This window comes from Mauremys mutica, chromosome 3, assembly GCF_020497125.1.
Source record: "Mauremys mutica isolate MM-2020 ecotype Southern chromosome 3, ASM2049712v1, whole genome shotgun sequence".
NCBI classification, from domain to species: Eukaryota; Metazoa; Chordata; order Testudines; family Geoemydidae; genus Mauremys; species Mauremys mutica.
Window position 1 is genome coordinate 133,450,988 of NC_059074.1, and position 72,089 is coordinate 133,523,076.

The following is a 72,089-nucleotide window of genomic DNA, read 5'->3' on the forward strand; positions in this document are numbered from 1 at the left end:
AACTCCCTGTCCAGCGATCTACTCACTAGAGCTTGCTACCTCCATTATGGGTCCAAACAAATTTTGGCATAGCTGCATATCTCCTCAGCTCTAGAATAGTCTCTCTGCCTTGCCCAGCGGTGAAAGTAACTTAAAGGACTTACCGGTACGCCGGAGTCCTGAGCAGGACGTAGCCTCAACCAGAAGAGGCGTGGCCTTTCAAGATTTAAAGGCCCCCAGAGCTACCAGCTGCAGAGGCGGCTGGGAGCCCCGGGACTCAGGGACGAATTAAAGGGCCCGGGGCTCCAGCCGCCGCAGAGCTCTGGGCCCTTTAAATCACTGTTGGAGCCCTGCTGCCACTACTCCGGGGCGGCAGGGCTTGGGCTAGGGCTGGGGTAGTGGCGGCAGGGCTCCGGAGGTGATTTAAAGGGCCAGAGGCTCCAGCCACTGCGGGGAGCCCTGGGCCCTTTAAAGAGCCAATGGAGCCCTGCCACTGCTGGGGTAGCAGCAGCCAGGCTCGGGTGGGGATTTAAAGGGCCTGGGGCTCCGGCCGCTGTAGGGAGCCCCAGGCCCTTTAAAGCACTGTCAGAACCTGGCTGCTGGAGCTCCAGTGGTGATTCCCTTTAAAGCCCTTTACCCAGGGCTCCCCGCAGCAACTGGAGCCCTTGGCCCTTTAAATCACCACCAGAGAAGTGGTCTGCTCCAGCATGGTGTACCGGCAAAAGCCGGTACACCAGACTGTACGGCTTACTTTCACCTCTGGCCTTGCCTCATTTGAGACGTACGACAGCCAGCCGACTAAGCCTGACAGCCAAGTGAGCATACCTGAGCTATCCATGTAGGGTCCCAACTCGTGGGTCAGTTTTCACTAACTGAACTAGTAAGAGAGCCAAGTAGTGTCCTGATCCATGCATGCAGCTCCCATTGAAGACAAGAAAGGCACAGGCAGAATGAGGGCATGATATGGCACAAAGGCTCATACTAAAAGCCCAGAGATTAAATTCATGCTCCTCCAGCTTCTCTGAGTCAACAGCTATGCCAGAGGGCTTGTCACACCAAGAAGATAATTTATATATTAGACAAGTTACTTTTTCTCCAAAATAAGCATATCTTAGATACATAGCTAGAACTCTAGAGGTACTGCCCACCTCTCCCTGACTGGCACCCTACAGGCAGTTTAATGAGCTAGCCCTTCAAGTCTGGAGACTTGGCTTCAGATCCTGGTATAAATGCACCTTCTCATTGATGCTCCCATTAGTGCACAGTTCTAAACCACTACAAATGTAGCCCCTTCTGGCAAGTCCCTTCTCAAGAGATGCCTGTGTCTGGAAAAGCCGGGGTGTTGAAGGTAGGGAATGGGATGCTTCATAGAAGCTTATACAGGGATTGCCCACATTAAACTTGACCTGAACTTTTGCTGTTTCTCCATCACTTTCATGAGCCAGAACAGTAAGAATGAAACAGATTTCTTTCCTGATGGAGAAACCAGCCCGGCATTGCAGCCCCACAGGGATTCAGTGGAGACTTCCGGAGGTCACTGACGGGGGCTCTGTGCTAGGGGAGGGCATGAAATGCCTAATGTGGAAATGTTTGCATTTGGGGCTATATGAAGTTACATTTAGCTTTTAAGAGCTGTGGCGGCTGTTTATTGTAGCACAGAATCCTGGAGCTATTAGCTCACTTCTTGACAGTGACCAGACTTAGAGTGGAATGACTGCAAGTCTGGCGTAATATTTGTGTGTTTGCCAAGGTCCCAACAATACCTTTCCTAATAAGTCTGACATATAAATAATCATTTCTATAGTTGAAAAACATACGTCCTCAGCCCATCGTAGTGCCAGAAGAGTTGTGGTGATTTTATTTTAATCTGTTGTGCAAGTCTTTTCCCTCCCACGTCACAAATCTTAAGTGATTGGTTAGATAGAAATGTTTTGTATATAATTGCTTAACAAGAAATCTGAACCTTCAGCGCTAAATTCTGCAGTTTGCTACATCCGTGTTACACCACTGAAGACCAGGAGGCTGTACTAGGGTAGTAAGGAGCAAATGTGCCCCTTAACTAGGGTGACCAGATGTCCCGATTTTATGGGGACAGTCCTGGTATTGGGGGCTGTATCTATATAGGTGCCTACTCCCCCCCAGTCCCCTGTACCAATTTTTCACACTTGCTATCTGGTCACCTTACCTTTGATTTACATTGAGATGCGGCAGGAGGACCAGGGGTGCACCCAGGTACACTTGATTCAGGATTGTTTGTAAATGGAGGAGAGCATTTCATAAGACGCTGTTTTCCCCTCATATATCATTGTGTTACTGACTGTGTTTGACGCCTTGGAAAAGAACTTCTCCTTGTTTAGAGTTCTAGCATTACACAAAGGAAATATAACCTTGCAGCTGAACTGCAAACACATATATGTTTTGTTCTGGAGCACATCTGAATTGTAGTTCTGAAAGAAGAACAGACTGTGCTGCCACAGAATGTTTCCCAGCAACGCACTGTAGATTAGCCCTGACTTGCAAAGTTTAAAAAAAAATAAATCACGCTCATTAGTTATGTTTTCTGAGGACCCAGAGAACCATATCTTTGTTGGAACGGGAACTGGATGTTGGAACAACATCAACACTATGAAACATAAGATACACTTCACTGGTTCACACAGTTTATGACCTTGGATAGCTGATAAGCCACTGTAATATGATTTTTGAGCCCTGTGTTTTGCAAGCTTCAGGTACCAGGTGTTATTGAAGGTCAGCACTAAGAAAAAGGGCTCTCCCACAGCCGGGAGAAGGTTACAGAGAATGGTTTTTATGCAACATAAGCTTGTAGATGATTAACAATTTTCTTTCAGTTAACCACAAAGTTAATAGGTATTCAAAGCACTCCATTGTAATGGGAGTGGAGATGGGAAGATGTACTATATTAACCATTAATCTTGGACCGTGTAATAAAAATTAAAATGGAATATGGCACATAAGTCTGATTAATTCTGCTCAAGAAGAGAGCATATGGCTGTTGGGTTGGGATATTTTTGTTCTGATGTTGGGGGTGGTTTCAAGGAGCAGATGAGGATCTGTTGCTTGTAATGCTGCATTCTTTGGCACTGTGCATTATTCATTTTAGTTTAAAAGATCAAATTGCAGTTCACCTATTTCAAAAGGTGCCTGGCAAATTCAGAGCCTCTCCAAAGTCCCCAAACCCTGAATCGTCTTTTTAATTGCAAAGGGAAGAAGGGGGAGCGATGGACAGAATTTGGCACATTGATCGGGGTAATGAAAGAAAGGCTAGAGCAATGGCTAGAGCCAGACAGCGTGAACTGGAGCTCAGTGCTTGCCAATGCATCTCACTCCTGATCGGTAACACCCCGGCTCCTCTTGAGAACTGCAATCATGTTGATTCCTGTCAGACTGTTGTGTGTTTTTGTGGTGGGCAGAGATATCTGCTAAGGAACAGACTGAGGCCATCAAGCTCATTTTCACTTCCAGTCTAAGTTGGATTTAAAAACAGGCCTTCGGTGGCAAAGGCTAATATTGAGATGGGCCTGAGTTGAAAACTTTGGATCCATGTTTCCCAAACCTCAGAGATGCTTGGATCTAAGGGTTTGACTTAGCCTATGAGAGAAACAGGAACAGGTTGCAAAATCTTGGTCCAGATCTGAAACCTCCCCCCCCCCAAAATCTGACTTGGGATTTTGATTTGCGCCCATCTGTAGCCAACATAAGTGATGAATGAACTGATTCAGGAACAATAAGGACTAACAGAATCCAAACCTGAACCAAGTTCCTTTTAAAATTCAAGAATGTTTGAAACAGCTGTTCACACTTGTGTTCCGTTGGACTCCGCACTTCCTGTGTCTGGCCAGAAGTGGAAGTTGAAATTACTGGAAGAGCTTCAGGTACAGAATGGTGCCTTTCTGAACATTTGAATGTTTCATGAACCACACCAAACCATCAGCCTGCCTATTGATCACTTGTCTATAAGACAATACACATTGCACAGGCCTCTCTGCACTCATTATTTCTGATAATAGTGCCAACATCGCCTGTGCATTAAAAAAGAGTGGCCACAAAATGAGAGATCACTGGAAGGAAGTTCTTATAAGAAACTAACTATATTCCTTGTTCTCCTTTTCTTCCTTACTCTCCTGGGCCATTAAAAAAACCGATTGACTGACTGATTGATTGATTATTCAAAGCGCATTGGGATACATTGCATAAAAGGTGCTATCGATTCTGTAGCCTCAGCCATCTCTCCAAGCCAGGTCAATACAGTGAAATGAAAGGTGCGAGTGTCCCTCTAACAACCATATAAAGATGCTAAAGAAACAGAAAGACACACAAGAACACTAATAGCCTCGACAGCAAAGCATGGGCCTGATCCTGCTAAAACTGAAGGAAATAGCACAGCTCTCATTCATTATAAGGGAAGCAGAAATTGCATGGCCTCACTATAGGCTTGATCCAAAGACTACTCAAGTCCAAGGCAGTCCTATTGATTTCAGTAGACTATGGATTAAGTCCTAACCGTGAATATGGTTAAGAAAAGATTTAGTTTATTAGCCTGGATGTTTTTACATCAGCCCAGAGTATGGCAGTCCTAAGGCAATTCGGTCTTTGTATCCATCAGTGGATGGATGCTTCCACAGGGAAAACTCTAGATTCTGTTAGGAAAGCCGGCTATAGCCAGGTCTTGCAACAGCCATCTGAGATTCACGTGATCCAGCATGTCTTCTGACAGCATCTTTAGGGCCAGGACAGGGAGTTGTGAGACAGGCCCTGCTTAGTGCAGACAGTCTGAGGCTCCTCACTTTGTTCAGCGTGAATATTGGAAAACTTCCTTGCTCACACTGGTCCACCTGCCCCTGAATTACACAATGGAGAAGGAGGCAGAAATAAGGAGAAAAGGAAGTAAAATAAGGCAATTACTGTCCTTATCTGCACAGCCAGTGTTGCCAAGCACACAAGCACAAAATCCGACTGCTGCCAGCTTGCAGGCAAACAAGAAATCAAACGCCTTTGTTCCATGACTGCTAAGCCCTCTGTATTGCATTTCATATGCCCATTGTTTGTGGATCTATTAGGGAGGAAAGTACAAATCACAGTTAAGCAACGTGTATTTTTTTCTTCTCACTGTTCTCCTTTCATCCCGTCTCCCTCGTCTGTCTGATTCTGTGTTTTATTACTCCTGTTTCCTATTGGCAATGGTGTCGGGTAGTTATAGCTAATATTTGATCCAAGGCCAGGCAGGCACTTTGGGGAGATTTATAATTAGTTCAGGTACCAGAGCAGCTCCATTAGTGGGTACTTTACAGGTTGGGTTATTACATTATTTGGGCTACATTATAGCTCCTAAGGCTCTGCCTGAACTGGGACTCACTGTGCTTTTGCAAAGAGGCTGCCCAGCAGCGGGAGTCAAGCCCTCCCAACCCTTCTGGCAGAGTCAGCCAGAATGCCTCAGTGGGTCCCGAGGAAATGCAGGTCAGAATGAGAATTGTGCCAGATCCCAGCTCAGCTGGTGCAGAATGGGCAACCTTAGGGCCTTGCCCAAGGAATCAGGTGCTGTTAGACACATGCAGTTCTTGAAGTCAGAGAGGGCAATGCTTTAGAGACTGTGGCACAGGGGCCAATGGGTGGGAAGTCTTTTTGTGTTCCCACCTTGCACACCTGCAGAGGGCCACCTACTCTCCAGTCCTTTTGGGACTGTTTGGTGGCAAGGACCAGAACCCACAGTAAGGGTTTCAATTCTGTGTCTCATCTACAATTAACTTGTTTTCATATAGTTGCACATTTGGGCCCAATCTTCCTACATGTCCTCATGCAAAACTCCCCTTGCAATCAAGGAGAGTTTCGCCTGAGGAAGAGCTGCAGGATCATGCCCATTCTATACTAATATGCTATATTTTAAATGGCCTGGATACATTCCAGTGTACTTTGTGCATTTAATAGTATAAAGAATTACAGCATTCCTGCAGAACTGCATCTTTACCATAATACTAGCACCTAGATACCATGATGATGCATGCTGGAAATAATGCCTGGATAGATTAGGTGGATGGAATCCTGAATGCTAGGATTTAACACATGTATTAGCAGGATCATGTAAATTGTTTCTCTCTGTATCTGGAATAATTTCCAGTTAGAACCAAGAATGCAGGTGAAAGCACAGTTAAAAACAGACACTTCAGCTGGATCAGAATCAAGTCCCCTATTCCTGAAAGTAGTGCCAGAATTCCCACTGCCTTCCATGAAGTGGGAGGAGACCTGGAGTTTGCCATGCATGACAGTTTGGAAGGTGCCTGACCACTGTATCGCAAGGCTGAATATTTAGAAGGGTGCAGCAACAAGATTAAAGGAAATGAATTCAGCAGTTCAAAAAGGGGGTATTTTTATGAACAATTAAATGCATGTATTAATACTTAGTCCTGCCTTGAGTGCAGAGGACTGGACTAAAGACCTCTTGAGGTCCCTTCCAGTCCTACGATTCTATGATAACTGGAAGCTGATCTAAACTCTTCAACAGCCATCCCAAATGAAACTCTTGTGAGTGTGCTGTACTTGGGTTCCCACCCGCCCACCCCATTTACTAGAAAAAATGTAATGAGAAACCAAAAATTCACTGGAATGGAATGTATGGTAATTGCAACAATAATACAGTGTACACAGTGAATCTATATAAATCCTGTTCAAACCACCATTCAGATCCTGGCTTGCCAAACACAGAGGAAAGAATACATGCCCTCAACGGGCATGGCCAGATCCTTCAGTTAAAGTGTGCTTGTGAGTCAATTTCCTGTATTTGGCACAAAGATGTGGAAGGACTCCCCCATAGCCTCCAGACCTTTACTGAGCAATGGCATGCATTCAAATCCTCCTCCCACCAAGAGTACCATTCTACAGGAGGACAAACAAACCCAGCAGACAAGTGTCCACACCATGATATCTACCAGGTGGCACCCTTGTTAGTCCTTAGAGGAGTAGCTAAGGATTGAAGGAAGAGGGAACCTGAACTACCCTCAACTTAGAGTTGGTCTCTCGAGAATAGGGTTGAAGCAAGTTATCTGGATACATGGTGAGGCTTCTACTACCTTAGTGCTCACTGAAACTCTTCTGTGGACAGAGCACTTCTTTCTCCAGGGCTATGAAACTAGTGCCTGTCATAAGCACTGAAGTAACTGAAAAAGAAAACCCATAGCCTTTCCCTCTCCAAAATGCTTACTGAAACAGTCTAGATCTTTTCTAAAAAAAGCTACAGCATTCATAAAGCCTCAAAAAGCTCAATATTCTCTAAAATTAAATAGCTAGCACTCTTCTTTTAACACATCTTTAGATTGAAGTCTTTATTTTTCTATAACTCCTGAATTTCAAAAGTTTCTAAATGGAGAAGAGCCTCGTGCCAACAGGAGAGGAAGCAGAGAAGAAGAGCTCCAGCAACTGGAAAGCTCGCCACGTACAACACAAAGCAAACACTTTGCTCTCCCAAAGAGAGAACCTTGTCCACTCCACTGTACAGGGGTAAGCAGACAGCGGAGAAACGAAAGAGGAAGCCGGATGTCTCAGACTCTCAATCCCTGATGTTCTAAGGAGCAGTGGAATGTGTTGATAGCACTTCCCTTCCTCTTCAGCCACTTTTTCAAAGAAGTAGATTCTGAAACCTCTTCAAAAAGAGCTCACTTTGGCTCAGCTGCCCACGCCTCAAAAATCTGTCTCCTTTGCACAGGAGAGAGTAGAGGCAGGCAGTTCTTGAGAAGTGGTCAGCCTTAGATTCAAGAGTTTCCAGGAATAAGCAAAGAATAGGACACATGGAACCCAAGCTTAAAAGAACAAAGGATGTACAAACTGACATATTCACCTAGCGAAAGCAGTTCTTAGCAGGAAAAGAAATTAGATGCACTTGGGAACCAAGACAGGGTTAAAAATATCCCCATCCTTAATACATCAGTGATACTGATTCTGAGGCCAGGGAAAAACTCAACCCTGAACTCCTGAAATTGGACACTATGGGTAAAATCCTGTCCCTATTGAAATCAAAAGTTAAACTCTCACAGACTTCAGTGGGGCCAGAATTTCACCATACATTTTATACACACCCATCCATATTATATGAAATATACACATATTCTAGATCACATGGAATCGCTGTTGCACATGAAGAAAAAAAAAAGTGGAAGGCAGTGTAAGCACATTGTGAGTGTTGGGAAGACATGCTGTGGTGGTGTTCATTTTGGCCAATGCAAGATGTGGATACCAAGGTAGCTTGGGGAGAGTTGGACATTGGTATTGTCCTGAAATTTCTGGAGGAAGGGATTGACCTGCACATTGTTTGAGCATGTCATTTCAGGACTGGTACAGATGTGCAAGTAAAGCAAGTTACAATTTGAATAAACCTAGACAGCACCACTGATTTTCTCCTCCACCGGGAAGCCACAAATAGAATATGGAGATGGATTATAGGATCCCTACATGCAAAAAACCAGGAAGACAGGCAATTGAGGCAATGCAAATCCTGCTATCAGACACTCCCCGCTTCCCACACTGGATATAGAATCGTAGAAATGTAGGGTAGGGAGGGACCTGGAGCAGAGGCCTTGGAACAATTTTTATAGCGGGGGTGCTGAGAGCCATTGAACAAAATTGCAAACTCTGTATATGCTGGAAAGCACTTCAAACCAGGGAGTGCTGCCACACCCCAGCACCCCTAGCTCCAGCCCCCCTGATCTGGAGAGGTCATCAAGTCCAGCCCCCTGTGCTGAGGCAGGACCAAGTAAACCTAGAACATCCCTGACAGATGTTTGTCCAACCTGTTCTTAAAAACCTCCAGTGACAGGAATTCCACAACCTCTCTTGGAAGTCTATTTCAGAACTTAACTCCCCTTACAGTTAGAAAGCTTTTCCTAATACACCTCTACCCCGATATAACGCTGTCCTTGGGAGCCAAAATATCTTACCGCGTTATAGGTGAAACCGTGTTCTACCGAACTTGCTTTGATCCACCGGAGTGCGCAGTCCCCCCACCCTCCCGGAGCGCTGCTTTACCACATTATATCCGAATTCGTGTTATATCGGGTCCCGTTATATCGGGGTAGAGGTGTATCTAATCTAAATCTCCCTTGCTGCAGATTAAGCCCATTACTTCTTGTCCTACTGATCTCTCTCCTCTTTATAACAGCCCTTAATATATTTGAAGACTTATCAAGTCCCCCGTCAGTCTGCTTGTCTCAAGATTTAACAAGACCAGTTTTTGTAACCTTTCATCATAGGTCAGGTTTTCTAAGCCTTATTATTTTTGTCACTCTCGTCTCGACTCCCTCCAATTTGTCCACATCTTTCCTCAGATGAATCCTATATAAAAAGTGAATCCTAAAAGCAGCTAAATCATAGGGATGATCACTTGCCAATTCCATATCATATTGTCACACACACTTCAGAAAGAGTTTGTACCTCTTAAACAGGCATATGAAAAGGCAGGAATGGAAACCTACTACTCCTAGCAAAATTCTGCATTTGTCAAGAAAAACCTCTATCTTCAAGGACACAAATCCAACTAATGCCTTGCTGGGGGGAAAAAAAAAAAAATCTTTCAAGCCAACCAGCCCAACTCTTCTGAATTCGCAGAAGGAAGAGGAAGATGGCTAATATGTGTACATTTTAATTGCCGTCCCACTTAAGGGAATCTGGATCCAAAATGTGTTTTATTTGCCACGTCCCTTATCCTCATTTAACTGTGGATTGACTTACAGTCTATCCTGCACTGAAGTGCCTTTTTGTCTCTTTTTTAATTGCTTATAGCTATATTAAGATGACAGTGCACACAGTAAAGACCATTAGGAGAACTTTCCCAGGCCTTGAGACAAGACTTAATATCTTAAAGATTTTAGTTCACTATATGACCCAGTGTACTGAAACAAGCTAAATGCCTCCTCTTGGGGCATGAATCTTTATTAAGTTAGCTAATTAATTATGGTTTATAAAATAGGGATTTGACCTGTGTATAACTGTTGTAGCTCATTTACTGTCCCAGTCTTTATCTCAGTCTTATTTTATTTTACATAAAACTCAAAAGTATTTCTTGGGGAAAAAAAAGTTTACTAATCCATTGGATTTTGGAACCATTTCATCTCTGGTAGCCATTTTGGTTACACACTAGAACCTCGGAGTTACGAACAGCTCAGGAATGGAGGTTGTTCATAACTCTGAAATGTTCGTAACTCTGAACAAAACATTATGGTTGTTCTTTCAAAAGTTTACAAGTGAACACTGACTTAATACAGCTTTGAAACATTACTATGACAAAGAAAAATGCTGCTTTTAAAGTTAACCATCTTAATTTAAATTAAACAAGCTCAGGAACAGTTGCCTTACTTTGTCAAATCTTTTTTTTTTTTTTTTTAGTAGTTTACATTTAACACAGTACTGTACTGTATTTTTTTTTGGTCTCTGCTGCTGCCTGATTGGACACTTCCAGTTCCACATAAAGGTGTGGTTGACTGGTCAGTTTTTAACTCTGGTATTCATAACCCTGAGGTTCTACTGTAAGTACTACTGTCTGTTAACGTGCACCAATACCATCACAGAATCAAAGTAAACATAAAAGTTTCCCCAAGCCAATCGCTCATTGGGATAACACAGTTAAGGCACATCCGTTTCTTAGCCAACGATACACAAGGGAATGTTATGGCCAGCATCATATCCAGCCACTTTTGGCTGCCCTAACCCCGTGGATCAGGTACCCATTTTTCAGCTAAGTAAACTGGAGGCGGCCTTTCAATGTGAGATCAAGCAAGACTCAAACCCACATCTTTCAGGTACCAATCAATCAGTTTAACCAGGGCTATATTTCCAACTACCAACTCCCCTGAAACCAAACAGTTATGCCTTTGTAGACATTTGTTCTGAGATGCTGTGCAGTCTCAGAGAAGGGGACTGCTTGCCAGTAGACCTAGGTTCCATTTCCAGTTCTCCCAAGTAAACCAGTGAGTCAGTGAAAGCAGATACAACCTCTCTGCTCTTCAGTTTCCTTAAGGTTCACTCCATTTTTGCTGTGTTATTGTTAGCTACTAAACACAAACATTCAAAACACTGCAGACACAATCTAGCCGGTTTTGATATTGCACAAATGGAAGAAATTAGTAAAGTACCTGTTGGCACTTAACCAAGTCAATAATGGAGGTAGATTAAGCAATACACACACCTGGTGTCAGAAGTATAAGATATTCTTTCTTTAGTAATTAGACAGCAATTATGAAGTTAACTGCAACTCCAGAAAGGATACATATTTCACAATATAATTGTATTCTCAGTCTGTCAGAAACAGCCACACCAAAACAAGATACAGCTCTGAAACTGAATTGTCACCTCCCCTCGAGGCACAATTGCTCAAAATAACCTTGTGAGGGTGGGAGCTTTTACTCTGTCATAATTAAATGAGTATTTATTAGCAGAGTGTAGTTGAAGCTGGTACTTTAACGTGACTAGCTACCTTACAGACATTTAGAATGAAAGCCAAGATGAGGAGGAGGAGTTTTGGTTTGGATTACCGAAAGCAGAGTTTTGGAAAACCAGAGGCAGTTCAGAGCCAGGTTTCAGTGTATCCAAGCCAACAAAGTTAGGAGCTGGATGGTCTGGATTAAAAGGTTCTGATTTTGTCATCTCTATAGTGGTCAAACCAGGGTGATTTAGGTCCCAATTCGGTTTTATCCAAACCACCAAAGTATGATGGAGGAAGGAAGGAAGGGGGAAATATAAGAGGGTCCAATTTGGACCCATCTCTAAATTTAAGATAAACCAAATTCAAACATGACATAAGCAGGCATAACCCCTCCTGAAGTTAATGGGAGATGTGACTGCTTATGCTAAGGCTGACTTTGGCCCAAAATATATATATATATATTTTAATCTCTTGCCTAGTCTGAGAGAGAAAATCTGCCTTGCTCCATGTACACAACATACACCAGTGCTAAACTAATCGGGTGTTTATTTCCATTAATTACAAGTGGTAATAAGGACTAAGGAGAATACCAATAGATTTTAAAGTCAGATATAGCTGTTATCACCTGATCTGATCTGCGTAAAATAGGCCATAAAATTTCACTCTGACTCCTGCAGAAAGCCCGTTATTAAGCTCCATTTCAGTCTCTTTTTCATGGCTCCTCTTGGCCTTCATTTCCTTTGAGAAGTGAAACCTGTTGTGGTTTACTTTGATAAAGGTAGAGTAAGTTGTTCAGTGTTTTCAGGCAGTAAGGTCGTTTTGTTATCTCTTGCCACATCCCTAGCAATGCTGAAAAGGTGGCATTGTGGTTTGATGGCTAAGATATTAGATCACCTCTTAGTAGAATGATGTATTATCTATTTATTTAATTAATTCTCATAATTGCCCTGTGGAAATTGAAAAATCAAGTATTATTCTCATTTTCCAGATAGGGAAAATAAGACATGGTATGGTTTAGGGAGCTGTCCAAGGCTACAGAGTGAGTCAATGAAAAAAGTGTCTATACCACCAAAGCTGAAGATTTACGCATCTTAAGCAGCGCTCTCATCAGAAGGTCCAATGCCTATTGAAAGATCAATTGGCAGAGGCCTGGTCACAGATTTAGAGAAGACAAGGCCTCCCCTCTGGCCCACCAGAGTGAGCAGCTGAGAAACATGTAGTGGGCACTGAGGGGGAGAAAAAAAGGCAGTAGAGAAATATCATGACCCTACTCTTCCTTGCAATAGCTCTATCCTCCCCCATCTTCCTTTTCCTCTTCCTTTATCCTTTACATCTACATCCTCAGCCCTCCTCTACCATTTCTGCTTCTACATCCTCAGCCCTCCTCTACCATTTCACATCTCGTCAGTTTTCCACACACACCCCAAATAATTTTAAAAATTAATTTTACACAAGAAAATTAACTAAAGTATCTGTATATGTCTGTGTTTCTAGTTCTGGTGTCTACAACTCAAGGAGGATGTTGATAAACTGGAGAGGGTTCAGAGAAGAGCCACAAGAATGATTAAAGGATTAGAAAACATGCCTTATATTGCTAGGCTCAGGGAGGTCAATCTACTAATCTTAACAAAGAGAAGGCTGAGGGGTGACTTGATTACAGTGTGTAAGTACCTACATGTGGAACCCATATGTGATAATGGGCTCTTCAGTCTAGAAGAAAAAGGTATAGCATGGTGCAGTAACTGGAAGTTGAAGCTAGATACATTCAGACTGGAAATAAAACACACATTTTAAATAAAAGCAGCAAAGAATCCTGTGGCACCTTATAGACTAACAGACGTTTTGGAGCATGAGCTTTCGTGGGTGAATATAAGGTGCCACAGGATTCTTCGCTGCTTTTACAGATCCAGACTAACACGGCTACCCCTCTGATACATTTTAAATAGTGATGGTAAATGATGATTGGAACCATTTACGAGGGCTTGGGGTGGAGTTTCCATCACTGAATCTTTAAATCAAGATTGCATATTTTTCTAGAAGATCTTCTTAGGAATTTGGGGCAGAGGGAAAGTTCTATGGCCTGTCTTGTACAGGAGGTCAGACTAGATGATCACAATGATCCCTTTTGGCCTTGGAATCTATGAATCAATATACATATGTTGTGTGTGTGTGCGCGTGCACGTGCATATGTTATCTACGCAGGCACACACATACCTATAAAATCCCCAAGAAGCATGCAAAATAGGTAAATAAAATGGCTACGGTGTCTTATTGCTATAATTCTTATTCTCCCTTTCTGCTATGCTCCTGCTGTCTGACTTCCTTTGGTATGTTTTATCTGTTCTTAGACTATAACATCTTTGGGGCAGGGACTGCTTCTTTTATACGTTCCAGTGATTTGTCTATCAGATTGTAGGCACTCAAGTCACTCTAAGAGGAGCATACTACATTATTGTGTTCTATGATAAGCTTCTGGCAGTGAAAATCTTTAAAAGCAGAGATCTAAAGGGATAGACGTGTCGTCTTCAAATTCCACCATCTCAATTAATTTTGCATTCTCCTCTGTCTTCTTTATGCCATTCCCTTCAAGTGAACCACTGTGCTGCACACACAGGCAGAAGGTGATGATTGGAACCATTTATGAGGGCTTGTGGTGGAGTTTCCATCACAGAAGGTGGGTACAAGACAAAATTTCTGAAGGATTAAATGGCATAGAGCAGTACAGTTAGAAGGCATATCGTAAATGGCTTTCCCATGGGTGCTGAGGGTGATCTAGCCATGTTCTCCGAGTTGCCTACAGCTGAGACTTGACAATGACCTCAGGGCAAACTCCAACAAATTAAGAGGACATGTGAAAATTGCCTAGTTCCTTTCCTCCAGTCTCAATCCATCACATTCTTTACCTCATCAGTAGCATCTATTAGCTTTGGCCCAAATCAGTCGCTTCCCCACTCCCACCCTGTATTCTTAGTCTCATGCAGGCCTTTGGCCTGAGCAGGGGGACCATATTTCGAAACTGAACACCCTAAATGCACTTCCTCTCTCACATTCCTACTCTTTAATACACCTCTACCCCGATATAACGCGACCTGATAGATCACAAATTCAGATATAACGCAGTAAAGCAGCACTCTGGCGGGGGGGGGGGCGCGCAATCCGGCGGATCAAAGCAAGTTTGACATAACGTGGTTTCACCTATAATGCGGTAAGATTTTTTGGCTCCCGAGGACAGTGTTATATTGGGGTAGAGATGTATATCTATTCTATTTATTCACTGGGCCAGAAAGATAGTGAGAATGACACTATAGCCTGGGCACTTACCTGGTGGGGGGACATCCAAGTTCCAATTCCTGCTCCAATTAATATTTAATTATTAATACACAGAGGAACTGCTTCAGTAGGAGCATTTGTACCATTGTACTCACTTGCAATGTGGGAGAGCCAAGTTCAAATGAGACATAGTGGGGACTTGGCTCCAGTAGACCACATCCTGGGTGAGTGCTTTATCTCTGGGGCATAAGGGGGCCATCCCCATCTCTTCTGGAGATTTTCTGAATGGGGTTGCCAAATGTCCTTTGCTTTTCATAGAAAAGCAGTTAAAAATGCCCAGAATTGGAACGAAATATTTTGTTTAGCGTTGAACCAAACATTTTGTTTGACCTGAAATTATTTTTTTTCCAGTTTTTTGTTTTGCTAAAAAACAATTTGCATTTCAGGTCTCTCTGAGATCATCTCCTCTTCCCTCCCACCCCCATCCCCGCCCCAGCTGACCAGCAAACCAAATGATTATTCATACAGCTCTGCTCATCACGGATACCTTCCGAACAATAATAATTTGCTGCCCTTTCCTGGGGTTTATAACATTTAAATACATGGAAGATGGCATTCTTCTTCTTGTCATATCTTGCTGCAGTTTCTAAATGGCAGGGTGCCAAAGGTGGCTGCTGGATTTTTTTTTTTCCCCTTTAGCTAAAATAGATGACAGGTTTTTGGATGTGCCTACCATGTGTGTAGAAGCCAATCATAATGCAGAATGGGGAGAGCAAATTGGCCCAAAGCAACAAAGAATGAGATGTGGGCCAAATTCATTCCTGAAGTAACTCATCGGAGTTGTAACAAGGAAGAATTTGCCCCACTACATGGGTAAGGCTTCCATCATCAATAGCTTTGACAATATCATCAGAAATATCAAATCTATCTCCAGAGCCTGTGCACACAGCTGACTGCATTAGAAACTGGGAGCAGATTTCCAAACTGTCGGAAGTGGACTGCGTGGAGGGTTTTTTGTTTTGTTTTCTCTCTCTCTCTTTTTTTTTTTTTAAATCAAAGTACTTCTTGAATAAATGTTCTGTTATTTTAGGGAACTTGAGTGCATTCTGTTAAAAGAGGAAAGTGTTCTCCAGTTACATTGAAACAATCCGGTTTAGAACAAGCACTTATCAGCTGTGAGATTCATTTCCCCTGCAACAGCGTGTCTGAGTCAAGCAGGAGAAATGACAACTTATTTCCAGTGAAGAGTGAAAATGTGACTTCTTCAGATGCATCCATGCTCCACATAAAAATTAATGCAACCTCAACATCACACCTGCATTTGCCTCAAAAGAGGAATTGATATGGCCCCAAAAGGGCAGTTTGTAGTAGCCCTTTGCACCACACCCTTTGCTATTTTAAAAATGTGTTAAAGTGAAGAGCATACTACGTAGAACAGATAACCCACCTCTTTGAAGGGGTATGGCATGCACAGCAACCACCTCAGATGGAGGGTCAGAAAAACAGCACCAGGGAAATGGAGACACAAGGGTATCTGCCAAACAAAGACCCCAGATGGATCCAAACAACCCAGAACATGGGTGGGGAGGAGGGCTCAGAATGTGAATCCGGATCTCAGTTTAGCACCCGATCTGTCCCTCCCTCTGTAAAGAGCCATGCCAAAACCACAGACCCAAACACACCAAAAGTTGGGGAAGTTTATTATTAGTTATTTGTATTTGAAATCTGGATCTGAATTGTGCGGCTGGGGCCTACTATATAAAATGCAAACAATAGAGAGACAAGGTGGATGAGGTAATATCTTTTATTGGACCAACTTCTGTTGGTGAGAGAGACAAGCTTTCCTGAAGAAGAGCTCTGTGTAGCTTGAAAGTTTGTCTCTCTCACCAACAGAAGGAGGTCCAGTAAAAATATTACCTCACCCACTTTGTCTCTCTAATATCCTGGGACCAGCATGGCTACAACAACCCTGCATTAATGCACACAATGCAATTTCAGAAGGTCAAGCCAATTGTGGCCACTCCCTGGAGAACATTTCCCAAGATGCCAAGTAACCAGGCTGGCAGCTTATGAAAGACGTAAACCTGCTTTCAACTGCCTCATGCCAAATCAAAGGAGGCTGTACTATGTACTCTCACATGCCCACATCCCAGTACTGAGAAATGAGCAAGTGACCCCATTTACCTCTCACCGTGAAGAAACACAGAAGCAAGTGATGTGTTGTCACCATCCATTTAGAAATTCAGGCCTCATCCAGGATGAATGGTGAAACTGGTCTGTTAACTATTATCAAATAGCAATTTGCTAGTGGTAGTTTCCACAGTTATCAGTATAAATATTATAGTAGTACCAATCGACCTCCACAAAGACTATGCAGAACACCTAGCCGTATGGGGCCCCATACATTTAGTAAGACAGGCTCTGCCTGGAAGAGCTTATAGATTAAGACAAGATGTGGGGATGGGGGAGGAGGAAATACTATTAATCCCATTTGACAGATGGGAATTTAGGCACAGAGAGGTTAAGGTACTGCCCAAGGTCAGACAGGAATTCTGTTGCAAACCTGTGAATGGAACCCCATTCTCACATCCTAAATCACATCCTAACTACAAGACCACCCTTCCTGTGCTAGATGCCACAAAAACGCCAAAGAAGGTACAGTCCCTGCCCCAAAGAGCTTACCACCTAAAAACCAACAAGAGCTTGACATCTAAAAATATGAGAGGAAAAACATCTAATTCCAACCACATGACGACAGTTTCCTGCCATCCTCTTGGTCAATGTGGCATGTGTATCTGTGACGAGAAGATCGTATGATACATCTGATGTGTAGTTGCCCATTGTGACTATGCCTCGCTGTTCTCTCTGCCATACCACAGCTTATTTGAGGCCTGAGGTGGCCCAGCTGGCCTATCAGCACCACTCAGCTGCATCATATTCTTTTCTTCATTGACAGCACAGACAGTGCTGCAGCACTGATTGCTCTTTTAGTGAGACCCCAACTTCTTTGGGCCTGTCTTCTGTCTCTAAGTAGAACAACAGAATCAGAAATGTAGGGCTGCAAGGGACCACAGGAAGTCATCTAACCCATCCCCCACACTGTTTAGGTATACCTAGACTATCGCTGACAGGTATTTGTCTAACCTGTTCTTAAAAAACACCTATGACAAGGATTTTACAACCTTCCTAGGTAACACGTTCCAGTGCTTAAATATCCTTATAGGTAAAACGTTTTTCCTAATATCTAACCTGAATCTCCTTTGCCGCAAACTAACCCGATTACTTCTTGGCCTATCCTTGGCGGACACGGAGAACAATTGATCGTCAGGCTCTTATAACAACCTTTTACATAGTTGAAGACTTATGTCCCCTCCTTAGATGTAATTTCCAGCTTTCCAATCAAGCTAGTGTGCAAAAACTAGAGGTATAGCCCTCACAGCACAAGCAGCAGGATGGGATAGCCACCTGAGTACAATCACATCTGAAATTCTAGGTGCATACTCTGGTGGCCATCCTCTCTCACACCGCTGCACTGCTGCTACACTGCTGTTTTTAGTGCATTAGCTCAATCAGAGCTAGCGCTGGTAAGTCTACCCAAGCTGGCAATTACGCCTCCAGCTCCACTGTGGACATACCCTTGGGTCTTCTCTTCTCTAGAATAATGCCCAGTTCTTTCAACCTTTCCTCATAGATCCTGTTTTCTAAATCTCTGCTCATTTTTGTTGCTCTCTGTGCTCTCTGCAATTTGCTCACATCTTTCCTAAAGTGTGGCACCCAGAATTGGACATAGTACTTCAGCAGAGGCCTCACCAGTGCCAAGCAGAGCAGAACTATTGCCTCTGGTGTCTTACATTTGACATTCTTGTCAGCACATCCCAGAATGACATTCCGGCTGCATCACATAGTTGACTCATGTTCAGTTTGTGATTCACCATGACCCTCAGATGTTTTTCAGCAGTTGCAGAAATAAGGGGGGGGGGGGGAGGGAAGAACAAGGTGAAAAAGACAGCAAAAATCTCACAAAAATTATAAAAAGGATCATTTTTAATATGCAGGGGAGGGAGGACAGAGAATAATTAAAATACAATTGCTTTTTTTTAAAGTTCAGTATTTTATCCAAAATATTTTTGTCAGAAAAATAATTTAAAAACACAGTAAAATCTATAATTGCTTGATTAGCTGTGTCCTACTTATTGTTTGAGAGGGTCGCTGGGTTGGGAACAGAGCTGAAACCACCCAAATGCTGTCTGAGCAACTCTCAGACCTGCTGGCTGAGGATAGTGGTGGTGGACAACAAGAGGGAAAAGCATTGTGGGATGGAGCTGAGAGGACTGTCTGCACCAGTACAGCAGCAACACCTAGTTGTGGAGAAGCATCTCAAGTCTTGCCCAGAGCTGATGCAGTCACTGAGTGGGGTTTTCAAAAGCACTCAGCACTGACATAAAACTGATCCCACAGAAGTCAGTAATAAGACTTCTTTTGATTTCAATGAGCACAGAACCAGGCCAATGCTGAGTGCTTTTGAAAAATCCCACCCACCGTGGTTAATGAGAACACATGGGAACATTCAAGCCCCTTTTGTGTGTGGACGCAAACATCCAGCTTCCTTATTGTGATGAGCCTTGCGCAGGTATTGACAGCTGTGCAAAGTGAGGGCAAGGTGCGTGTAAATGGTTACCTTCTGATTTTGTAGTGTTTTACACACACTTTACTCTGATGTTTATGACCACACAAGGTGTAGAGCAAAAAGAGAATTTGGCCCAATTTTTTTAATAAGAATTCCAGGTGCTTTGATGGGTACTGCAAGCGCCTGCATTCTCCAGTACAGACGGGATTACAGAGTGCTAAAATGTGTCCCATAGCCACATATGTTTAATATGCAGGTGCAGCCTATGTGTCCCATCATGCACTGCTCTATCTTGGCAAGAGTGATCTTTCACATTGGTGTAATGATTCAACAAGATCATGCATTCAGATTAGTACCCAGTGGAGAAGTCTGCTCTGACTGCACCACTTAGGTAGTCAAATTCCTCTTCTTGGACTCAAGGGTGTGGCCCTTGTGCCTTGACCAGTTGCCAGTATGGCCTTTGGGCTAATTTTGAGTACCTCTGCTCAAGCATGCTACACATTTACTCTCTGCCTACAAATGACAAAAGGGCGTGAATCTAGTTACTATCATTTTCACAATGTGCTGACTTAGCTATAGTGCCGTCGGGCAGTTTACAGTAAATTTATTTCACTTCTCAAATACTATTTCCTTAAGTGCAATGAATTGTGTGCAGGGAATTACTGACAGTTCCTCTTCCTTTGCTTTACCATACCAACCAGTTCTCATTGTGGCAGGGCTGAGATACTGAGAATTGACAATCTGCTCCCTAATCTGTATTGTGGTAGCACCTGGAAGCCTCAGCCAGGTTGGAACTCTATTGTTATGGCTACTCTACAAACACACAGTAAGATACTGCTTCTGCCCCCAAAAGCATACACAGAGAGATGTAAGTGGCTGTTGCAAGCTTTTAGTTTTGAAGCAGCACAAGAGAGCTTTCAAATGAGAAATTAAAGAACTGTGACCACCACCTATCACCTGTAAAGCAAGGCAGTGTTGTTGTCACCATTCACCCTTATGAATTACACTTTCACACACTTCAGATCCATTCTATTTTACCTACCTTTGGTGAAGCCCAGGGCTTTGCTCCTACTAAATGCCATTCAAAGACTTGCAGTATTGTGTTACTCATGTCTCCTTCACTTGATTGCAACTCTGCCTCTCATCATAGTTCACTTTTTCCTTGGATGTAGCATAGCCTGGATTCTTGGCACTGATATGCCAATGATCAATACAAAGCAAAGGATCTTCTATTGCTGAGTAAGGTTAAGGTCTAGCAAGAATGGGGGACTTGGGAGACTCCCTGTTTCCTGAAGAGGACACAATTTGTTCTTCATAAGCAGAAGCTGGGCTTGGGCAGTCCTTGTGTGATGGAGTGGATAGTGTCAGCTGAAAAATAATGTGATATGGATGGGATTATTGAAAATTTGGAAACATCAGCTAAAGGAGAATGACCTATTGTCCAACAATTATGCAAGGGGAGGCAGAGATGCCCTGGGGGAGGGAAGGATTCTAACTTCATTTCAAACAGAGACATCTATTTATTAATGAATCAGCACCAGCAAGAAAGAAAGCAATTGTCTTTGGAGAAGGCAGGTAAATCATCTATGAAAGTTCCAACAAGATTTTACATTAATGCTTCTTAAGAGATGGGAGGTGGAAATCCACCCTGTTTTCCAAGGAAAATGGAGATTTACCCACTTCTCAGGAGAATACACCTGCACAGACATTGAAGTCCCACGTTTTATTCAAATAGGAACAGGATAGTTATTTTGACAACACTGGTTAAAACCTGACCTTTTCAAAGAAATCAAAGACATAATTTGCAGACCTGCATAGACACTAGGAGAGATTCCTGGTAGAGAAGGAGGTGGGGACTCTCTGCAAGACTGAAACTCAGCGGCACAAGGGGCTGGAACTCAGACAATGAGGTGAATCGAGAGGGGTGGGGGGAGGGCCTGAGACTCTGCCTGACAGTGCACTAATGATGTGAGCACCTGATATGTGATAACTTTAAAGGTTTGGGCCTACCTAGGCAAGGCTTAGGAACCATAGGCACAGGTATGTTTTGTGTGCCATTCACCTTTGATTTCGGTTGGTTTTTATTTAAGAACCTTTTGGATCTTAGACTGTGTCTGGCACAGTGCACCACAGTTTGTCCAGAGGAGAGGTCAGCAACCCTTCATCATCTGGGGAGACAGATTCTGCACCTAAGCCACACTCAGGTCCTCAGTGAAAGGCTCAGGCAGGGGTTCTGTCTCATAGGTGTGGTCCATGCTCTGGCTGGATTCTTCCTTAATGTTCTTTCATATATAAAAAGAGTAATCATCTAATTTAACAAGTCATTCAGACTGAAAGTAAGGAAAACAATCCAAAAAAGAACTAATGTAAAATCTCCCTACAAGAGCATCATGTGTTTGCCTTGTTTTATCTGAACAGCCATCTAGAAAGTAAAAGTGCTTTCCAAAATGGAGGGCCTCACAGCACATTGGCAGAAAGCCTCCTGTCATTTAAAGGCATAGAACATAGAAAACTGAATGATAACACTTTCGACAAGCATACATAAACCCTTGCATCCTGAAGCATGCAGTGTGCAATCACGACAGGCAACAAACAAACCTGAGGGCGGGGCTGGCTCCAGGGTTTTTGCCGCCCCAAGCGTCGGGAAAAATAATAATAATTTAAAAAAAGCTGCGATTGCAATCGGCGGCAGCTCCACTGCACCGCTTTCTTCTTCAGCGGCAATTCGGTGGCAGGTCCTTCCCTCCGAGAGGGACCGAGGGACCTGCCTCTGAATTGCCGCTGAAGAGCCCGATGTGCCGCCCCTTGCCCTTGGCTGCCCCAAGCACCAGCTTGCTGAGCTGGTGCATGGAGCCGGCCCTGCTTGAGGGGCAAGGTGACATCTTGTGACAGTAGATCTTTCCTCATAGATCTAATATGGCTCCTCAGCCACAGAAATGCAGCTCTCTCTGGGGTGCAGGACCGGCTCTAGGAACCAGCAAAGCAAGCATGTGCTTGGGGCAGCACAATTCCAGAGGCGGCATTCTGGCCATTCTTTTTGTTTGTTTGTTTTTGCTTGGACGGCATTCCAGCCGCCTGTGGTTTTTGTTTGCTTGGGCAGTTGTGCTCTTGGAGCTTGGGGTGGCAAATTTTTTGCTTGGGGCAGCAAAAAACCTAGAGCCAGCCCTGCTGGGGTGGAACCAAGCAGCAGTTTACAGCACCTAGCATAATGGGGCCCCATCTTCATTGGTCCCTAGGCACTACTGCAATAAACAATTAATAAATATAAATACAACAAATAAAAATGGTGCAGAATAGTTTAAAAGGAACAACCATTGTCTAGCACTTCAAATGGTGAAGGAGAAGTTTCTCCTCCTAGAAGCTGATGCAATAGTTTAAAAAAAGATGTCTACTAATAATATCAGTACTACCACTGCTACTTGAGACTCTGAAACAGAATCATCCTGCTGTCATCTGGTCAGAAGAATGATCTGCCTCCACTGTATGAGGCCAACTTCATATTACGTACTAATGCCATATGTTGCACTTTCTTCCTCTTCTCACACTCTGACTGCATATTGAGCAAACAACAAAACCCCCTCACTGTGTCTGTTTCAGCCCATACTAATTTTATATAGTCTTTAAAAAACTTAAAAAGAAGAACTGATTTCTGAGATTTTCCTATTGCAGGAAACTTTGACAACTATTGTCTTTTTGCGTGTTTGCTTGTTACAGCTGCTGTTTCTGGAACTGCAGGGCAGTTCCTCATTGACTAAAGTACTTGATTCAGGGCCAGGCTTTCTCAGCTTTCTTACTGGCATTCAGGATTACTAATTTTTACAAGTAATTGCATATAGAAATTAGGCACAGAATTGCATGAGTATTTTTACATGCATCCCTGGACTCCTGGAATTTTAAAAATCAGGCTGACAACGTTCAGTGAAAAGTAGGGCTGTTGATTAATCACAGTTAACTCACACAATTAACTCAAAAAATTAATTGTGATTAAAAAAATTAATCACAATTAATCACAGTTTTAATCGCAGTGTTACGCAATAGAATACCAAATGAAATTTATTACATATTTTTTGATGTCTTTCTACATTTTCAAATATATTGATTTAAATTACAACAGAGAATACAAAGTGTACAGTGCTCACTTTATATGATTATTTTTATTACTAATATTTGCATTCTAAAAATGATAAACAAAAGAAATAGTATTTTTCAGTTCACCTCATACAAGTAGCGGGCAGAATTATCTTCTGCAAATGTAAACAAACTTGTTTGTCTGAGCAATTGGCTGAACAAGAAATAGGACTGAGTGGACTTGTAGGCTCTAAAGTTTTAGATTGTTTTGTTTTGGAGTGCAGGGTTTTTTGCATAATTCTACATTTGTAAATTCAACTTTCATGACAAAGAAATTGAACTACAGTACTTGCAATGGGGGAATTGAAATATACTATTTGTTTTTTACAGTGCAAATATTTGTAATAAAAAATAAATATAAATTGAGCACTGTACACTTTGTATTCTATGTTGTAATGGAAATCAATATATTTGAAAAATGTAGAAAACATCCAAAAATATTTAAATAAATGGTATTCTATTATTGCTTAACAATGTGATTAATCGCAATTAATTTTTTTAATTGCTTGACAGCCCTAGTGAAAAGTAATAACAGATGTGATATACAGTATTGACAAAAAACTAGTATTCAACTACCACAGGGGCACCTAAACCATCCCTTATAGCCTGATGCCTAACTTAGCCTTAACATGTCCAGTGAAGATGATTTCACAACCTTCCTTGGCGGTTTTTTCCATACAATTTTTCTGTACAGCTTTCCATATAATTTTTTCTATGACTCTTCTTACAATTCTTTCACCAGTTCTTTAGTATGAGGGCCATCTACATGAATGTAGGGATGTATTTGTTCCTGAGGCAATCAGTTGTTTGCGATAATATGATATTTCACACTACTATAGCGATTTTTAGATCCAGCTCTTAGTTCATTTTCCAAACATTAATGAATGTTTTATCCCCATGTTACAGATATGAAAATCCAAACAAATCTGTGGCAGAGCCAGGAATAGATATTAGAAGATTCTGAATTCCTCTGTGTTGCAAGTAAGAACTTTGATTTCTTCGTGTCTCTGTGCTCAAGTCACACCTACCTGCATCAGAAAAAAGACACTTTTTAAAAAATGTGTATGCCTCATTATATTCTGCTTTGATAATATAATAATTTATACTTCCCCCTTATAATTAAAAAAAAAAGTACTGCAGGATGCTACAGCAATGATCCCAAATGCTGCACTAATATTATTCTAAATGACAGCATTTTGGACTATTATTACAGAATATGCTAACATAATTTTGTAAAACAACTCTACTTTTCATGCAGAGCTCAAAACACTCTACAAAATTAATTAACATTGCTCTACTTCCCATGTCAGCTTTCGATTTTTGATAAACCCTAATTATGTGGGAGAGTTTTTATCAATGTAATAGTTTAATTGTAACCATATTTGTCATTTCCCATCCCCTGCCTTTGCGTCTTATTCAAATATGCTTATGCTATGTTATACTACGCTGCCAACACCTGTGACCTGACCGTTGCTTTGTTTATACCTGCCAGCATGTTTCTTGTGGTTGTCAGTTGAACTGCATGGAAGTAGCTGGACTGTAGGTGTGTGCACATGCTGTACACAGTCAACTATTTGACACTCCATTTGTGCCCCAAATCTGAGGAGAGGCCCCTGCATTCATAAACACCACACTGTAAAACAGAATAGTGATTTAAATGGAGTAGGCAGGGAGATTTAGTCTACAAAACTAAAAAATTACCTACTTCATTGTATAAGTCATTTGGCCTCTAATTCTTGCCCATGGGAATCACCATCTCAAGGGCTTTGATATAGGAGGTATACGGCTTGTATACCTCAGCATACATGTCCTGTGGGCAACATTACATAATGTGGCTGACATTTTTACATTGTGTTTCATCCCGCTTTCTCTTCACAACCTCCTGGATCCCTCCCCTCTAACTTCATCCACTAGGATCATGTTATTGAGCAAACTGTATATAATAGCAGGTATTCTTCAGAAGATTACGGGGACATTGCAGGTGGAGTCAGTGCCATGTCTCAGTCAACTTGTAAGTGCATTTCAAATTGCTAATCCAAGAGTAGTTGTTTGCAAGCAACAGGGCAGGTCCTTTTGCCTCTGCCCTCTTTGGAAATGTTAGATGGCAATTCAGCAGCAGATTTCAGCTTCAGTTCCAGAGCAGAACAACCCACATACCGCCTTCCTTTTCTCCCACTTATAACCCTCTGGTCCTCCCTATGTTTTTCAAGTTACTTTGCCTTTCCACTGCTACTTGCTTTGTGGTGTCCCTTCAATATTTGTGATAGACAGACTGTGGTGAAAAGTATCTTAGATAAAGAGAATCATTCATTTATGCCATGCTAGTTTTTGTCTATAACTGGGCTGGCAATCTCAGAATTCATACATCTTTTTAATGCTCTTCTCAATGTCGTCTTAATACTGTAGTTCTCTCTCCATCCCCACTGGTTACATCTTCACCTACATCTCAGAGTCCTCTGAGCAGTAGGTGTAAATATATATGTATGTGTATCAGGGCCGGCACCAGCGAAGGAAGCAGGTGCCTGGGGCAGCCAATAGAAAGGGGCGGCAGTCCGTCCGTTGTTGGGGTGGCACGTCCTGGTCAGCGGTGGCGGCACTTCGGCGGCAGGTGAATCGGCCCGCTTCAGTCTTCGGGGGCACTTCGGCGGCAGGTCCTTCACTCCCTGTCTTCCTCTTCGGCAGCAGCTCAATTGGGTTTTTCTTTTTTTTTTTCCCCACCGCTTGGGGCAGCAAAAAAGCTGGAGCCGGCCCTGGTGTGTATAAATATGTTACACATGAAAATGACGACTGTGGAATTAAATCTACTTTGCAACAATTCTGCCTGTTCCTGCTCCATACCTGAGTGGGGAACTTTTTTAAACAGATGTGTGAAATAAGAGGTTTCTTCAATCATCATGGTGAAGGGGTAGGTGAGCCTGTGGCTTGCCCACTCATTCCATTTTCAACAGGGAGTACATAACAGCAAAGAAAATGTTAAGCTTAGAGTACAGGAAAATTCAATCTATAAAATTATATAGGCGATTTTTGGATGTCATTTGGTCCTATAATAGTTACTCTTAGGCTATGCCACACCATACTATAGCATGTTTTGCAATACTGGTTTTGCAGGGTTTTCTGTTATATATAGAGATGGACCTGGATGTGTCCCCTAAATCCAAACATCTCTGAACTTTGTGATGAATCAGAGATTTGAATTTTACAGAAATCCCATTTCTCTGACTTGAGGGTTTGAAAATCTGCCTGTAGAACTGATTTTTGCAGAAAGAACTGATGTCTTGCAGTATTCCCTTTGATTCAGATGTACAAAGCTTCTTTTATCTCTCATCTCCATCCCTCATGGAGCTAGAAGTATTCTTTCTGTACCATTTTCTCTTCCACTCCCTCCCGCCTAGCCCCCCTTGAGGCCCTGTATCATAGATATATTTCATCTGTTTTGGAGAAAAGGGGTGAGAACCGGTGGAGCCTACAGTAGCTGAAAGAAAAGATGGATGTATCTAGCACATGCCAAGAAAATAAACATGAAATCTCAAGCGTTGTCTGATTCCCAGGAATTCTGAGAAACTTGCCACTTTCTCACTTTGATTTGCTTATTTTACAAGCTCAAAGAATAAAGTATTGGATGTTACACAGCAGCTGCCCCAGGAAATAATTCACTCATTCCACCACTCCAGACTTCAAGGAAAAAAATCAGTGAAGGGGGGGGGAGCCAATTTCTCTGCAAAATATCCAGTTTCTCAGTCACTTTAACAGTCTCTAAGTGAAAAGAATGTTTTGGTTTGGTGTCCTTCCAATTCTCGTGGTTTAACTGAGGATTTTGGAGAATGTATTTACTACATAGCTAACTGCTAGAACAGATTTATCCTGCAGTTTGGGCCTTGCCATGTGCTGAATGATTATACAGGCCTGGAGGGAGTCTGAAAGCATAAACATTTACTTCATAAAAGAGATTCTGCAGACAGGAGGCCAGAGACAATTGACTCTGGGTAATCATTTGTGCTTCGCTTAAAATAAATAAATAAATAAATAAATAAAAATCCTCAGTTGCCAGAAGCCATAGCGGAGACACACAAACACTTCAGGAACACAGGCCTTTTCCATAATGGGCAGTGAATAAATCAGGACTGGTCTAGGAATAAAGCTGCCAGTTGGCTGAATGCTATTCACAGAGTTCTACAATCCAACCATCCGCCTCGTGTTTAATATAGAGATAAACCCAATGAAGATTAGAGATTCCTGCATGCAATGCTTTGTCTTGACTTGGGTAGGCAAATTAACAAAAAAAATATGCTTTTGGACCTTGTTGAACCAGTGGGGTGATTCATCATCATTTTGCTGTTCTCCTGTGGGCTCTGAAGAGTTTTCATAGGTTCCCATTCCAGTTCAGACTAAGTAGAAATATCTCCAGTATCAAATGTACAGTATTATGCTCAGATACCACAGTGATAGGTGCCTTTGAAATACACAGGCAGGTTTCCCTTAGAGGCATACTTTCCTTCCACCCTTGCACAGAATGGAGATCAAATGCAGAAAGAGAATAGGAGCTTAATTGTCATCCCTTGGGGGCTTCATTCCCATCACCATACTCCTCCAGCCTGTTGTTTCCCAAGTCTGTATCCCTTACTCCTATAGATGCTAGGCATTTTTCTGTCCTTCTCCAGAGTGCAAGATTCCTCCCCCCCCCCCACCCCCAGCTCTCTCTGCTTCTCACTGACCCCCAATTCCCCTCAAAAAACTAAAGAGCAGAAGCTGGGAAAATCCATCATTTTCACGGACTATATTTCTCACACTAAAAAACACATATGTATGTGAATTGCCATAACAAATGGTGAAATGTTGCCCCTGTGACCCGACAAGGCTTGCCAGCCATCCTGAAATGTATGGGTCAGCCCCAATTTTCAAGCCTTGCCTGACTTGCAGAGCTTGAGGATGATTGAAGACTGTGACTTCATGTGTAGCTTCACAATTGACCACCACCAGTGTGATGTGTTGGAGCAACAAGGTCATGTGTGAAGTAAAATATTGTGACAACTTCCTGGCACCACATTGCACTTTTGTCCTGCAGAAAAAAATGGATAAGAGACCCAGTCCCATCTATCAAAATAACTAAGCAAAGACAAAGCATAAAGAGGACTTAATAGTCATCTCTGGGATGTCCTTCCAGATGATGATTTGCTGAGGATGAAGATGAACTAAACTACAGCTTTCTGGTGAGCTGGTGTGATGATAGAACCTCACTGTTCCAGGGAACGCCTATTGCTTTGCTAGGAAAAGCATTAGAGCTGGGGTAGTCAATTATTTTTTGTCACAGTCCAAATTTCTTGGTCAAGGTATAATCAAGATCCAGACTTCAGAGAAACATTTTTCACACCACAATAACAATAATGATAATAAGTAAATAAAAAGATGTCATGGTCCATTCGAAAGCATCTGGTGGTACAGATTTGGCCTACAGTCCACCTATTGACTATCTATGTATTAGAGAGTTTGTGCTTGTGAAACACTTTGAAAATGCAAAGCACTATATAGCTGTAAAATATTATTTTATGGTATAGGACCTATGAAGCCCTAATTGGTCTCGGGCACAACTGTCCCTCTCTGCCGTCACAACTACTGTGATCTTCTGCTGGATTGCTTTTGCTATCAGTTCCTGGTGTTGAGCTCTCCAAGGTCAATGGCTCCACAGTTTTAGAGAAAGATCAGAATCTAAGGGTGAAGGCCTCTCTCTCTCCAAGTGCCCCAGGATCTGATATGGTAAGCTCTGGGCCACAGTACAAGACTTACCTTTTATAACTCCCCTCTGGACTATTTTTCCATCTGGATACATAGGTGAATTTAACAGTCATTTTTAGACCTTAACTTCACTGATTTTGTATTTGTAGTAGAATGTAGCCACATGCAAAGGCAATGGGTGCTGGTTTTTACTATACTGTGATGCAATAAACAAACAACAGTGGCAATTGGTGTTGCCTGCTGTCTCAATTAACTTTGTTTAAACAGAGCCCATTACCTTGCATAACCAGTGACTAGAAAGGATGCTGTATGGCCATCAGTGATTTGAGGACTTAAAAATGGGCAAGGACATTTAGAACTATAGGATCTCAGAGGTAGCTAAAGGCCTTCTTGAAGTTACAAAGAGTCCTGTGGCACCTTAAAGACTAACAGATGTATTGGAGCATAAGCTTTGGTGGGTGAATGCCCACTTCATCAGATGCTTGTAATGGAAATTTCCAGAGGCTGGTATAAATATGCAGGCAAGAATCAGTCTGGAGATAACGAGGTTAGTTCAATCAGGGAGGATGACGCCCTCTTCTAGCAGTTGAGGTGTGAACACCAAGGGAGGAGAAACTGCTTTTGAAGTTGGGAAGCCATTCACAGTCTTTGTTTAATCCTGAGCTGATGGTGTCAAATTTGCGAATAAACTGAAGCTCAGCAGTTGCTCTTTGAAGTCTGGTCCTGAAGGTTTTTTTGCTGTAAGATGGCTACCTTTACATCTGCTATTGTGTGGTCAGGGAGGTTGAAGTGTTCTCCTACAGGTTTTTGTATATTGCCATTCCTAATATCTGACTTGTGTCCATTTATCCTTTTACGAACTGATTCTTGCCTGCATATTTATACCTGCCTCTGGAAATTTCCATTACATGCGTCTGACGAAGTGGGCATTCACCCACCAAAGCTTATGCTCCAATACCTCTGTTAGGGCTGGTCCACACTAGGACTTTAATTCGAATTTAGCAGCGTTAATTCGAATTAACCGTGCACCCGTCCACACCAGGAAGCCATTTAATTCGACCTAGAGGGCTCTTTAGTTCGAATTCGGTACTCCACCCCGACGAGGGGAGTAGCGCTAAATTCGACATGGCTATGTCGAATTAGGCTAGGTGTGGATGCAAATCGAACTTACTAGCTCCGGGAGCTATCCCACACTGCACCACTCTGTTGACGCTCTGGACAGCAGTCCGAGCTTGGATGCTCTGACCAGCCACACAGGAAAAGTCCCGGGAAAATTTGAATTCCTTTTCCTGTCTGGACAGTTAGAATCTCATTTCGTGGTTGGACATCGGGGCGAGCTCAGCAGCACCGGCAGCGATGCAGAGCTCTCCAGCAGAGGAGTTCATGTAATCTCTGAATAGAAAGAGGGACCCAGCATAGACTGACCGGGAACTCTTGGATCTGATCGGTGTGTGGGGCGAGGAGTCTGTGCTTTCGGAGCTGCGCTCCAAAAAACGGAATGCAAAGACCTACGAGAAGGTCTCCAAAGCCATCAGAGACAGAGGATACAGCCGGGATGCAACGCAGCGCCGCGTGAAAATCAAGGACCCCAGACAAGGCTACCAAAAAATCAAAGCGGCAAACGGACGCTACGGAGACTGCCACCAGTGCCCCACCAGTGACCATGGACTCTGACGATGGGACAGTGTCGACGGCCAGTTCCTCGGCGATGTTCACGGATGGGGAAGATGAGGAAGGGTTTGTGGACGACGAGGCAGGCGACAGCACCTACAACGCTGGTTTCCCCGACAGCCAGGATCTCTTCATCACCGTCACGGAGATCCCCTACCAACCGTCCCCGGCCATTAACCCGGATCCTGAATCAGGGGAAGGAGCAGTCGGTAAGTGCTTTAACCATGTAAACTTTTATTCTTAATATAACAGGAATCTGAAGTATGTGAAAAGGAGGTCTCTCTATATATGGGGATAGAACAGAAATCCTCCTGGGAGATCTCCACGAAGCTCTCCTGGAGGTAATCGAAAAGCCTCCGCAGGAGGTTCCTGGGGAGAGCTGCCTTATTGGGTGCTCCGTGGTAGCACAGTTTTCCGCGCAAGGCTTTCATGAGCTACTCAGGGAGCATTGCCTCCCCGAGCACGGCTGCATAGGGCCCTGGTTTGTGCTGGCTTTCACGCAGCATGCGCCCTCTATCTCCTTCAGTGACCGTCCTCAGGGTGATCTCGCTCGGAGACTCCTGCATCTAATTAGGGGAATTACTGTAATGTTACGCCTGGTCCAAAGTATTTTTAAAAAATCTCCGGACAGACGGCATAGCAGAGACACAGCATGCTGCTGCGTGACGAGCGTAACGGAAAGCCAAAGATTCAAATGGACGCTCATGGAGGGAGGGGGGACTGAGGACGCAAGGTATCCCACAGTTCCTGCTGTCTCCGAAAAGCATTTGCATTCTTGGCTGAGCTCCAAATGCTTCTAGGGTCAAAAACAGTGTCCGCGGTGGGTCAGGGCATAGCTAGGCAATTTACGCAGCCCCCCACCCACCCCCAGAAGTGAAAGGGAAAACAATCCTCTCTTGACTCTTTTACATGTCACCCTATCTTTACTGAATGCTGCAGATAGACGCGATGGTGCAGCACTCAACACCAACATCCTTGCTCCCCCCACGCTATGGATGGCTGATGGTACAAAATGACTGGTACCCGTCCTCATCATCAGCCTATTGGCACATGGGGCAGTGCAAAAGGACTGGTAACCATGCCGACTAGCATCGGTAAGGTCAATCAAGGGCGCCTGGTCCTAATTTTTCGTGGTAGATGGTACAGTATGGCTGATAACCATCGTCATCATAGCAACAGGGGGCTGAGCTTCCATCAGCCCCCACCCTTCATGTGTAAAGAAAAGATTCAATTGCCCCTGGACTAGCAGCAGGATGCTGGGCTCCTCTCCTCCACACTCCTTAATGTCCTATCTGGACTATCATAGCAACTGGAGGCTGCCTTCCACTCATTTCTCACTAACAAGTCACTGTGTCTTATTCCTGCATTCTTTATTACTTCATCACACAAGTGGGGGGACAATGCTATGGTAGCCCAGGAAGGCTGGGGGAAGAATGGAATGAACAGGTGGGGTTGTTGCAGGAGCACCCCCTGTGAATAGCATACAGCTCATAATCTATGCAGGATCTGACACAGAGCAGCTGTGCTCTCTGGTTCTCTGATACAGTGGTTCTCTAGTACACTTGCCCATATTCTAGGGAGGACTGATTCTATTTTTAGATACCAAAAAGGAGGGATTGACTCAGGGAGTCATTCCCAATTTTGGCTTTTGCGCCCCTGGCTAAGAGCAGCCAGGGGCACTTATGACAGCAGCAAATGGTGCAGTGCAAAAGGACTGGTAACCATGCCCATCTTATTACCAATTTATGGTATGGTAGATGGTACAATATGGCTGGTAACCATCTCTGCTATCATGCAAAAGCAAAAGCATGCTGCTGTGTAGCGCTGCTGGACCGCCTCTGTCAGCGGCATCTAGTACACATACGGTGACAGGCACAAAAGGCAAAACAGGCTCCATGGTTTCCACGCTGTGGCGTCTGCCAGGGCAATCCAGGGGAAACGGGCTTGAAATGATTGTCTGCTGTAGCTTTCCCAGAGGAAGGGATGACTGACGACATTTACCCAGAACCACCCGCGAAAATGGTTTTTGCCCCATCAGGCACTGGGATCTCAACCCAGAATTCACAGAGACAAACTAGACTGTGTTCATTGTTCGCAAAAATTTATCTTTGCAAGGAATTCACTCCCTTTTTCCCCATCACACAGCTTCGACTCTCTCCAGACCCGCCACAGCATCCCCCTCACAGAGGCTGGCAAAGATTAGGCGGCGAAAGAAAAAGACAGGGGACGAGATGTTCGCTGAACTTATGGGGTGCTCCCGAGACGAGGCGGACCAGCAGAGCCAGTGGAGGGAGACCCTCTCTCTGTACCAGCGCTCACACAGCGAAGGGGAGGAGAGGTGGCGTGAGGAAGACAAGCAGGCGACTCAAACGCTGCTTGGACTAATGAGGGAGCAAACGGACATGCTCCTGCGCCTTGTGCATGTTATGCAGGACCTCAGGCAGGAGGACAGAGCCCCCCTGCAGTGTATCTGCAACCGCCCTCCCCCGCCACAAAGTCCCATACCCCCCTCACCCAAAATAACCAGAAGGAGGGGCGCCAGAGCCCGTGTAAACTGTCACTGCACCCCAGCAGAGTGCTCAAGTACCCAAAAGCTCTCATACCCTAAATTTTGAGAAGTCCTTTCCTTCCCGCCTCACCCAAGCCCCCATCCCAGTTTCATCCCCTAACTGTCTAATTGATAATAAAAAATACTTTTCTGTTAATTACTGTTTCCGTCATGTTCTTTTAGAGGAGACTGTGTTTGAAGGGGGGGAAGGGGGTTGGTAATTTGACAGGACAATCACCTTTACCAGGGTACAGACATGGGGGCAGGATCAGCAGCAGGTCACACACACACTGCTGTCAGTACGCACCCTGGTCGGTATGGGAGGTGGTTTGCAGGTTCTGTGTGGGTGGGGGAGGTACGTGACTTTGTAGCGGGGGAGGAGGGTTACAGATCTCATGCAACGGTCCCTGTCCTGGACCACAGAGCCATGCAGCAGAGGAATCTGTATCCGTCCTCCCCCACCAAAAGGCCACATAGCCCCCGCACACAGAGTCCCAAAAAGGAGGGATGGCAGGCTCCGTTGAAACATCCAGTCCGGCACTGCAGACCGCTCTGGGAGCAGGAGCCTGTCATTCCTCGAGTTTACAGGCGGTCTTTACATCACTGCACACCCTGCCCAGCACAGTCCGTGTCCCAGTTTCAACCCTGTAACGCAAAGTCATCAATAAAGAAACCTTTGTAAAGTTACAGTGGAACATGTATTTTATTTTTAAACGTGTGTTGGAAGTTGGGGAAGCAGGGTGGGCGGGGTATGTAACTGCAGATGCTAGTCAACAGTCACTTGGTAAAGAAACAGGGGCAGATTCAGCTTCTCTGTAAAGAAACTGAACAGTCACAGGTCACGCTGCTCACTGCTCGCTGGTACTTGAAGAGTTCCTTGTCGCTGTGCAAGGCGCCTGCACAGAGCTTCACGAGCCAGGGCATTAGCGGGTAGGCTGGGTCCCCGACGATCACTATAGGCATCTGCACATCCCCAAGACTTATTTTGTGGTCCGGGAAGAAACTACCTTCCTGCAGGCGTCTAAACAGACCACAGTTCCTGAAAACACGCACGTCATGAACTTTGCCTGGCCACCCGACGTTGATGTTGGTAAAACGTCCCCCATGGTCCACCAGTGCTCGCAGCACCATTGAAAAGTAGCCCTATTTCTCAGCAGCTGACTGTGGAAGAGGTGGACGATAAGGTGCGAGGAGTTGACAACGGCCATAACTGCAGTGGGATCCGTGCTCAAAGTGCTGTGGCGCCCGCGCTGTCACTGAGCAGAAAAGTGCACGAACAGATTGCCCGCAGGCGCTTTCAGGGAGGGAGGGAGGGAGGGCGTGATTGACGGTTCAATGATGACAGTTACCCAAAACCACCCTCGACACATTTTTCCCCCCAGCATGCATTGGGGGGAAATCCCAGAATTCCAATGGGCAGCGGGGAGTGCGGGAACTGTGGGATAGCTTCCCACAGTGCACCGCTTCCAAAGTCGACGCTGGCCCCGTTACTGTGGACTCACACAGTTGAACTACTGTATTTAGTGTGGATACACAACTTCGACTTCATAAGGTCGATTCCACAAATTCGAATTAAGTTGATTCGAAATAGTCTTGTAGTGTAGACATACCCTTAGTCTTTAAGGTGCCACAGGACTCTTTGTTGCTTTTTACAGATCCAGACTAACATGGCTACCCCTCTGTTACTTCTTGAAGTTGTTACTTCTCCCATCCTCCTCAACAGTGAAGTTCTAGATTTATTTATTTTAAGGCCAAGATTTCAAGTTTACCATATTAGGCTTCATGTTCTTTTGGTCATTCTTGAAACAAAAGCAGTTTCCACATGCATACATTCTCCCATACCTGACCCTGTATCTGCCAGCCAATATTTTATATCAAGAAAGCCATGATTTATATTCATCTGTCAAGAACATTATTTTTCATCAGTTTTGCGAGCAGTGCCAAGTTTTCCTCGCACAGCTCTATAGAAAGCTAATTTTATTTCACTGGTCTAGGACTTCTAAGTAAACAAACAAACCCAAATTCCAAGTCTCCTAATTTGTCCCGCTCTGAACAGTCTGATGCCTAACCACAGATCTTTGTACTCCTCTTTAATAATTGTGGATGCTGCTGCCCACATGAAATGTTATGCAGATGGTCAAACCATGAAAAGCCACACACATTTCATTGGAAAATGCATGGGTGTACATGTATACAAGCTCTGGATAATGTCCTGCTGTCATTTTGCACAACAAATTCCAATCGAAGTCCACAGAAATTTTGAGGACAGAATTTGGCCCTAAGATTGAAATATTTTGTGTGATACGTTTCCTTTTTGCCACATACATGTGTGAAGAGAGGCTGTGCACTTAGGGAATCATAGGCTTCAAAAATAATTAGCCATCTATATTAAATTTTAACACACACACACACACACACACACACACACAGAGCGCAGTATAAATCAGCTACCACTGCTTTTACTTTAATTTATTAGAATTTCAGCTAATTTTATTGACATTGCCTCATTTGTCAATTGCTCTGCCACTTGTGTGTGTGTTGAGGTCATCACTAATTTATGAAGAAAAACTTTCCCCCCCCCTTTTAATATTTTATCTAGATTTTCTGAAAATACACAAACAAGCAATACTCATACATGACATAACTGAATGCAAGATCCAAGTCCTTATTAGGTCCATGAGGCCACTGTGTTCGTAACCAGATGGTTACATTATAGATTAAGTCATTCCCTAGGAGGACTATTGGAAAGGATATAATTACATAGTACAGTCTGTTCCATAGGGACAGACACAGCACAACTGAAATGCAGATAAGATTGACACTTTGATGTAATCACACTTCATTGAGCAACAGTCAAAGCTGTCAAACAGCAACAGAACGCAAGTGGCATGTGAGTATGAATATTAACCTTGTAACCTCAGCTACCTCTGATTTTCATCCAGTGTTGCCTGGTCAGTTAATGACTTACACTGTGCTGAGTTCACCCACTGGAGAGAGTAAGGCAACAGCATCAGTGAGCTACTTTCTAAAGGACACAAGGGAAAGTGTCTTGAAACAAAGTATTAGAAAAAATGATGGCACAAGAAACAGAATAAAGCAAAGGACGTGGGATTGGGCCAACCAATCCCTACAATCTATGCTCCTGAATGATGGAGGAAGGAACTTGTGAAGGATATCACGCACACTTGATTCGCCCTTGGGCGCACAATGTTTGCAATGTCTAGTTCTTAGTGATTCACCTCTATCCAAAGGGAGTCAAAGTCTGGAATTTTATCACCTATCTTATGTACCAAATGTTCATAAAAGATGACCTTCTGCTACACTCAGTTCCCAGTTCCTAACAGCAGTGCTATTCCCCAGTTAGCACCAGAGCAATGCCTTGGCACGGAAGAGGACAAAAAACTAGTGCTGATTGAATATGATGTTTTAACTGTATTTGGTATCACAGAAAAGTTCTGGACAAAATATTAACTGCAGCAAGTGAGCTAATCTGGGAAGTTTAAAACATTTGTATTGAGTTTTATCACACTCAGAAATTGAAATTAATCGCAAAACTCCCACTGACTTCAGCAGGAGCAGGTCCATTAAACTCTAATGCAATTGGCATTAGAACACAAAAATCACTGATTCTCCTCTCACTTGTATATATGTAAATCAGGAGTAACTTCGATGGTGTTAAGCAAGTTACATCAATATAGAACCAGTGTAAGTGAGAAGAGTTTGGGGCCCCATTTCAGTTAGCAAAGCTCATTAGAAGTGGGTCTGAACAGGAACCTCAGATCCAACTTCACTCTACCAATGAGTCCCCTGAATTATGGGGAAATTCAGTTCTATATCTAATCTGGATTCAAATATCCTGACTTGAGTCCATCTATAGAATTTGACTCCATGTTCCTGAAACAAAGGTTAAACCAACTCTCCATTACTCGTCTTACTCACAGGACAATTTGTGAGCCCAAATTTTGTTCATTTCTTCCAGAAGCTTAAGTTGCATTCAGAAGAGGGCAGTGTCAGTGCTGTTTCTCACCTGCTCTCAACAGGGAACTGCCAGTACAACTAAACCTCTACTAGTGATATGGGATTTAGCAAGTTCTTTTCAGAATTTGGAATCAGGTACGTTTGCTTGTTTCTTATCCCACAAGGTCAACTATTAGGTACTATCTGGTTTTACAGTACTGTGTATATCATAAGATAAGGATTCTATACTACTAGAAGTTGAAGACTGTGCCACGTGTAAATGAAAAATTAATTTGCCATAAGATATCTCGGTCATAATGTTAATAGATTTGGTGGTAGCACATTATTCCTAGAGTTTAATGTACATACAATTTCTTGGATGTGTTGCTATGCTAGTATTGGGATTAGAACGGAGTGGAGTAAGAGAACACTAGTGTTTGAGTGAACAGTACTGTTAGTTTTTTCATTATTTGAGCAACTAAGCATCCATAGCTAGAGAAAGGGCAAATATCAGAACCTTAAATTCAAACTGCTCTGATTTTCAAGTGGGTTCAAGGTCAGATTCCTAGACCATGACCTGCCATTACAGGTTGGTGCTGCGTCAAATCTATGAAGCGCTGTCATTCTCACGTTCCACCCAAGATGGTGGAAACTGTATTAGAACAGATTATCACATCAGATTCTCACCATTCAAGATAGCAGGAATCTCATAGTATCTACTATTTGGGGCCAAAACCTTACAAGAACAATTTACATGGTTTTAGCACCGTTGTCTGTAAACCCAAGTCCTATCCTCAAACCTGAACATTAGCCTAAACTTGGATCCAGCTCCTGATCCAAGCAGAACCTCCTCAGACCATCTTTATTTACAACCATGAAATGAACATGTTTTGCATTCCCTTTTGACTTGGGCAACTTTCCTTTCTCTCTCTCTCAAATGACAAACAACCTCCTCGCCCTATCTCCAGGCATTTATTTAATTTCTGATATGAGGAAAGGAAACTATTCTCCCCCCTCCAGGGTCCAGGATTTTGTACCATTAAAAATTGAAAAATAAATAAATAAAACTACAACCAGCTGTAAAAATATTCGCTAAAGAAGTTGCAGATGTTCTTAGGAGAGCTACTGAATATTTTGGCACCTGTGCGCTGTCACTGAAAGCAAACCACGATATTCAATTATGGCTGTTGTGTGATTTTATAAAATTTAAGGCAATCGAGACAAATAGGTACTGGATAGAACCACAGAGAACATGGATTAGACAGGCCAAATTGGTTAAGGTTTTCAAAAGCACCTAAGAGATTTAGGAACCTAAGCCACTGGGTGAAATCCCAGTCCCACTAAAGCCAATAGCAAAACTCCCAGCGACTTCAGTGAGGCCAAGATTTCACCCTTCAACTTTCAATGAAACTTAAGTTCTCAAGCGTCTGAGCCACTTTGTAAAATGAGACTTAGGTCATAAGTCACTTAAGTGCTTTAAAAATTTTTACCTATTAAGACTACAGATCAGAACCACACTGTGTGATGCCGGAAGGTGTAAATTATTCTGCCCTATTCCACTGAGAAATTGGACACTGGAATGAAAATTCACCCCAAGAGAGAGCAAGCCGATCTTTGGGTTTCCACAAGAAACTCCATTCAGGCCTGGCTTGTGGGTGTCAGGGAGAGAACGTTCTGAATCAGTGCACTCCCCAGCAGTCCTAGCCATACTCCTCTCTCTGAGTTCAAGGCAGGTTGTGGTTAGTTTGTGTTGCTTCTACTTTCCTCTGTAGTGGACTTACCCAATTTCAAACGCCTCCAGAAAACATCATGCCCATCCACAGAGTACTTTCCATTCCCCAAACTCCTTGATCTTCCTCTCCCAGACTCCTCAAAGGGACAGCCCATCTCTGGCTTCCTCTTTCTTCCCAACACTTTATTTCCCTCTGACCACGAGGCTGAGATCCCATGAATAAAAGAATGCTGCCTTAATTCACCCTAAAGACAAGAGACATAACACCTAGCCAAGTCCAGAAAGGAAAGGAAGTGATGCTACATACAGACAGTGGAATCAATCTATCAGTTATGGGGAAGAAGGCAACACTAATACAAACTGAGTTTTCTTTAAAAGACATTGGAAAGAGAATGCCTATTCACAAAACACCACCACCAAGAGGAATATAACCAGATTGTCTAGTGGTTAGAGCACAGACTGGGAATCGGGAACATGAATTCTAGTCCCAGATCTTTCATTGATACACTGTGTAACTTTTTTGTGTCTTAGCTTCCCCAACGATAAAGTGCAAATAATATTTAAAGCGCTTTCAAAAAGTGGGTAAGAGCTTCAGATGAAACATACTATATAAAGTGTTATTACTGTTACCAAAAGGAAAGCCACATCAGTGGTGAGTGAACCCCCCAAACTTTTACTTGTTTGGGGTTCAGAGAAACATTTAACAGTTCAAAGTCTTATCTGAAACTGACCCAGAATATGAGAGTCTGATGAATCTACAAAGTTTAGCTGGTAGTCTCAGCTCTCTCACAAGGTTGCAAGCACAGCCTTTCACACAGCACTTCAGGACTCCAGATTTCAGTCCTAGCCAGGAATCAGGAACTGAAGATGTGCACAAGAAAGGACTATTATTAAAATAACCATGCATTTTTCCAACACCAAAAGAGGGTTGGTACGCATTCAGCTTCAGGCTGGGAAAAGTTTTGAGTCAGTTTCTAGAGACTGTTAGCTCATTGGAGCAGGGACCATCATTTACTCGATGTTTGGGCAGGACAATGGGGTCCTGACCTGGCTGAAGTCAATAGATGCCACTGCAATACGAATGGTCAACAACATCTCAAGCGGTTCTCTTAGTCCTACCATTGACGCGCCCCAAGTCAACAGCTGTGATGACATTTATTAGCAACATAGATATCACAGCTGGAAAACATTTTTTAGGTCATCTAATCCATCCCAAAGAAGTGCAGCATTTCTCCCAAAAGTATACTGTAAAATTCCCTCACTAAGCGGCATACCATAGACTCTCTGCAAACAAAATGTCCATCCAAGGAAAAGACATTGCTCCATTCCGTAAAGTACTTCCATTTTGATATGCCACCAACTCTGCCTGGCAAATACTGGATGGGAATAATGTCTACAGAAAGAGAAGAATGTGCATGTCCTGGAGATGTAGAGGGGGCCCAAGCCATAAAGTTCAAATCCACCTCCAAACTTGCCCAAAGTTCATGACTGTTTGGGTGTGAGATTTTGGTTTCAGCACATTTATAAAGAAGGGGAAGAGGGAACCTATTTATACGGGATTTTCCCCCCTTAACAGCATCCCAGCCCTCCTCAGACTTGCCCACTAATGTCTGATGAGCAAAGACAAAAGATCACAACTCCACAATACCTGAGTTTGACTGAATGACGACAATTCCACATTAAAGAACATCAGAGCCTTCCACAGCTGCATCAACATCAGCTATTAAAAAGCATGACACTACACAAAGCTTTGTCTATGAAAGCCAAGAGCCTAAATCAGCCAAGGTTTGGAATGAGGCCATTTCTGAATTCTCATGTAAAATGATGCTGCCATATTGCTTACTTTCCACTGAGGTTTTCCACAAATTAACAGCTGTAGCAGACTCACAAGAAAACATGGGCTCCGTCCAAGTCTTTATTCTTTGAAAATGTTGTTTCTTAACTTTATTCTGTTCCATATGGAGAGAATGGGGTGGGTGGAAATAACAGCCTAAAACCAAAATCTGAGAAAGAAATTGGGCACAAATCTAACATAGTGCAATGGAAAGAAAGCAAGTAACTAAAATAGCGAATGTGGTAGACCTGAATCCCCATTCCATTACCCTAGTGTGACAGAGTGGAGAATCAGACCCATTAAAACTATTTTTGAGACAGCCCTTACAATCTGTGACCATCCTAACCACTGCAGCAAGGTCAGACCCAGTCTGTATTCTTTCCAGTCAAAAACCACTAAGGGCCAACTCATTCCTATTTAAGTCAAAGATAAAACACCCAAGGATTAGAGTGAGAATACGATTTGGCAGCACACATGGAAAAAATTGCATATTTTTGTTGGTTTGTTGAGGTGCAACTGAGAAGGTGATATCAGGCTGCTATTGCTGGTTTCAAATAATTGCTTTTGCTTTTGGTTTGAACTTGAACATTAGCTGTTTTCATCAAGCACCATACTGAGTGATATAGAGGGATTTATTCTGAGTGACAAACAATGCAACCCCACTTAAACCAGAAAGTACTTTGATTTTCAACATGTGCAGATGGCTTTTAGAGCCACTTGAGACAGAGAGAACTACCAAGCTGGCAATAAGATAAGAATTCTTAGAATTAGAAGAATTGATTCAAACATTGTGTTGCCATCTAGAGATGTGTAACTGACATTCTAATTAGGCTTGGCAGGGTTAGAGATTTTTACTGGTAAATGTCGATTTTACCACACACATGCACAAACTGACAAATTTCTGTGGATAATAAATCTAAATTTACAGATAGGCAAAGGAAAAATGCTGCTTAAGAAGTTATTAGAGTTTGATTTAAGGATATTTACTTTGTATATTTTGATGCAATGTTGACCATTTGTGTTTTAACAGTTATAAAGCTTTAATTGTCTGAATCTCAACATCTACTGCCATTAAATAATTATGTGATCCACCTATTGACATGCCATAATTTTGCACAACTGTGAAAATGTAAATAGATAAAAAATCTTTTAAAATACTCAAACAAACATTGATATCCCTCAAAATTATCAAAAAATAAACCAAGTTCTGCCAAGCCTTGTTGTTATAATATTTTGCAGTAGATAGGGCTTTTCAACTGGAGGACTCAGATTTTACATAGTTTCACTGCCAATATAATCCAGGTATACAGTCCATTATGGGTACTAATGTGTAACACCTAACAGTAATACTTGCGTAGTCTACATCTGGCTATGTTTACCCAGGAAGATGTTAAAAATCTACCTTACCATGTAAGGTCTCAAGAAGATGCATTTGCAAATAAATCACTTCTCTGAAGGGGATGCCCAAAATATGAAATGGAAAACAGCATCACTGATAAGATTAAATAATATTTGACTTACTTTGCAAACCATCTATAGAGGATCTGAACTCTAGTCTTTGAGGCAATGTTGTCCAGTGGATAGGGCATTAGACAAGGAGACCTGGGTTCTATTCCTAGGTCAGCCACTGATCTTCTAGGTGACCTTGGGCAAGTCCCTTCACCTCTGTCTGGTTCCCGTTTGTTTAGATTATAAGATGTCTGGGGTAAGGCACTCTGTGTTTGTACTGTACCTAGCACAATGGGGACCTGATCTCACCTGAGACCCTCAGGTGTTCCTGCAGTGCACACAGTAGTAATAAAATGCAGTATGATGTGTTTCAAGCATTTTATCAGTTACAGGTAGGAAATCAGCTATATGAATGGCAAATAAATAGTGCATGGAGCTTGAAATGTCAAATTTCCAAGTAGGAACTGCAGACTTGTATTTCTTTCAGATCACTTCTGTCACCATTACAATTCAAGAACATTTGGTCTGATGTTGCAGGAAGGGTTGTCATCTATAACGTTTGTAAACCATCTAACACCAAAGTATCAGGGCCCCTAAAAGTAACCAAAAACACTTTACAGGATCTTTTAGGAAACCTGAACAAAGTGCTGCTAAGCTTTCCCACTGCTATACGGATGAGCTAAGACAAATGATCTCCCAGTTGTGATTTCAGTTGTGAACTGAGCAAGTTAAAACAATTGTGGGTTTCTTTGAACATAAGTTCCTTGTAATGTGGAACTGGGTAGTAATCAGGTATTTAGGGGCAGGGCAACTCAATAAAAAATAATAATTATATAGTCCTTTTCCTTGGTAAATCTCAATGCAATTTACAAAAGAAGGAAAGCAGCATTACCCATATTTTACAGATGCAGAAACAGACACACACCGAGATGAAAAGTAAAATTTTCAAAAGTGACTAAGGGTCAGATTTTTAAAAGGTATAATTTAGGCACCTAACTCCCTTTGATTTCAGTGGGAGTTAGGTATCTACATACCTTTCAAAAACTGGCCTTAAATGACTTAAGAGCCTAAATCCCATAGAAAGTCAATGGAAATGAGGCTCCTATATCAATCACTTGGATCTAAGTTTTTAAAAGCTCTTAAGTGACTTGCCCACGGTCACAAACCATGTTAGTGTCAGAGCCAGGGATAGAATGCAACTGTTTTGGCACCCAGTTCAGAACACTATTCACTGAACCATGCTGGGCCCCTTAACACTACTTTCACACCATCTACCAATACAAGGTTTGGTGCAAGCAAGTTGGCCTAGACTCACAAAGGTACTTAGGTACACAAACCCCACACATAGGTGCTAAAACCCAGACTTAGTTGCCTACGTCCTAGATTTAGGCTCCACTATGATCTATAAAACTCCTGCTGAATCCCGGAGACGCCTAAACTCACTTAGTGCCTACATTTTCAGGGTAAAAACTCCATCTAGGCCTATGTTCCAATCATGGAAAATGAGAGTCTTAAAGAAGGAGCTGAATGAAGCAACAAGTGGTTTGACAGAGCAGAACTGGGAGGCCCTTCTGTGCTGTAAGGAGTTGCACAAAACAAGGCACAAAGGTGGCTGTGGACAAACAACACGTTGAGGTTGGCATGGCACTGCTACCTCACTCTAGCCATCCGGATGCCTATCTCCTGCCTAGTCCTCAGAGTGATTCACAAACCAGGGAAAATAGGCATTCAGTTGCCTAACCTGCGTGGAGGGCCCTATCCGGAAGGTGTGTTCAGAGGCTACCTACCAGATCATGTCCCTTTCAAAATCTGGCCATCTTATAACTTTTATCCCAGTGCTTACAACATTCACTTGGGATGCAGGAGACCCAGGTTCAATGACCACCACTATCTGAGGAGAAGGAAGTATTCAAACAGGGGTCTCCCACCTCTCTGGAGAGCACCCTAACCACAGAGCTATGGGATACTCTGGGGGAGGTGTTCCCCTCAATCGCTCCTGTTGGAGCTGTTCCATTGCATATAAATACTTAAAGAGCCACTGAGTCATAGAGCATGAGAAATGACACTGTAGCCCGGTGCTTAGCACACCCAGGCAGGAGGTAGAAAACCCAGGGTCTGGTCCCCCTGCCCAAATTACTCTTTAATTAGTTATATTGAGGGAGCCCTATTTCAGACTATCCCATAGCTCAGTGGTTGGAGCATCCTCCTAAGAGGTAGGAGAGCCTAGTTCAAATCTTTTTTCCCTACCAAGCAGAGGCGGGAGTTGAACTTGGGTGTCCCACCTCCCAGGTGAGTGCTCTAAACATTAGGCTAAAAAGTTATAAGGTGGGCACCACCTCCTCCAGCCAGATTTTGTTTTGTGTGTTTTGCAGGTGCCTAACTCATTCCCACAATAAACTCAGATGCCTAAGTCACCTGATTCCCGGAGAAAGCTGTAAATCACTAGCAGAAATAGGTACCTTACTGCAGCCTGGTCTTAGGCAACTATCTCAATGTGTGGGGGGGGGAGAGGGGGGCTTAACACACAACGTTCTCGCTGGCATCTCCCATTGGTCAGTTTAGGCAGTTCCTCTCCTCGCGTTCTGGTTTTTGTGACTCCCATTCTTAGACACCTCCCTCTCCCCATTCGTTGTATAGGGAGCCTTGGCACCTAACTCGGGTTTTGTGAATCGCAGTGTTGTTCATGTGATTTTTCTAAGAGCCTAAAAGTTAGGTGATCGGGTGCTGAGCATCACAACGCCAAAGTGTCTTTATGAATCTAGACCATTCTGACAACTGCTGTTCATATTCATGAAATGCATATCGCAAGGGGAACCTTCCTAAATCAAAGAACTCTACAGCAGGACTAAGTCTACAGCAGGACAAGTCTTTGGTCAAACAACAATATGGTACAATAAGAATTTGGGACACTCATAACCAATAAAGCATAAATATTCACCAATAACAGTGCTTCCAAGTGACCCTGCAGGTTGTCTACCCTTAAGGAAAGGTTTTATTCCTATTTTGCTCATCTTGGTATACCAAAAGGTTACACATTTGAGAAAGACTGACACTGAGGCCTGGTCTACACTAAAAAGGGGGTTCGAATTAGAGTACGCAAATTCAGCTACGTGAATAGCGTAGCTGAATTCGAAGTACCCTAATTCGAACTACTCACCCGTCCAGACGCGGCGGGGTCGAACTCCGCGGCTCCCCCGTCGACTCCACCACCGCCGTTTGCAGTGGTGGAGTACCGGAGTCGACCGCGGCGCTTCCGGAGTTCGAACTATCGCGTCTAGATCAGACGCGATAGTTCGAACTCCGAGAAGTCGAACTCACCGCGTCGACCCGGACGGTAAGTGTAGACTAGCCCTAACTATACAAACTGGGAACTGCCTTGTATTAACATCTGAGCCTCAAGCTGAGAATTGTCACCAACCGATAACAATAACCTGACGCCATTATTGAGGGGCTCAGCATCAGATGTTAAGCCTGCCCCTCACCTACTTTAATATTAGCTTTACAATCAAAAATAACTTTACTGTCTAGTATTACAATGAATGATTTAACATTGGCCCATCTAGAGTGGCATCCAATATTGCCACAGCACTGACCAAAAGTAATGTTTCAGAGAAAGGCAGAACACAATTCACTGTGTAGTGTCAGATACATGGGAGAAAGAAGAATCCCTTCCTGACCCTTGCACATAATCACCACATGGTCTGAAGCAAAAGATAGAATTAAATGTTTCAGTTTGTAAACAGCTATTGAAACAGAACATAGCCATCTCTGCCATGGATTCCCCTCACAATGAAGTCAATGTCACAAATGATGCCACTGTCATCTACCAACTACCTAAGGCAACAATTCCAGACATTTTCAAAAGAGCTGAGTATGTATTTGGATGGGAACAATACTGTGAGAGGTACAACTTAGTTACAAGAAAGGGGATCCCAGGAGCTTGAGCCAAAGCCCACTAACATCAGTTGGAGTCTTTCCGTTGACTTCAATGAGCATTGGATCAGGCACTAGTGGAGTTACTTGGTCGGGTTTTTGCTCCCCATGTTTCTCTGCTCGCCCTGTCTTTAGGTTGGATTCCTCTCCATGAAATAATCAATCACATTTTTTAGAACTCCTTTTTGTGTGGATCAAAGTAGACATGCATGACAGGGAAAGACAAAAAGAGCATGATACATTCTCAGTCTTCTTTCATTTGCAGACTCAGCACATTGGCATGGAATTGTACTGCCTACTTTAGAGGAGAAATTTTATAAACACTCAGCAACTTTTTCTTTTGTGCGGAGAGGCGACTGATAATGAGAGAATTTTTTATCTTTAGGTCAGCAAAATATGTATCCCAGGCTGGTAGTGACCAAAACTTGTTCCATTTTGTTGGCTATTTGGTGGCCTATGTGAAATGGTCTCAATCCAGATACTAGCTCTCAGATGCCCACATTACACAAAGAACATCAAGTTATTAGACAAAATAAGAAAAATAATTTTTTCAACAACTGCCTACAGTATACCTCTGCCAGAAACACTATAGAACTATGTTTATGTATAACAATGACTAGCTGTGGGCAAGAAAAATAATGTACAAGTAATCCCGTAAAATATAGTTTCTGATTATCCCTCCAAATTGAGATTAAAAAAAAAAGTAAGTTTACCAATTAGGGGCTCCATACTCAGCGTATTATCTTCAATACCTAAGAAAGGATGTACTGTCAGTGTTCTCCAATTGTTTCCAATAGCTGGTGTGGTTATTTTTGGCAGTTGGTTTGTCATGAATTGACACTTATTTTGTCAACAGATCTCAAGTGAAACTGCAGCCCCCTCCTTGGAGTCCTTTCAGAAATATACAGATTACTCATTATGGGTTTTTAAGAACCTTCTAAAGGTGGCACTTAGAGTTTGCATACCAATCAGTGTCAGTTGTCCTCCTACAACAGCTTAAAAATAAATAAATTTTGAATGGGAGGAGAGAGGAAAGGAATGCTCAGAAAGGAGAAGTCATTTTCAAGACTTTATGAGTAAATCTAACTGTTCTCATGAAGAAAAATTCTCTCATTATCTTAGCTGTCATCAGCAGTCACATTGTCAAAACTAGACAGGTGAGATACAAAATATTCTTGTACATGGTTTAGACACAACAAATCCTGCATCTTGGTAGGGGGTTAGACTAGATGACCCTTATGGTCCCTTCCAACCCTATGATTCTATGAACAAACAGAATATTACTTTCACAAAAATAGTCATGCAAAATGGGTAACTGCAAGTTCAAAGGGTCTGTGTCTCACACACAGGTACAGGTTTGAGATATTGTCTACTTTGTGTATGCAATTATCTGATTGAACATTCATGTGGTAGCTCAGTTTCAGTGACTATTTTTGGAAACAAGGTGCCATGTGTTCTCTCTCTAAAAGGGCTAACTGTCAAACAAAAAAGAAACACTATAAGAATTTGTATAATGCCATTCATGACACGCATCCTAAAACACCACATAGTAAAATAAAAAATAGAAGTGTAGTGTATAGTGACACAACATGAAAGGTTTAGAATATAAGCCTAATAAGGACTGAGATACAGATCAGTGATTGGTGTCAGAGAAAGCTGGGAATTCTAAAGCCTAAATTCAGTAGAGCTACACTCATTTACACCAGCTGAGGATGTGGCCTCAGAGAAGAACTACACTATTTACAGGCTACATTATATCCTGGCAACATAGACCAAGATTTTCAGAAGTGTCTCAGTTTTGGAACACTCACTACTCTTTTGTCTCTCTCAAGTTGGGCACCCAAAAATGGAGGCACCCAAACTAATCAGATGCTTTTTAAGATCTTGGCCTTAATATTTGACGAGATTAGGTGGACAGAACTAAGGCCTACAAAAGGAAGTTGGAGGGTAGAAGAATTAATGTGAAATTTTGTAGCATGAATGAAGTAAACCACAGATTGGGAGATGTGTCACAAGTTGTGTGTTTATGAGCTACCTTGTCATAGTTGGGTTTTGGAACTATTTCAGCCTATGCCAGCGATCAGCAACCTTTCAGAAGTGGTGTGCCGAGTCTTCATTTATTCACTCTGATTTAAGGTTTCGCATGCCAGTAATACATTTTAACATTTTTAGAAGGTCTCTTTCTAGAAGTCTATAATATATAACTAAACTATTGTTGTATGTAAAGTAAATAAGGTTTTTAAAATGTTTAAGAAGCTTAGTTTAAAATTAAATTAAAATGCAGAGCCCCCGGACCAGTGGCCAGGATCCGGGCAGTGTGAGTGCCACTGAAAATCAGCTTGTGTGCTGCCTTCGGCACGTGTGCCATAGGTTGCCTATCCCTGGCCTAAGCTAACAAAAAGTTTTTCCCATTGACTTAAATGGGAGCAAGATCAAGCCCTTGGTTAGTAAATAATGCAGGATCTCTGGGAGTTTTACATATACAGAAAGTTCATTCTTCCTTATACATTAGATCTCACCACTGAACCTACCTCTTTGCCATTTACACTTATCTAACACCTTCTGTGTAAACTTCTGGGAGCCCTTCATTTGGCAGTAATTACTTTAAACAGATAAAAGGCAAAGAAAAATAAATCTGAGAACACTTGGTTCAAACCACACTTGACAACATATATGAGAAGAAAGTCAGTTCCATAATCACGGGACATTAAGAAACAAAATCTCTCTTTTCCCTCCTAAACAGCTACTCTGAGACTGCTCCAACTTGTGCTGGGAGATAAACCATCTCTGTCCAGCCCTAGAATTTCTGAAAAGGAGGTATTCCCACACTTAAGAGTCCTGTGCTGAGCAGTGTGTGACCAAACCCAAGGCTTGGGCCCAATGAGCAAAGGTAAACAGTATCCAGGGCATGACATGAGGAAGGATAGAGCATTATGAACATGCTGTTGCTTAGTTTTGGCACATGCCCATCTTGACTTTCAAATTTGTTTAAATATAAAAATAATTATTAACTCATTTCCTGTCAGTTTCAGGGAAAATGTGACTCTTAAAGAGGGATCTGAATGAAGCGGTTTGACAGACCAGAACTGGGAGGCCCTCCTGTGCTTAAGGAGTTGCATGAAAAAAGGCACAAAGGTGACTGTGGACAAACAACACATTGAGGTTGGCTTCATTGGCTGGAACACAAGAGGAGTCTGGGGGACATTCTGAGAGACCAGATCTGATATGGAGGAAGAAGCAGAGTTGTGTAGGGCCTGGAAAGCAAGGTCAAGATTTTGGCCTCTGTGTTCAACACAATACTACAGAAGATACCAGGGAAAAAGAAAAGTCCAGAGGAGGCCACAAAAAAGCTAACTGGGCCGGAACTATTCACATCTGCAGAAATCTGCACAAACCACAACTATGGTCACTGAAGAAAGGAAGGTAAAATAGTATGTTATGATCAAGGTGCAGTAAGAATAGATATACAGTGACCTTTGAACTAATGGTCCCTTGGGCCTGATCTTGCTCTCACTGAAGTGAACAGGAGTTTTGCCATTTCAGTGGAAATAGTGGTAGGGTTGCCAACTCTCCAGGATTGGCCTAGAGTCTACAGGAATTAAAGATTATGTCATGTGATGAAATCTTCAGGAATACATCCAACCAAAATTAGCTACCCTAAGTCTCAGGCCCCCGGACTTCAGGCACACGGAATATAAAAATAAGAACACAGGGAAAAGAGCATTTAGTAAAGAGCTTTCAAGCAGAATCATACAACTGTAGCAATTAGAAATGGAAAAGACCTGTTAGGTCCCATCTAGTCCATCCATCTGTAAGGGCAGGATTGTTCCCTACAGTACATTGTCTTGCACTTTATCCAAGAGATGGCAACTCTGAGGGAAGGCCACAATAAATGGCAATACTGGTTGCTACTAAACAGATATAGCAACACAGATATTTAACAGGAAAGAATACCGGAGCTTGTTTGGTAGCCAGGCTGAACTCGGCAAACTCCTGTGTCTTTAACATACTATAATTCTGTGACTGTAGGGCCTAGCAGAGTCGCCTCCCAGAGATGTTGGGGCCCCACCAGACCAGCTGCCTCCTGCTGCCGGTGCTGCTACCACTGGATTGCAGAAGAAGTCTATCCCAGCACTTTTCACACAAAGAGGAGATGCTGGCAGGGTGAGGAACGAGTGAAGATGTGGCCTCCATTCAAAGTGGATCTTGTTCCTGAAGGGGAAGTCATCCTAGGGCATCCCCTGACAGTTGTGCTGCCCTCAGGAGAACAGTAGTGCCCCCAGAGGTGGAAGGAGACTTTTTACTTCCTGCAGAAGATCTTACCATTAACTTGTTGCCCATATTATCAATGTTAAGGAGGGTATGAGAGATTGTCATGGGAAAGGAAGACGACAGGGCCTACTGGAAAGTTGATAATTGGAAGGAGAGAGAAGGGACTGCTGGAGGTATTAGGAAACAAGAGAGATGATAGGGAGGCCTAAACAAAAAAAAAATTTAGGTTAAGCTCTGAATAAGCAGAATAAACTTCTCAAGCCTTTTCTGATCTAAATCTCCCAGTCTTTTGAGGTTCACCCATCATTAACAACACTCCCCATAACTTTCTCAGCCTTTCTGTTTACACAAGCTAGTGCTTTCATACATAAAACTTGGAAATGAAAACATTAAAAAGCAGCTGGCGCCTAATGGAAAGCCAATAAAAAGTCTGTTTCCAAACAGTCCTGCTTCTATATCATAAATTTCTGTATTTCTCACTCCCCTCATTCTTTATTACTAAGGACATTTGCATGAAAACAGAAATTTTATTTCTTAAGAGTTCATCTGCTCCTCCTGTTTAGTTCCCATCTGAAGTCATAACCCCTTAGGTGTGACATCACTATTGCGTGCTCTGGGAATGATTATGAAGTCACAAAGAGAGGATTAGGACTTCAGGTGGGGAATAAACAGCAAAAAGACAGAATAATTCTTAGTGCCAAATCCAAGTCCTTATCCAGTTTTTACAGAGGCAAAACTCTCATTGATTACCTGAGTAAGGATTTCAGGATTTGGGCCTTAGAAAGGTAAGATCTGTTTTCATACTGTTGCCTTGGTTTAAAAAAAAAAAAAGATTCAGGAAAAAATACATAAAATAGAATACGTTCTAGATTGGGGATGGGATAAATCTTTGATACAAGTCTTATTTGTAACTGGATCAGTAATTCTGAAGACATTTGGATAAGTCAAATAGTGTTCTCAGAAAAAACACAAACAATTATGAGTTTATAGCATTTCATTAAATCTTTCTTCTGACATAGAAGTGTTTACAGAAGTTCGGCCAAAGCCAAAAGACACCCTCACCCACCACCAAGCATATACAGCAAATAGATAGTTTATGGATCAAATACTGCTCTCATATGTGTAACTCCTCTGACGTGGCAGCCAGTGCAACTCCACTGGCCCATAGACTGTATATTTATTGTAGCTGACCACATAACTTCAATGGAATTGCATCAGTGAACAGAGTATAATCTGGCCCTACATTTCCCCAAGATTCTTCCAACAGTCTGTGGTAAGCATTATTTTACATGCCTGCCCAGCTTCCTCTGGCCGACCCACCGTCTACTCTGGGCGGCTGCTGCTGCATAGTGAGTACACGTATCCAGTTCGTGCCTGCATTCCATGATTTGGAGCCCTATATTCGATCCAATGCTGCCGCTGAAGCCTGGTCTCCTGATATTTCAAGGATAGAAAGTATTTATTCGATACCAGTGGCTACTATTTAGTATTACCTTAAATAGCAGGGAGTATGGGAGGGGAAAGAGGAGATTCATTTTATGCTTCCTTTGGAAAGCAAAATTCTCCTCTCAGTGTAACTAGTGCAATTTCATGGACTAATTTAGGGCTGGACTGCGTACAGTCTCCACCTCTCAGAGCCCCAAGAGATATTGTGACTCAGGAGGAGCACTTATCCTGTACCATCCTCGTGGATATTGCAGCACACTTCTCTCTCTGCACCCAATTAGCTCCTGAGGCACAAACCCTCTCAATCGTCTTCTTGGATTGATGCAGATTATACAATATCCTACTCAGCTCTTTGCATTTTCCCCACCCACCATGTACCCGTACAAGAGCCAGGGACAATCGGGTCTTTAAATGAGAAGACAATTTGTCCCAGAATATTTTCCCAGGTTTTCTGTAAGGTCTCAGTAACTTTTATAAATTGGGATAATTTACGATGATGGCTAAACGTCATCATTTGAAGTTATACGTGTTTGGAAAAGGCAACTTGGCAAAGTTAGTGTTTTATTTTTCTTTCTGCCACTCTCAGTTTCCTGAACTGGGAGAAGCTTTGAAAAGTTGCAACTGAAAGATGAAAAAGGGAATGAAAATGTAGCCACCATTCATTCTACTGCATTTAGTGCCCCCTCCCCCACAAAAAAAGTGGGGGAAACAATTTGAAATTGTGAACATTTTTTTCTTTTTAAAAAAAAAACCAAATCAAATTAATTAAAGATTTCATTTTATTTTAAAGATTTTCCGTAAACAATATTTTTAAATGAAAATATTCCTGTCTAAATTTTTTGCAGGGAAAAAAATGTTGTTTTAACCCATCTCCAAAAATGAGACTGTAGAGTTTCCTGTGGTGAGCTCCAAAGACACTGCTGAGTCAGAGGACGAAAGGGACCACATTACAGATGGCCAATAAGTTTCCTGATGTTACTGTTAATTTTTCCATAAACCATAACCACAGAGAGTGCCACACGTAAGTGCTTATGCACTTTCTGGAAGGGGACACCACACTGGTGAAGGGTTAGGGGCTCGATTCACCAAACATCTGCTCATGCAGATTGGATATGGGGGGCTGCAGGCAGGTGGCTATTGCTACCTAATCCAAAGCCTCTAAGCTCCGAGGCAAGTTAGGGCTACCTATGAGCAGCTCTAACTTACACCACTGGCATAACATCCCCCATCTTATACCAGTTGAGGATCAGACATAGATGAGCTCTGCTCCACCACACCATCCCCTCCTCTCACCTACCGGCCCTGCCCCTGGAACACCCCTCCCGCCCACTGGGAAGAGTAGGGTAGAAATCAGCTAGTCAAGAGACAGAGAATACCCATGAACAGGTGAAATTCTTTGCTGGCCATCTCTGGTGGCATTAAAGCCACATTCCACACTTGTGTGGCCTAAAATGGCCTCAGCAGACCAGAGAATCTGACTATGTCTGAAACAATTACTGCTTGACATGCACAGCTTGCACTGCATAGTGCTCTCTCCCTCTCCCCCCGCCACCTTCACACTGTAATATAGCACAGTGATGACTAATAGCCTGCCTGCACCATTGAAATGTTCTGTTTCTCGCCAGTTTTCTATAGTATAACGTATAAGAAATTTCAGATTCCAATTTCTTTCAGTTTAGTTCCTTGTTATGAGCCAACAATTGAGACTGTTTTAGTTGGAATCTGCATGTAATCCCATCATGCTGTACTTCCTCTGTACGGAATGCATGTTATTTAACAGGGCAGCTTTGATTGTTTTGGAGAGATGCTCATTTTTTTGAAAAGAGGAGAATATATCGAAGTTGACTGGCTGCTTTCGCCTATTTTTTCTGACTGTTCTTTTTCCTCTTTGTATAAAATGTCAGATACTTTGAACTGAGCAATCTTTCAAGAGGGCCACAATGCCAGTGTCATATGCAGCTTGCATAATAGAATTGGGTAACTCAGGTCTATCATGTAAAGCATGCAGTAAAGAGAGATGCACACAATGCACAGAGGTGGCCAAACTCTGCTCTCAGTTACACTAGTGCACACCCAACAAAGTCAACAAGAATTTGGTCCAAAGAAATTAACAGCAGGAAGAGGCTCATAAAGCTCCTTTTACTGCTCTGTTACGTATCCCTGTAACATCTTACCCAATAGTACTGTCACCTAGCGCTATCTGGGAAACAGTTTACCCATCCCCTTAATATATTTGAGAGTGAATTTTTTTCATTTCTCAAACCAGGACAAGTCAAAATTTTGAAAATATTCATGAACAAAAAAAATTAATTTCGGGTCAGTTGAAACATTTCCTTTTGATCAAATCTAAGGGGTTTGTTTTGATTTAGACTTTTTTCTTTAAAAACAAAACCAAACCAAACAAAAAAACCCACCTCTTGTTGGTCTAATTAACTTAAATCCCTAAACAAAAAGTCATTTCAATTTGGAAAAGTGGACTATTTCATTTTGAAAATGTCAGATGGAACATTTCCACAATTTGGAAACTTTTTTTTTTTTAAATATTTTTTTGAGCTGGGAAATTCATCGAACCCAACCCTGTTTTGGGAACAGCTTCAGTTTCAATTAATCAGCATTTTACAATGAAAAACAATTCAATGAAAAATTCCTAACCAGCTCTACTATCATAAGAGGCTAAAGCAGCTTCCCCCCACCCCCCCACATCTCTGAATAGAGTCCTTCAACACACAAGCAAAGAATACACAACAGGGGATAAATATTTTAGTGCAACTAAAAGGCACGACTGCAATTTTTGTTGAGAACCTCTGTGGCTTCCTCCTCTTTCCTCAGTGCTTCCCTTAGGACAATTCACTCCAAAACATTTCCATTTCCTCAGAACAGTGCTAGCATTCCGTGTAAGAATCGCTATTGTTCATTTTAAGGAGGGGGGGGAGATGCTCCCTTTCTCTTTCCTTCTAGCCCCTGTTTTTCCATTTCCTTACTTTCAACTGAAAGTACGGTAATGTTCAAGGTCTTCCTCCCACCTGGCTCCCTAGGCAGTTTTATTTTAGCCATGATTTCCTTCTCCTCTAAACCTCTAATTTTTTCCTGAGTCTGCACTATCAAACTCTTGCATCTTCCGTCTCATTTGTTATTCTAGACCTCCCAGGATCATTCTATTCGTTCATTAGGACACTCTTCCACCCACTCCACAGATTCAGTATTCTCCACCTCTGCTCTGCATAAATGCTCTTCATCTTAGCATTAGTCTAATTATTATTACTTCCAGAAGCTGCTTTTTACTCTTCATTAGCAGCCCTCATCACTCCTCTGGGCTTTAAATGCTTTATAATGTATATTCCTCCATGAGCAGAGGACAGGCTGCTGTAGCAGCAACAATTGCTACTCTGGAACTGTTGTTTATTTCAGTTGATAAAAAATTATCAGACCAATTCGAAAGGAGCCCATCCTTTGTTCTGGGTATCCTTACAGCCGGTATCAACAGCAAGAAACAACACTGGTTCATCCCGCCACCCCTGCCTCACTCCCATAATGCTCCAAATGACAATTAAAGTGTCAAATAAAAAAATTGAAAATCCCTTCCCTTCCCAGGGCAACCGTCTCCTGCAAAGTCCTCCTGAGGAATAAAACTGGGCCTTGATTAAAGCATGACCAGAAAGCGAACAAAGCAAGACTATAGCAGATCAAGGGGGATCTGAATTCCAGCAGCCCCCTCCCTTTTATTGTGAGAGGACTCCGGCTCAATCACCTTCCCTGATCTCAGCTGTGCAGTGTGGCACAGAGCGAGGCGGTCTCTGTGATAACGGTAACCTAAGTTGTTTGGGACTTGTTAACACTAACAGTCAAATCCTCCTTCAAGAAAGCCTTTCTGCTCGACACGTTCATGTATAGTACTGTGTGGAAGATGGCTCCTATTTATGTTTTATCTGGGCTTGCCCAGAAAGAATTTTGCTGTCCACTCCAGAAGCTGAGCATGGACACTAGCTATCAGTGTCTTCCACCTAAAGCATCTGAAAGATCAGAGTCTACACCCTAGCACTCACTTCATAGGAAGTCATGTTTTGAAACCCTGTGAAAGATAGGGGATAAACAGTCTGTTTTCTCCACTGTCCTGCACAGTATTTCTCATTGGGCCAAACTCCCAAGTGCACAAAGCAAACTGATTTAGGTTATTTAGTATTAGAACCCAGGTTGCACCATCACTATTCCAGTGAACTACATAGGGTGACTCCAGATTTTGAGAGTCTGCTTGTAAGTGGAATGTAAGAGGGCAGGAGGCTCACTTATACTAAACAGCAACAGGAAATCAGCTCTTTGAGCAAGGACTTAAAGGCTTGATGGTTTAACACGGTTTGCTGATGTCTTTGTTCAGTTATGAGGACTGTCACTTGTTTACAGAGCTCTGCCATATACAATCCTTTGTTCCCTGCTGGTACATAAGATAGCCTGTGCTTAGAGAGCACCTGCTGGGCCTGTACTCAGGTTTCAATGGCAAACACTTAAGAGAAAAGATATTAAGTAGGACAACACTTACCATATCCTATTCAAGCTCCTCAGCCTCGCCTAGAAGGTCCTGCTTAATCTTTCCACAAGCTACCTCTGTTATCCTGCTCTATACATCATCTCACTCCCTACTCTCTTCCCAATCCCTGCGTCTCCCTTTCCCTACCACACGTGGTTTCCTTCTGTCGCACTAAACACATTGTCATCAGTGCCAAGCATCCTCTTTCCTCCTTCTAACCCTTCCACTCTTCAAACAAATCCTTATAATTTATGATCCCCACATTCTGCATCCCTTGACCTGTGTTCCTATGTCTTATTTAGACTGCAAAGGCGGTAGGCATGGAACTTAATGTACAGCATGTAATGTACAGTACCATACCAGAGTTCTAGCACAACATGAAGTGGTCAGCACACCATATCCTATGTGATTAGCATCTCAGGCTTCAGAACCAGATGAGTGTCCTCCCTTCTATGGCCCAATTGTGGAGAGAAGCACCAACCCATTTAATTCCTCTCAAATGCTGGGATCTCCCAGAGACAGAGAAAAGAGATCTCTTCATTCAACAAATGTACCATTAAAAGAACCACCAGGGACCTTCTTCTCACATCTGTGAGAGCAATGACGCAGTGGTATCAATTCTCATGATGTTGTCATGAGTCTTGTGATAATTATCGTTTTCCTTAAAACCCCAGCTCCTGGAGTCAAATGGATATGTGATGATTTCAGCCCTCATTTTTAAACAAAAATAATTTCTAGCCCAGGGGTCAGCAACCTTTCAGAAGTGGTGTGCCGAGTCTTCATTTATTCACTCCAAGTTAAGATTTCACATGCCAGTAATACATTTTAATGTTTTTAGGTCTCTTTCTATAAGTCTATAATATATAACTAAACTACTATTGTATGTAAAGTAAATAAGGTTTTTAAAATGTTTAAGAAGCTTCATTTAAAATTAAATTAAAATGCAGAGCCCTCTGGACTGGTGGCCAGGACCTGGGCAGTGTTGAGTGCCACTGAAAATCAGCTCACGTGCCGCCTTCGGCACGTGTGCCATAGGTTGCCTACCCCTGTTCTAGCCCTTGTGGCTGTGCAGAAAGCTTCAAAAATGTGACCCCAATGCACCCTTAGAATCATAGAATATCAAGGTTGGAAGGGACCTCAGGAGGTCATCTAGTTCAACCCCCTGCTTGAGGCAGGACCAATCCCCAGATAGATTTTTGCCCCAGATAACTATATGGAGATATACCTATCTCATAGAACTGGAAGGGGCCCTGAAAGGTCATTGAGTCCAGCCCCCTGCCTTTGCTAGCTGGACCAACTACTGATTTTGCCCTAGATCCCTAGGTGGCCCCCTCAAGGATTGAACTCACAAAGTCACAACCCTAGGTTTAGCAGGCCAATGCTCAAACCACTGATCTATTCCCCCTCCCCCCTTAAGGCTCAAAAAGCAGAAGGCAAATAAAAAGAACACCAAATCTATTATTTTTACATAATCTCATGATTTTAAAGCCAACCTCATGATTTTTGAACATGTGGGGTTGGCAATACTGATGACGGCTTCCACTGTAAGAACCAGGTACAAGGGCAACAGTAATGTTCTTCTAATGAATTAAAATGTATTCAGATTTGTTAGTGGAGATCTTCCTCTTAAGCCTACTGAAGTTTCTGCTACACAAATGAAGAGATCAGGAAATTGTGAGGAAGCCCTGGGGAAAGGGAGCTTCTGGAATCTGCATACAGCAACAGGAAAGCATCACAAATAAAAAAACAGTTGCATCACCATAATCCTCTTTCTTCCAGCCAGCCTACTGTATTACTTTGAACAACCTGTTTTACTATGCGGGACTTTGTCCTCCCATTAGGTGAGCAGAGATTTGCAGCTCCGCATGCTAATTCTAGTCTATTTAGGTTCTGATGTTACTACGACCGCATGTTTCAAGTCTACTGCATAAAAGCCAGGAAAAGCACTGAGGCAAACCTTTCTCTGTTATACTCTTGTAACTCCACTGATGTCTGTGGGGGGTGCAGATATATATCTGAGCAGAATGTGGCCCATTTTATTTATTTTCCATATACTGTATGTCTGTATCTTCTGTGGAACGGTCAGAGGGCACATAACCTTCATACCCTCCCTCTGACCTCATTTTTCCAATTCCTCTCACAAAAGCCATAGATAAGGGTCTGGATGGCTGATAGGATTTGTACTGGGTTATGAAGCCTCTCTCCTGTGTGTCATTGTTTCAAATTACCTCAGATGGATGGTAACTGAAGAGTCATTACTAGCTATTCCTACATGAAATAAGCGTGTGTTTCCAATGCACATCATGAAGAGTGCCATCACCACCGACACACATACTAACAGCCTGAATGCAAAGGCCAAAGGCTGAATAAGCAGTGGAGACTGAACTATCCTCTCATTCCCTCAGATCACTCTGGTGAGATAGTGAAAAGAAGCTTTCACTTCCACCATCAATGCTCTTCCTTCTCATTAGAAAAAGAGCATTTCATTCACCTGGGCTGAACACCATAAGCACAAAACTCACTTTGGTGAAAAACAAACTAGGAGCCACCCAATGCCAGTGAATATTAAACACACACATGCCAAGAGGGGAGGAGGATGCAATAGTCTATTATGCAATAATCTATTTAGTCAACCAGTAACACTTAATTCTGACATTGATGGTGCACTAAAACCTCTCAAGACCGATCACTCTCTATATGCTTCAAATTTGATGTTAGGATCAGCCGAAGTCCCGTGAATGCTGCTCCTAAGGGACATGGGGACTCTACTGCCATTCTTGGGGGAAGATCGGGTTCCCATGCTGCCGCCTCGGATTCTCTGGGAAGGGAAATAGGACCACCTGCCACTATTTACTTAAGCTGGGTGGGCAGAGCCACAGCACAGGTTAGAACCAAGGAGGAGTCCCATGATGCAGTGTGCCTACGGCCCCAGTTTGCTGAGGACAGGGCTGGCTTAAGGCAGCTAGGGCAGTGACTGCAATAGGAAGAGAGACTGAGCATTAGGAAAGCCTGCAGTGGTGTTGCCCACTTGTGCTTGTTCTGTGGATGTAGAGAGGATTTCACCATTCAGAACTACCACTTTCTCTTGTTCGTTCTAAAATCCATTTAAAATTGTCAAATAGTGAAGAGGGAAAAGCCATCCCCACCCCACACACTGTCCCATAGCACAACCTGGTAACTTCAGGCGATAGAATGCCACTTGCCACGCAGTGGCATTCAAATATTTCACTTTTCAGCCTCAAGCCCTTGTCCTCGTACCAAAGTTCCTCTCTCCAGATGCGACTTGTTTCCTTATGCTGGAGGTTATCATATTGGTGTATGATTGCAGATATCCCTGCAAGATAATTAGGGAAGGGGCAAATCAAGAAGGATCAGAATGTCAAAAAACGGAATGAACACTTGATTGCCATTGCCATATTTTATATAATTTGTATTGCAGCAACACCCTAATTTGGGGCCTTAAGATCAGGAGGGCCGTAGCTTGCTGTGCAATGTACACATATACCATAGAAATGCCAGTCCTCATCCTGAGGAGTTTATTAAATGCAAAGAAACATCCCATTTTTCCCAACAGGCCGGTCCGCTGAGATTCCGAGTCTGTTTATGGTAGATTTATGACTCTCAAACTGAACTCTAAAGCTAGTTTTGCCACAAAGACCTAAATAAAACAAAGATTCAAATAAGGCTGGATGAAGTTTGGCTAAGGATTAGAACTGACACCAGAACCTTTCAAGTCTTCAGAACCTTTGAAGGTACGCCCAACGCTAACTGAAGACAGACACGATTTATTTTTTGAGATACATTAGAAGTAACCTGCCAAGGGAACATAGAAATGGAAACCACCATAGAAATATGCTCTGAATGTCCCCACTAACCAGGCAGTGGAGGGTGGTTGTTTTTTTTAATCATTTTGTTAAGTCCCAAAAAGTCTACTGGCCTGTTCCCAAGTTTGCTGCTGATGCCCCAAAATGCATCATTCTGGGTTGTTCTGATGTGACAGATATTGGAAAATTCTTTTGTAGTTCCAAATTGATGGTCTGTAGAGCCTCCATATACAAAATTGCTTTCATTTGGTCATTTTTGCATATGATGTTGTTTTCAGAGCTTCCCAAGCACCCCCCAGTCTGCATATATTCCTGTGGTTGTTTCAATATACACATTTCCTTGGCAAGAACTGTATTTTCAGGGTCCACATGCTTTTTACTTTATTCCAGAGGCAATAGAATGCATCCTTTCCTATCAAATGTATCACAGCTGAATGCCAGCAAATCCATCTAACAGATTTGTTGCAAAGGTGTAAATCTCAAATGTTCAAGAACCAGAGCTTTGCTAGATAGCTAAGCAGAAAGCCCTGCATTTTATTCTCTCACTTACAGAGCTGTTCTGCTGCTTAGTCAGCTGTTACAACAATATGCAAAACCTTTTCTAAAAGAATTGTGGTAGAAAATAGCTGATCAGTAAGTCAAAATGTCAAAACTGTCTGGGTAGGTGGAGGCACTAACAGGAAAGCAGGAAACCTAGTCTGTAAGTTTAGAGCTTGTGGAAAGGAAACAGTTTCCATTCAACACAGAGATTGCAGAATAACACTGACATGAGGGCTTAGACAAAGCCAAAAGTCATTTTCTCTATCCTAGTTTAATGATTTCTGCTTGCTGCAGCTTAGCACTCAAGGGAGGAAGTGTGGGTTTAGTCTACATTTAATGCTTTTCATTGTTCTTACTATTGGTACTGAAGCTGTGGGGGGAGGGGAGAAGAGTGTGAACACATATTGCTCCCACAGTTGTGCTTGTATAGAAAATATCCCCAGCTGAAATCAAATCCAGAAAAAACTTAACATTTAGCATGTTTGTACTAATTTTAAAGTCAGCACACTAGCTTGTTTAGAAAGGAACCACATGCAGTGTAAACACAGCTCACCCAGACCAACTGTACAGACTTTTACTGGCAACCCTGTGTGACACAGCACACTCACTCAGATTTACCTTTTTTAAAAGATTTTAAAGTTTGCAGCAACATAATCATACAAGGGCTACATTCTCCCCTCAGATCCTCATAGCTGATCTCAGTTCTGGTATTCACCTCTCTACATGCACAGGACAGTCTCACACATGAGAAGAGCATCATGGATTAGATCAGGGGTTGGCAACCTTTCAGAGGTGGTGTGCCGAATCTTCATTTATTCACTCTAATTTAAGGTTTCATGTGCCAGTAATACATTTTAACATTTTTAGAAGGTCTCTTTCTATAAGTCTATAATGCATAACTAAACTATTGTTGTATGTAAAGTAAATAAGGTTTTTAAAATGTTTAAGAAGCTTCATTTAAAATTAAATTAAAATGCAGAGTCCCCCAGACCGGTGGCCAGGACCCGGGCAGTGTGAGTGCCATTGAAAATCAGCTCGCATGCTGCCTTCGGCTCATATGCCATAGGTTGCCTACCCCTGGATTAGATCTTCCATGCAAACCAAAACTCTGCACTAACAATGGGAAGTAAACTGACCCTTCAGGATTCCTCACCCAGACCCCTCATTCAGCTAGGGCAAGAGAGCTTTCCATTTTAATTACAATGATTTTCGTGACACTGTAAAACAAAAACCAGCATCGCAAAACAATGAGGAGTGACTTTGGTTTACAAGTTTAGAAAGTGTAACATCCTCTTAGTTCAGTTCTAAGAAGAGAAAACAAACAACTCAAATAAAGTGGGCGGGTCTCTGGGCACTCTAAACAATCAGCACAATTTGCTTTTCACATACTGCGGTATTTGGCCGTGACTGAGTTCACGTATCTATGTTGCTGGCTAACAGAATCAGTGGTTTAAGTTTAACTATGTCCATGCATGGGTCTTCATATGTCATTATGTCTAGTCTGTACCTCATTCTGGTTGACCAATCCAAAACGGGCACTTCACCACCAATCTATACCAGCACAGGAACTTAGATAAGCATCATACGAGAAATAAACAAACAAACAATCTATGGGTGACTTTGCAGCATCCAAATAGCTGCTTAACCAAGATATGTATGAGCAGGAAATAGAGAGAAGCGTGGTCTGAACATAAACCTGAAAAGCTGAAGTTCCCAAATTCTTATCCCAGAGCTGACACCAACTCCTTCTGTCACCACGGGTAAGACACTACAACTCTTCTCCATTTCCCAATCTGTAAGCTAAGGATATATTTTTTTAAATCTATCCCAAAGAGGAGGTGTGAGGATAACTCAGCTAACGTTTCTAAAGTGCTTTGAAGACTAGAAGTGTTAAAAATTACACTAAGGCATTGGATCTCAAACTTTTGTAGTGGTGACCCCTTTCACACAGCAAGCCTCTGAGTGCGACCCCCCTTATAAATTAAAAACACTTTTTAAATATTTAACACTATTATAAATGCTGGAGGTGAAGCACAGTTTGGGGTGGAGGCTGACAGCTTGCGACTCCCTGAGAGGTCCTGACCCCTAGTTTGAGAACCCCTGCACTAAGGGGAGTGGCAAGTGGTCATAAATGTGCCATGCAGCAGGATAGTTTTAAGGAATTTTCTGAAGGACAGTGAGGGAGCTCTGTCTATGAAGTTTCGAAATTGTTCCAGCTAAGGTACACAGAGCTCCCCCAGTCTCCTCCTGAAAAGTCACGTGCAGCCAGAGAACTCCTGACTGAATGCACATTTGATGAGGTTAATGTGTTCTGTTTATGCCAGGGAAAAAAAACAGAGCAGTTATTTTAGAAGTGGGTGTACTGTATTTTATGTACAATACATGAGGGGGCGGGCAGTTGGGTCAGAGAATGGGAATTTCCCATTACCCTCACATTTTGCTGTCCACAGATCAGGAGAGCATAGGCGCCATTTCATTTCATCCTTTTCCCTCCTTGTTATTTACAGCTGCCAACAATTGATGCATCCACATACCTCCCCCCAAGAATAAAGAGGGAATATTCCATATACTGCTCTGACTGCCTGAGTGGGTCTCCCCTCTTCACCCAGGGGCGGCTCTAGCCATTTCGCCGCCCCAAGCACGGCGGCACGCTACGGGGGGCGCTCTGTCGGTCGCCGGTCCCGCGGACGTGCCTGCAGAGGGTCCGCTGCTCCGGTGGACCTCTCGCAGGCGTGCCTGCGGATGCTCCACCGAAGCCGCGGGACCAGCAGACCCTCTGCAGGCACGCCTGCGGGAGGTCCATCAGAGCCGCCTGCCGCCCTCCCAGGACCGGCAGAGCGCCACCCGCGGCATGCCGCCCCAAGCACGCGCTTGGCGTGCTGGGGCCTGGAGCCGCCCCTGTCTTCACCTCCTCAGTCACAGGTGCAAGTGATCCCTAAACATCCAGTCTGAGCAAGAGGACTCTACACACTGCTGGAGGGGATCTGTTTGCACTGCCGGAGCCTGCAGAAAATAACCCAAGCGCCAATCATGCTAGCTTTTAGCCAGGCAGGAAACTAGCTGTGAGTGGGACTGAAAAGGAGAATCGGGGGGGGCCTCTTCTGGACTCTTCAGGTTAGCTTTCAATCTTCTTCTTCAACTAGTACCTCCAGGGTTTGGTAATGGACAACAGGTTACCTTTACACTAGGCAACAAGTGCCAGCCCTGAGCATGTTGTTATCCCAAAGCAGGGGGATTCCCCCATAACTACAAGGGCCACACATGCCTTCAAGAAGGAGAATGCTTGTGGCATTGGTCTGGCACTCAGGAGATTTGTGTTCAATCCCTAGCCTTGCCAGAGATTTCTTGGGAATGTCACAATCCCTTTTTACCTCAGATCCCCATTTTACCAATGAAGAACATAATACTCCTCCCCAACCTTTGTCTGTCGCTCCTGTAAGGTTGGTTTTATCCCCATTTCATGGCTGGGGAAAACCAAGGGACAGAAGATGGAGACTCTCTCAAAAGATTTGGCTCTAGTAGTCTTAGGTGGTTCTGTATTTGGGTTCTCAATCTGAGTTGCCTATGGCCTGATTTACCATAATTCTTTGCGTTTGAAATGTAGGGACATGATCAGTGCTCCATACCTTAGACAAGTCAGGCCCTAGGCACCTCAGGCTATTGGTGGAAACTTTTGAAGATACTACCATTAGTTACTTGCCCAAAGTCACACAATGAATTTAAGAGAACTGCCTGGTTTCCTGATTCCCAGTCTTGTGCCCATCCTTGAGGAGGCAATGCCTTTTACATTGTCCTTTGTATTTTCCAAGAGCACATTCAGTATTCTATGTTTTCCTGGGGTAATAAACGTTCAGTCCTGCTATGAGCAGGAATGAGTGCAGTGCTCTATATAGAACAAAATTAACTGATTGAGAAGTTGAACTTGATTTTCTTTGTCCATTTTACAGTCTAGACATTCCTGCAAGTCTATATTTAAAAGGACAGAAGAGTTCCTGGAGTTTGAAAACTTTAAAAAAAAAAAAAAAAGTTTTCTGGTGCCAAAGCTGACAAATGCCTGTGCTCTGATGGAAAAGGCAGGAAAACAGGGCTGTTTCTGGGGGGAAATAAAAGTTTCTTTCATTTCCTCTCCTCTTCTCTTTTACATGGGTTACTATTAGTTTTAAACAGCCCTGGCATTTCACAATAAAGGGGGGGGGGAAAGCTTGTTCTTGCCTCTGAAATGTATCAAATGGGTCTAGTTCTGATTCAAAACCAAACCTACCTGAAGAAGGTGCAGCCTCTTAGTCCAAATAAGGTCCACAGCTATTTCATAGGAACACAAGATTTGCTCTCTCATTTCAGACAGCTTACTGATCCATCAAATCTAAGATTTATTCTACGAATGGCCCATATCATACCTACTGCTTCTGAGGAAGGTGAAAAGCCTCCATAATGCACCCAACCATAAATATATGGAAAAGTCCTGTATAATTTAATAAGAATAAACAAATAGCATCGTATAGAACTTATTTCTAAGCTCCTAGAGAGATGAATAGAGAATGATACCCTCCTATAGAGTCTTGTGTCGGGTAGTATAAACACTTCTGTTATAGTCTATAGGCAGTAGTGAAAATCAAAAAAGAACATAAAATGCAAAGGAACCAGAACTCTTGGTGCCTGATCTTGAGAGGTACTGAGCACCCATCACTCCCACTGCATTTCATATGAGTTGTGGGTGCTCAGCATTTTTGAGGACCAGGCCTGTAGTGTGTAAAGTTAATCTCTTAAAAAATATGTAATGATACGAAAAGAGAGAGATACCTGGGAGTAGCATGAGGAACGTTGAGAGATTTAATGGAGCAATTAAGGGTCAGATTCTTATCTCTGATACATAATGTATGAGGCTACACAATTTAGAAACCTGCCGTGGCCTTGTAATGATGCCCACTATAGCTGAACAACTGAGGAAAATATAAAGCCAGCAGAAAAACTACAAAGCTAGAAGAGGGAAGAATAAAATAAAGAAGGAGCATGTTTTTTAATGGCGCCCTTGAATTTCTAATCTAGATAATGCTCCCTCCAGCCCACTCTGAGTAAAGAAACCAGCATGTGATATGTATGCAGATGTGCATACTGAAGAAGAGGGGACGGGGGGTTGTTTTTTTTTTAAATTTGCTAACCAGCCATCCTGATTTTTGCAGGAAAGTGGAGGGATCAAACACTGTAAAGAGAGACAGGGCCGGCTCCAGGCACCAGCAAAGGAAGCAGGTGCTTGGGGCGGCCAATGGAAAGGGGCGGCACATCCAGGTCTTCGGCGGCAATTCAGCAGCAGGTCCCTCAGTCCCTCTCGGAGCGAAGGACCCGCTGCTGAATTGTCGCCAAAGAATGAAGTTGTGCAGTAGAGCTGCCACCAAAGTGCCGCTGACCACGGCTTTCCCCCCACCCCCAGCTTTGCCGCTTGGGTTGGCAAAAAAGCTGGAGCCAGCCCTGAAGAGAGATTATTCCCCTGGCACCCAATCCTCTCCATCACAGCCTCCTTGCTTCAACAGGAGACAATACTTCTACTCCTAACTCACTCTTAGATTCTTCATCATAGAATCATAGAACTGGAAGGGACCTCGAGAGGTCATCTAGTCCAGTCCCCTGCACTCGTGGAAGGACTAATTATCTAGATCATTCCTGACCGATGTTTGTCCAACCTGCTCTTAAAAATCTCCAATTATGGAAATTCCACAACCTCCCGAGGCAATTTATTCCAGTGCTTAACCACCCTGACAGTTAGGAAGTTTTTCCTAATGTCCAACCTAAACCTCCCTTGCTGCAATTTAAGCCCACTGCTTCTTGTCCTATCCTCAGAGGTTAAGAAAAACAATTTTTCTTCCTCCTCCTTGTAACAACCGTTTACATACTTGAAAACTGTCATGTCCTCTCTCGGTCTTCTCTTTTCCAGACTAAACAAACCCTTTTTTTTTCTCTCTCTCTTCAATCTTCCCTCATAGGTCATGTTTTTTAGACCTTTAATCATTTTTGTTGCTCTTCTCTGGACTCTCTCCAATTTGTCCACATCTTCCTGAAATGTGGCACCCAGAACTGGACACAAAACTCCAGTTGAGGCCTAATCAGACTGGAGTAGAGTGGAAGAATTACTTCTTGTGCCTTGCTTACAACACTTGTGCTAATACATCCCAGAATGATGTTTGCTTTTTTTGGAACAGCGTCACACTGTTGACTCCTATTTAGCTTGTGATCCACTATGACCCCCCAGATCCCTTTCTGCAGTACTCCTTCCTAGGCAGTAATTTCCCATTTTGTATGTGTGCAACTGATTGTTCCTTCCTAAATGGAGTACTTTGCATTTGTCCTTATTGAATTTCATCCTATTTACTTCCGACCATTTCTCCCGTTTGTCCGAGATTATTTTGAATTTTAATCCTGTCCTCCAAAGCACTTGCAACCCCTCCCAGCTTGGTATCATCTGCAAACTTTATAAGTGTACTCTGTATGCCATTTTCTAAATCATTGATGAAGATATTGAACAGAACCAGACCCAGAACTGATCCCTGCAGGACCCCACTCATTATGGCCTTCCAGCTTGACTGTGAACCACTGATAACTACTCTCTGGGAACAGTTTTCCAACCAGTTTTGCACCCACCTTATATTAGCTTCATCTGGGTTGCATTTCCCTAGTTTGTTTATGAGAAGGTCATATGAGACAGTATCAAAACCCTAAAGTCAAGATATACCACATCTACCGCTTCCCCCCATCCAGTGCTGCCTAACTGCTTTGGAGATTGTTTTGGCTAGAATTAGATGGATCCAGCTTGTCCTTTTATTTTCTGTCCCCCAACATTTTCCAACACTTAGTTCTATTTCATCACTTCCCAAAACCTCTGCATTTAATGTAAAACTTTAAATCACCAAACCACCAAAGCAGCAAAAAGTTATATACATTCAGTCTGATTCCCTGCAATGTTGTGTGTCTACTAGGGATTATACTACATTTATTCAACACCTTTCATCTCAAAGAACACCAGAGCACTTTACAAACTGCACAGTGATGACTCATCTGCTGATGAATGCAGCTACCTGTAGGGTGAAATGCAACCAATATTTAACAGCACACACACAATACCATAAGAACCAAATCCTGCTCATTTTACTCATGCAAGTAGCCACACTGACTGTAGTGGGCTATTTGGGCAAGTTAGGCAAAAAGAACTTAACCCCAGTTGAGGACATGGGAATCTCTTACTCAAATGAAATTCTAGATGGTTTCAGGTGGCAGAATGTAATTGCCCAAGCCGTTATGTAGCCAGGACATGTGATAATACCCCTGCAAGTCTGTGAAAAGTGCTGTAGGAGCTTTAATCAGGACTTCAGTATGTTGTTGGAGTCCTCATTCTTTTCCCGTAATATAGACCACATCTTAATAGAAAGCGAAAGGATGGTCCCCTGGACCATTTCCCTTCCTAGTCATGAGTGCACACACCCAGTCCTACAGCAACTAATTTACCTGGAAAAGTGAAACTAGGAAAGGTTTCATGTAGATTTAGCTGTGAACATAAGAACGGCCATACTGTGTCAGACCAATGGTCCATCTAGACGATTATCCTGTCTTCTGACAGCGGCCAATGCCAGATGCTTCAGAGGGAATGAACAGAACAGGACAATTATTGAGTGATCCATCATCCCCCGTCATCCAGTCCCAGCATCTGGCAGCCAGAGGCTCAGGGACACCCAGAGCATGGGGTTGCATCCCTGGCCATTTTGGCTAATGGCCATTGATGTACCTTTCCTCCATGAACCTAATTCTTTTTTGAACTCAGTTATGCATTTTGCCTTCACAACATCCTCTGGCAACAAGTTCCACGGGTTGATTGTGTGAAGCACCACCTCCTTTTGTTTGTTTTAAACCTATTGTGTGCAATGCAGTAAGTGGATCGTGCTTTTTGCAAAATATTAAATCTGTTGTCTCCTTTGGCTCTTCATCTCCCCTCCCCTGCACGTGTTCAGTTCCTCCTCCCCATTCCTCTGCACATGCTTCCCTGCTGCTTGGTCTCCTTCTCTCTCCCAACATGTACCTCCCTACCACTTAGCTCCCTCCTCACTGGCACAAGTCGCTCAGCCACCTGGTCCTCTTCCCTCCTCCGGGCTTTCCTGGATGTTCCTCTTCCAGTGGCACCTCTGGTTGCTCAAAGTGGCTCCTGTGTCCTCTCTCCCTCCACACAGCAACAGCCATTAGTAGAGCTAGCCAGTGCTGAGCCCTCCTCTCAGTTTCCAGATGCTTTTGCAGGCCTTCAAGTTCTTCACTGCAATGGAGAGCCTGGAGCCCTGCAGAAGCTGCTGGAAAAAAGAGTAGCCAGCTAACAAGCACTTTGTGAGCCAACAGTGGTTCATGGACCAGAGTCTGGGAGACACTGATACATTGGCATAAAGTAGGCAAAACATTTGAACTTCACAGCCCTGTTTTATTTTGTAAAGTGTTGTTCTCAATGTGTTTATCTTGTATAAATGGCTGAGGAGGGGAGAGAGAAGGGGTTTGGTGGTGTGCCTTGAATTCCCTCATATTTGGGGTAAAGAATATGAAGGCTAGCAGATGAAGGGCAAAATTTTCAAGAGAGTTCAGGGCCTGATTTTCAAAGCCTGGGCACCCACAGCTGGGGCCAGATATTGGAAGGAGCGCAGATCCTATTTAGGCACCTAGATAAAGGCCACATTTTCAGAAATGCTCAGCACCCACTGTGCCACTTATGGCTAGATTTTCCAAAGAGCCTCAGCACGCAATGTGCTGAGTTCTTGAAAATCTGGATGCAGCTTTGGAAATCTGTTCCAAAGTGTCTACAACAGAGGTCAAAGGTGCATCTAGACACTTCAGTTCCATGAATGCAACCACAGGCTAATTCAGTCTCACTAGTTTTCTAAAGCAAACAAACAAATAAAAATGATAATCGCAACAAAAACATTCCAAATGTTTAAAAAAGAAAAGAAAGCAAGCAAGCCAAGTTAGGAAAAAAATAGTTCATCCACCTACAAATGGGACAGCTATAAAAGAACTACATAGAAAAAGGACTATCCATTTAAATGGGCAAGTTAAACAAGAAATAATGAGGCCTCACTTGGTTTCTCACCCTTACTTTTCTAGTCAGAGCTTCCATATGCGGGTGTATGAACCCCAGGAGGGGGCCAAGTAAGCCCCTAATTGCCTTATTGTCTAATATGATCATTTTAATGGTCAACTCTCTTCTAATGCGACTGCTTTTATGGGTCTCATTTCTTTATATGGCCAAACTGCTTTTCTAATTATCTCTAAATGTAATGTATTTATTTTTTATTGGATGAAAAGTACAAGTGTTCAATCACTGAATGTTTCACTGCACTGAAAAGAAAATTCTTACAAGTCTGAATTTCTTCATAAAGCAATGTTTCCATTTAACATTTTCCAACTGCAAGATCGGTCTCTGGGAGGTTGTTTCCTTCCACCCCTTTAGTGAAAAAAGCCAATTTACAATCATTAAAGAAACAAATACATTCTTCAAAAGTCTCTGTTTTGATATATTTTACATACACTAAGAGCAAATGGATAGTTCCATCAGAGTGAATTATTTGAGATTAAGACAACAAAATAAGAACAAAAGTAAAGTCCTCATCAGGCAGCAACACAAAGTGTGCCTATTGTGTCAATCTGTACAGATCTCTCTGGTGTACTGAAAACTCTGTTAAAATTGTAAGTGGTTGCTTTAAATGTAAGGGGTTTTCGTGATCCTACTGGCAGGCTAGGGGGCTCTGTAGGGAAGCATGCAACCTGGGCCTAACTTCAGTCAGTATGCAAACAGACAGCCACCTAAAATAAGGTTGCGTGAGATGTGCCTCTCTGTTTTAGAGAGCAGCCAGCTTTGTCTCTCTGTTTTGGGGTTCTTGTGTATTATTGTTTTGAATTCTAAGAAATAAAGTAGCGTTGCATTGCAACTTTCCAGAAAGAGTATTTATGTTTTTTAATCTAACTTCTCTGTTTGCATGCCATGAACATAAACTCTACCTCTCAAAATGGTTGCCTGGAGCTGCAGACTCCTAGAAATGTAAAAGGGGCATTACACAGAAAACAAGTAACTATTATATTGATACTGCAGCAGCGCCTAGAGACCTCAATCCATGATCAGGATCCCAGTGTACAGACACACAATGAAAAAACAGTCTCTGTCCCAAAGACCTTACAATCTAAGTATTACACTCTAAAGCCCTGATCCTGCAAAGTCTAATGCATGCATTTAAATTACACACATAAAGCTCCACTAATGTCAAGAGACTACTCTCTCCCCTAAAGATTAGTGTGTGCGTATGTCTGTGCGGGATTGGCACCTACATTTAGGGTGACCAGATAGCAAGTGTGAAAAGCTGGGATGGGGTAGAGTGGTAATAGGTTGCCTATATAAGATAAAGCTCCTAATATCAGGACATCTGGTCACACTACCTACATCATAGCAGCTATAAACTACATAACCACAGTCAGGTTGGTCTGGTGGTGGCTTACAAAGCTGCACTGTCACAAGAATGACCCAAAGTTCAGCTTTTCTCCTCAGTGTCCAACTCCCCAGACTGGCTAGCAGGGCACTGCTGTGGCTTCATTACTCTCTACCTTATGGGGAAGAAGAAAAAGAGATATATCTGCACTGAGAAGGGAATTCTGCACTGAGAAGGGAATTCTAGCCTATCTACCTCACCCAGGATTGCCAGAGATGCAGTGTTGTATCCAGCAGATAACAACATGGACTTAACTAGAGATGGATCTGAACTAAACTCCGAATCCAAACACCCCCAGACTTTGAGAAAGTTAGGATCCAGACTTGTGGCTTAGTGCCATCTCTAGTTAATCAATGGAATTCCCTTCTCCACCAGATTTTCAGCTGCTCTACTGATGTTGGTGCTGCTCTACTGCTTATCAATGAAGCCACGCTAACTTAAACCAACCAAAAATCTGGCCCAGTTGCTGCATATTCTCCATACAATCACAGCTGGCATTCACTCTTATTAGGTTGTCTGTCTTTTCCCGGCAGAACCAGTAGGAACTCTGCTAAGCTTGTGGCAGATGGAAGTCACTCCTTACATAGGTAATGCTCAGAATGGCAAGGAGGAAAGGAGAATGAGAATAAAAGGAAGAGGTAAAACATCAAGGATTCTCAGTTGTTTTGGTCTTGGTTGGACTGGGTAAGCCGAGAGAGATCCTGCT

The 72,089-nt window shown here is 42.8% G+C and overlaps 1 long non-coding RNA gene across 1 annotated transcript; it reads left to right on the forward strand.

Annotated features, from left to right (window-relative positions):
- Positions 1 to 1,231: 1,231 nt before the first annotated feature.
- Positions 1,232 to 51,413, forward strand: LOC123367198. The gene is made up of 3 exons (XR_006578350.1): positions 1,232 to 1,327; positions 24,333 to 24,407; positions 49,307 to 51,413. It is a non-coding gene; the product is annotated as an uncharacterized LOC123367198 (long non-coding RNA).
- The last annotated feature ends 20,676 nt before the right edge of the window (positions 51,414 to 72,089 follow it).